At 39.1% G+C, this 70902-nt stretch overlaps 5 protein-coding genes across 7 annotated transcripts in view; 1 reads left to right on the top strand and 4 right to left on the bottom strand.

The window, feature by feature from the left end:
• styk1 (serine/threonine/tyrosine kinase 1) overlaps positions 1-6717 on the top strand; it is a 13199-nt gene extending 6482 nt beyond the window's left edge. Inside the window, exons 3-10 of the mRNA XM_011480978.3 lie at positions 1734-1943; positions 2028-2249; positions 2437-2618; positions 3649-3717; positions 4360-4571; positions 4651-4691; positions 5555-5651; positions 5811-6717. Of these exons, the coding sequence (XP_011479280.1) occupies positions 1734-1943; positions 2028-2249; positions 2437-2618; positions 3649-3717; positions 4360-4571; positions 4651-4691; positions 5555-5651; positions 5811-6006 (1229 nt within the window). The 3' untranslated portion in view covers positions 6007-6717. The remainder of the gene's footprint in view (positions 1-1733; positions 1944-2027; positions 2250-2436; positions 2619-3648; positions 3718-4359; positions 4572-4650; positions 4692-5554; positions 5652-5810) is intronic.
• Positions 6718-7248: 531 nt separating this feature from the next.
• LOC101173875 (polyhomeotic-like protein 1) lies at positions 7249-20717 on the bottom strand. Of its 2 annotated transcripts, none has more exons than XM_023959911.1 (15): positions 20498-20717; positions 18419-18543; positions 16720-16836; positions 16486-16563; positions 16245-16367; positions 16022-16165; positions 15865-15946; positions 14084-15054; positions 13838-13973; positions 13589-13758; positions 13417-13507; positions 12518-12605; positions 10599-10824; positions 9986-10199; positions 7249-8729 (listed from the first exon to the last, which is right to left on the bottom strand). In XM_023959911.1, exons 2-15 carry the CDS (start codon positions 18539-18541, stop codon positions 8578-8580), a joined length of 2715 nt encoding a protein of 904 aa, XP_023815679.1. In that variant the 5' UTR covers positions 18542-18543; positions 20498-20717; the 3' UTR covers positions 7249-8577. The 2 variants fall into 2 exon arrangements, with proteins under 2 accessions (XP_023815679.1, XP_023815680.1); XM_023959912.1 differs by having other exon boundaries at positions 10599-10806; positions 20498-20716.
• A 5914-nt stretch (positions 20718-26631) lies between these two features.
• LOC101173640 (solute carrier family 2, facilitated glucose transporter member 1) lies at positions 26632-43377 on the bottom strand. The gene is made up of 11 exons (XM_011480975.3): positions 43200-43377; positions 42927-43067; positions 35616-35717; positions 35340-35500; positions 31949-32189; positions 30447-30609; positions 30110-30297; positions 29338-29442; positions 29160-29258; positions 28868-29071; positions 26632-28771 (listed from the first exon to the last, which is right to left on the bottom strand). The coding sequence occupies exons 2-11, from the start codon at positions 42936-42938 to the stop codon at positions 28436-28438; spliced, it is 1611 nt and encodes a 536-aa protein (XP_011479277.1). The 5' UTR covers positions 42939-43067; positions 43200-43377; the 3' UTR covers positions 26632-28435.
• A 1619-nt stretch (positions 43378-44996) lies between these two features.
• Positions 44997-48603, bottom strand: LOC101163911 (cytochrome c oxidase subunit 6B1-like). Of its 2 annotated transcripts, none has more exons than XM_023960292.1 (4): positions 48496-48603; positions 47475-47588; positions 45538-45638; positions 44997-45158 (listed from the first exon to the last, which is right to left on the bottom strand). In XM_023960292.1, exons 1-4 carry the CDS (start codon positions 48524-48526, stop codon positions 45105-45107), a joined length of 300 nt encoding a protein of 99 aa, XP_023816060.1. In that variant the 5' UTR covers positions 48527-48603; the 3' UTR covers positions 44997-45104. The 2 variants fall into 2 exon arrangements, with proteins under 2 accessions (XP_023816060.1, XP_011479276.2); XM_011480974.3 differs by having other exon boundaries at positions 48464-48504.
• A 3539-nt stretch (positions 48604-52142) lies between these two features.
• On the bottom strand, positions 52143-67573 carry LOC101173398 (neuronal pentraxin-1). The gene is made up of 6 exons (XM_004074257.4): positions 67331-67573; positions 61385-62594; positions 56541-57210; positions 55963-56213; positions 55155-55334; positions 52143-53776 (listed from the first exon to the last, which is right to left on the bottom strand). The coding sequence occupies exons 2-6, from the start codon at positions 62117-62119 to the stop codon at positions 53567-53569; spliced, it is 2046 nt and encodes a 681-aa protein (XP_004074305.2). The 5' UTR covers positions 62120-62594; positions 67331-67573; the 3' UTR covers positions 52143-53566.
• Between the last annotated feature and the right edge of the window lie 3329 nt (positions 67574-70902).

Below are 70902 nucleotides of genomic sequence, written 5' to 3'. Positions count from 1 at the left end.
ACACCACATAAGGGTTAAATAAATTACTGAAAACCATTTTTGACATGTATTTTTAGCATACAATAGCATTGATGTTTGTTCTACCTGCGTTTCTCTTCTCTGACAGTCAGCTTTGTGTGGTGAACTCTGGCCTTGTTCCCTTTTAAGTAGATTTTGGTACAGTTCATGACAGTGTGAAAGCAAAAAGACTTTCCAGAGAACCAAAGAGTAGGGTAAGGAGAATAAGTGATGAGAGCCAGTTGGAAGAAAATCCCTAAAACAATTACCTGCATTAGGTGTGTTTTACCAACAGGAGGCTAGAATTGCAGGTTTGTTGGAAAGCATAGGACTCTGGCCCTCAAGATTGGACACATTGACTTTTAATCTATAACGTCCGATTTTTAATTTATGCAACAGTTTTTATGACAAATATTTAAAAAAAAAGCAGGAAGGTGAGAATCCTTTTCACAGCTCTGTTGAGTTTGTGATCTGTGCTTCCCCTGTGGTGTTAACCCTTGTGCTATCTTAGATGACCCCACCCTTTCATTGACGTGTTTTCCCTGCCATGACAAAGGTGGATAAAGGTGGAAAGATTTCATCTCATCCATGGACACCAGTGAAGATCACAAGTCACTGAAGAAAAAAGGTTCAGAGCACTGTCTAGTGCAGGGGTGTCAAACTCATTTTCACTGAGGGCCACATCAGCATAGTGGTTGTCCTCAAAGGGCCAGATATAACTTATACATGTAACTAAATGTAATGAAAAGTAAACGTAACTACTGCTTAATGTTAAATAACTCATTTATTTATTATAACTTTTTGAAGTGACAATAACAGTTGCAGTTGCAAGCATAAAATCCTTTTAAATTTTGTCGGTTATTAAAACCCACGATCAAACTCTCCAGAGAAAAGTAACATCAAACTGAGCTAGAAAGAACATGTATGACACGTGTAAGACTTTACAAAAAAAAGCTGCACACAGCCTTTCATCCAACTGATGGTTTAACCCTTGTGCTATCCTGGGCACTTTAACTTTGGGAGTTGGGTCATCTAGACCCACTAGACAGTGCACTGAACCTTTTTTCTTCAATGATTTGTGATCTTCACTGGTGTCCATGGATTACTTGAAATCTTTCCACCTTTATCCACCTTTGTCATGGTAGGGAGAACACGTCAATGTAAGGGTGGGGTCATATAAGATAGCACAAGGGTTAATGACAACAATTTGTCTGCATACACATGAGACCTGTAAACATTGAATAATTAAAACAGCAGCTACACACAAATAATATCTAATCAACTAAAGAAACATTTTATTTTAAGAAATTAACTAATTGTATGCTCTCGCGGGCCATGTAAAATAACATGGCGGGCCACATTTGGCCCCCGGGCCTTGAGTTTGACACATGTGGTCTAGTGGGTCTAGATGAACAAACTCCCAACGTTAAAGTGCCTAGGATAGCACAAGGGTTAATCATTCTGAAGCTTTACAATCCTATACTGAAAAGGCTACTCTGCCTGTCAATGTAATCTAGTGCGTCTGAACTTCAGTGAATAAAAGATGGTGGTGAATATAAAACATCCCGTCATCAGGAGGAGGATGAAGCTTTTTCTGTCATCCAGAGCAAAACACTAAAACTACACATCTTCAGCTTTGGGAAACAATAAACCTTTGGTTGTAGAGTGAGTTAAGCTGTCAGGAATACACACACATGTCTGGTGCTCTGTTTAAACTGCTTCTTTCTTCTTCATAGTCACTCTAAATTATGAGTTGGAGCTCATCGTGGTCCCTGCCATCCTCCTCATCCTCACCCTCCTCATCATCCTGACAGTATGTTTACTAAAATTATGTTCCCGGAAAGAGCGGACCCGAGACAGAGCGCCGCAGTACCTCCATCAAAACCACCGCCACACAACACACAGACAGTCAAATACACACAGACGCAACCTGAAAGGAATCGATGGTATGTAATGTCACCTAGCAGGTTCTCAACTCCACTTTTCGAACTGGTTGTTTTCTAAGTTTTGCATCTATTCTCTCCTAAAAGCACCGCCGGGGCTCAACCCTCTGGAACACGAAGAGGTGCCCATGACTGTCAAGCAGAATGTCAAACCAACCCCAGTTCCACAGAAGTCCACACAGATGCAGCAGGGAGGCTTTGGTCATGTCACTGCTCTGCCTCTGCGCTTCTGCATCAAACCCAATGACACAGTCAGCTTCTTCAGAGCGCGCACGGACAACAAGAACGTGGTCCTTCGGGTGCTCAAAGGTGAGCTGCTGCAGCCCACAAACCTAATAATCCACACCCACAGATTACGAGTTAGTTCTCAATAGCTAAACTGGTTGCAGAGATTTTAAGTTTAAAAGACCAAACCATTCAGACTTTATGTCATACATGCACAGAACCTCAGTCAGATTTAATACCTTCCCTTATCCTGTCAAATGTTTTTCCACAGAAAATGCAAATAACAGTGAGAAACAAGACTTTTTGGGGTTTGCTTCCTTCCTGTCTAATATGGGACCCCATCCCTTCATCCCTGCACTGCTGGGCGTTGTGTCAGTGCAGTCGCCTTTTGTTCTGGTGGTAGAGGAGCTGAAGCACAGGGACCTGCTGGGCTTCCTGTGGAGATGCAGACAGGTACCTGCTGCACTTGTACTTGCACTGCAAGGCAGGAATAAACAAACCCACACTCGAAGCAAGCAAAATATATATAGAAAATAAACATGTGAAATATGAAAAATACATAATACACTTTACATTATTTCCTCTTCACACAAAAGTGAAACAGAATCTATAACTCAGCCAAGTGAACAGAGGAAAGTGGTTTCAGGTGTTTATCTAATCTTAACATCCATGGAGGACAGAAAAACAGGTGTTAAGATGGAAGCAACACTAAAAGATTAGAGAACGGAGATGACGGATGTGTAAAAACAATGATGAAGAAAAAGAAAAAACAAACAAATGTCAAAATGGAAACAGAAACACAAATATTTAAACTGTAAAAGTAAAAAAAGTAAAAAATAAACGTAAAAGAACATTAAAAATGCACATTAAAACAAAAAAAATACAAATGTTAGTTCTGAAAGAAATGTCAAAAAACACAAAAAGAACCTGGACAGAAATGTTAATCACTGAACATCAAATAAAAAGAATTGGATAGGAATAAAAACAGGCAAACACCGTCAAGATATTAGAAATGTGAATAGAGATATGCAAAAATTCAAAGGACAGACAAATGTATAAAAGATGCAGATGTGTACAAATCTGACAATAAAAAATTTAAAGAAAAATGTAAAAGAGAAAATGTGGACATCTAAAAAAAAGAGAGAAGGTCATGTATGTTTGTGAAAAAATCAGAACAACAACACAGAATATCAAATAAAAGACAAAAAAATCCAAAAGCATAAAAAGTTTCTTTACATTTTTATTTAATTCTTAGTGTTTATTCCCCAGGAACTGATGTTACTTTATTGGAGAGATGTCATAACTTTTTCTGAAGTTATAGTTTGTAACTGACAGTTAATCTGCTAAATAAAAAGTGACTTCTTCACGTTTCATCTGTGGAATTTATTTAAATCATCTTGAAAGAAAAAGAGAAACGTGGATGTGGATGTGACAGATTCTAACCTTCATCCTTTTTTCTTCCTTTCCCATTTTTATTTTGAAGGACAATTCTGGCTGTGAGATGACGGAGAAACAAATCTTTACCATGGCGGGACAAGTTGCCTCTGCTCTGGTTAGTTCACCTCCTTCAAAATAAAAGCCTGAGGAACAGGTGTTCAGATTGTTTTCACTAAGAGAGTGTAAAATATCTCTCCTCACTGATTTAACTTTGTGTTTTAGTTTAAAACCAGTGTGGTTTCATATTGCAGTACACGGATACTCATTTACAACTGTGTCATAAAGTAAGGCAGAGTTTTTGAATGAACAATTGTTAGCCTCATCCTCCAACTTTCTTCTGTTTTTCCACCTCATTTTGTCTAAGTTTAAAAAAAAAAAAAGAAATTATTTCAAAAATATTCTTTTATATGAAAGGATTGAAACATTTTGTAAGCTAAGATCTTGCTTGGTTAAAATTCTCTCAAAAAACGTCATATTGCACCGACACTTTGATAATTTGCGAGTCTCAAAACCATGAAACCATATTGTGATTTTATTGTGTTTTTTTAATCTGTAGACTGTCCTTGTGTATTCTGAAAGGCGCTTTTAAATAAAATGTGTTATTATTATTATTATGAAGTACATAAAAGTCAACTTTAGTCCCCTCACGTGGTACAATAAAGTCTTGGTTTCTTATTTTATTTTTTTATTTTCAAGGTTTTAAGATAGCACAGATGCTCCCTTCTTCTCTTATTTCTGCACTTTTTGTCTCCCACAGGAGTACCTTCACAGCCGGCAGTGCATCCATGGTAATGTTGGAGCTTGCAGTGTTCTGGTGGGTGCAGACATGACAGCTAAGCTGTGGGGATTGGGCCCAGCGTACCGCAGAACCCACACCCCCTCAGCAATGGAAGTGGAGGAGGTGGGTATGAAGAAATGGCAAGCACCTGAAGTTCTGGGCAGGAGGGCCCTGAGTCAGAGCAGTGACATGTGAGTCAGAAAATGAAGAGCCGGCACGATGGAGCGACAGTCTTGCAGTGTACTGATGTGGTATCTCTGGTTTTGGCAGATGGTCGTTTGGGATTCTCCTCTATGAAATGGTGACACTGGGTGAGTAACCGTCATGCTGTAGACCAGGGGTCTGCAGCCTGAGACTCCTGAGACACATGTGGCTGTTTAACCCCTCCATTGTGGCTCTCTAATGAAAGAAAAATAAAATCATTTGAAAACTAACTTGGAATATAAGCCACATTTGTCAAATCAAAACAGTCAGATAAGTCAAGCTTTATTTAACCTATTCATGAACTGTATAAGCACAGTAAAAATCACTCTACAAGGCTCCTGACTTCAGTACCCATAGTGCTCCAATAATCCATCAAGAATTGTAGCTTCGTAATTTACTAACATTGTACTAATACACTCAACTAATTCAGTGTTCTACTGTCGATCTTTGAGAAAACAACAAAGGATTTTAAGCACGTCTTATGGTCCACTAATACGCACAAGGTCACTTAATTAGCTCTTGTTTAGTTTTAGTTACTCATGTTCACAAATTTATGGCAAAGATAGTAACATGAAATATTGGTATGTAAAGTTGGGTTTTTTACTGACATTACACAACCTAGTAGATTTGAAAAAATTCCATGTGGCTCTGTGTCTTTTATTTTGAAAGAAAGTAATGGGAAACTTTCATGAGTAATAAAGTATTTCATATTTAGAATAAAAAATGAAAATTTATCTTCACGTTTTATTCATGCCACAACACAACAGTAGTTCATTTCATATACATCTTAATAGTAACAATTACTGTACATAAGCATAAAAAAACTTAGTGGTTCTTGTTGGATTTTGGTGAGAAATTGACCCGAATGGATCTTTTGGTTTTGAAGGTTGCAGATCCCTGTTGTAGATGGAGCTTTTATTCTTGTATTTGGAAGGTTTAGGTTTAACGCAGCCTCTTCTCATGTGATCAGGTGGTCCACCTTTCGCTCAAGTCCCTGTGACAGAACTTCTGCAGTATCTCCAGAGTGGAAAGTACCTCAAGCAGCCGTCCACCTGCTCCAGCTCTTTGTGAGTACAGCGGCAGCACGGCCACATCCCAAAGCAGCTGTCAGTTAAGGGAATTCTGGGACCTGAAGTTTTCATTAAAGAACATTGTAGTCCCATGTTGCTGAAGTGGTTCAAGAGGGACAAATGTAAAATGATTCATTCATCACACTTTTTCTGCAGGTACTCCATCATGAAGTCTTGTGGCCATTACAGCCCCCAGCGCCGCCTGTCTACATCCCAGCTGATTAACGTTCTTCACACGGGAGAGACATCAGCTGATGGGAGGAGGCCACTGAGAGTGACAGAACCACTAAACTTTGACAGATACACGAGGGAGGCGGGACTAAGAGAAGCCGCCGATTCTGCCTTTTTGTGATCTGTTGGGATCATGTAGGACACTTGTGAAACACTTGAAGGAGCTTTTTTTCTGGTGCTGGTGTTTAACAGGAGGTGTTTGACCACTCCAGGAGAGAGAAGCAAACAACAGATAAAAGTCTATTTTTTTATGGTTCGTTATTTTGTACTTTTGTTTGCACAACAGGAAAGCTCGATTCCTCTTTTGAAGTACTGTAACTTTATATGTACTATTTATTATCTTTAAATATTTGATCATTTTTTAGCTTTTCAAGGTCGGATTCACACAAAAAAAAGCCACCAACGTCAAAATGTTTCTTTTGTGTAGCTCTGAATTCCATAAAATCAACATTATCAATAATGCAATAAGATTCCAGCTGCAGCGGATGCACCGCAGGAAAGAGGCTGATCGACAGGCAAACCTGAATCGCTGATGCTTACATCTTGATTATTGATCTGCAAATATTGATGTCACTCCTGTAGAGTCTGATTTTGTGGGACTTCAACCCCCCCCTCCTCCATTCAGACAGCAACTACAGGAGCAGTGGAGCAGGGAGACAACAGGGCCAAGGGGTAAATTAACAAAACCCCAAACGTTTTTTTTTCCATATTTCTGTTGAAGTCAGACTAACTTTAGAGATTACAGGTGCCAATTTGATTATTTAACAACCCGCCTATTGTGGTTACTTGATGAAATGTCCAAGATGCAGTAAATTTTGTGTCACATTGCACTTCAACCTGGAAGTCAAAGTGTGCGCTGTTTAGTAAAACACTTGTTTTAACCCTTGAGCCATCCTAGGCACTTTAACATTGGGACTTGGGTCATCTAGACCCACTAGACAGTGCGCTGAACCTTTTTTCTTCAATGATTTGTGATCTTCACTGGTGTCCATGGATTACATGAAATCTTTCCACCTTTATCCACCTTTGTCATGGTAGGGAGAACACATCAATGCAAGGGTGGGGTCATCTAAGATAGCACAAGGGTTAAACTGAACATCCGTCACAGAGCATGCCTGGTTACTATGGGAACTGGGGGGGTCTTGAGAATTGATCTGCACACATAAGTTACGTGTATGCAAAAAAAACATGTCCTATGGTTGCTATGGACAGTTAGTGGGATCCAGCAACCTTGTGACCCCCAAAGGAATTAAGCAAGCTCAGGAGATAGATGGATGAAGGGACAGATGGACGGACTATAGAAGTACAGTATTCTGCACAGCTGACCGGTATGTTTGCATCAATTAAGACACGGAGTCCAACGTTTCAAAACAGCTCCTTGATTCTTTATTAGCAGTAAAGTACCAACCTCTCCATGTGAGCAGCCTCTTCCAGGATTTTACAGTTTTATTGCAACACATTCAGTTCTGCAATTCCGCTTTTATAAATAGAAAAACAAAATTTGAGGCGACTTTTTTTGACAAACAGAAACAAAAGTCTTAACAATCTGCCAAATGACATATTTGAGGCTCACAATTCACCCCAAATCCTGAAGGGGCAGAAATAAAAACGCACAGCTGTCAAGGATGACCTTTTTAAAAAAAAAAAGGCTTCAGGAGTCACAGTCACTAACAATAAAGAGAGATCGGTTAGAAAGCTAAATACTGGTTGTAGTTACACACTACGTGACAAAGCTATGAGGAAGACCAGGTTCCTTGATAAAGGTCGCTACTTTTCAGTCACGTTTTGGAAAAAGGCAACAGACTCAGTCACCAGAGTTTGTAAAAACAAAACAAAAAAAAAAAAAACTTTAAGCACTGATAGAAAAAAAGGAATGATATGTAATGCAGCTTTACAAAAGAAAACAAACAAACAAGACAATCCTCATCTAAAATCTAGAGACTAGAAAGAAAGGCCACCAGGTTCACAGAAAACATGAACACAGTTCTACGTAAGAAAAAAAGCTCAGACGAGGCGGTCCAGCAACAAAATGTGCAATTAAATAGAAAAAGGCAAACTTTACATGTCCTACAGTTTAGCTCAAGGTCTCTTGGCATCCTCAAATGGAGAAAATCACAAAGACGCTCCAGATAATCCACGCAACTTTAGATGGTATTCCTTTTCTTTTTGAGGTTGACTCCCGACTTGCAGAAGCTTTTAGGGACCTGGGGGGGGGTTTGGACTCGTACCCTGTAACTCGCTCCGTACCCTGTTCAGTGCAGAACCACCACCATCCACAGATGATGAACACACAAGTCCCTATGCGAACATCACAAGTGAGACTGACGGTTTTCCTGACCACATTCATTCAAAAACGGGGACATCTTTCCTTCTGTGTGGGTTCATGAACCAGGTTAAGTGTTGGTTCTCAAATAACTGGAGTAAATTTTGCATCAAATTAAAGCTTCAAGTGATTTCTTTCTTCAATGTTTCCTTTTCTTTTGACTTTCAAACTAAAGGCTCAGATTGAAGGCTTCAGAGGAGCCCTTTCCTTAACCATATCTGAGCGCGTCGACTTTAACTCCGTTGTTGCTGGGAGGATAAAACCTGGACCTTCTCTGCAGAAGAACCTCAGACAGACGTGCAGGCGGGAGCGGCTCCTTCGTACGCGGGACCTTTGGCGCTTCGTCTGAGTGTCTGAACGCGGTTCCATTTAGTCTCTCAGGCTGTTGATGTGAGCGCAGATCTTTAGGGCGGGGCCTAACTTAATGTTCATGGTGGACATGAGATGCTCCTCCTTCAGAAGCAGCAACGCCTGGCCGTCGATTTCCTGCGACAGGAACATTGAGGCCAGATCCTCGCAGCCTGAGAGGGAGGACGACAGTAGAGTTAGACGGGGGAAAAAAACAACCAAAATATACATAGCAGAGTGTTTCTAATATTTATGTCATTTAAAACACTGAAACCACAACATGAAAATACACAAAAATCCCTTTCATATTTTATTTGATTTAAAAAACACAATTAAATGAAATGTTTGGAGGAAGCCTGAAAATTGACACCGGAAATGTACAAGATTCAGACTATTTGAGCAAAGCAGCAACTCACACTCAAGTTTTGATCACTTTCTCCAGTTTCAGACACAAAATGGCCACAGTTTTAAGGGTTACAAGGAACTAAAGTGGACCCATTTTACATTTTATACAGTCAAAAAAGGTTTGAAAATTGGTTAAAAAAAGAAAGAAGTGGAACAAAATAAAAGCATGATGACCTTTAGCAAGGTGATATATGAAAATAATGTGATTTCAGGCAAATTAAACATTTCCAGAATCGATTAAATTCACAATTCTTTGGATCAACTCGTTTTGATTCAATTCAATTTTGAATTTACACGGTTTAAACATTTAGAAATATTTGCATAGAAATACATTAATAATCTGTGTGTTCTGAAGATATTCATATTAGTGGGATACAGTTCACATATTGTAAAATGTATAAATAAACGAATAAAAGTAAAAAAAAATAATAAACCATTTATATTTTACACCATATGGTGGTACATGGACGGCATTTTTAGTTTGGCCACCAGGTGGAGCTCAGTGCTTTAGACCACAAATAGTGATTTTTAAAAAATGTTTCCTTAATGTTTACATCTACAAATTGTCGTTAGACACTACTTTTAAATGTTGTTCTCAACTAAAGAATGTTTAATAAAAAAATTGGTGGTGAAATTTTTTTTGTGTGCTAATTTAAGACCAGTTAAAACAGACCGGTCAATTTTGACCGGGAACACTAAAGTAGGGGGCTGAATGCGAACACGACCGGAGGGTTAAAAGAGTTTAGAAAATTCGTGCCTGTGAGTATATACAGCTGTTCATTTAGTCATACCTTAAGTTTCTTTCTTTTTTTTTTCTTCATATTTTTTATTTTCATACTTCTGTTCTCCCCTACATCATTCAACAGTGAAGGTTGTTTAGAACTCCCTCAGTGTAGACGGTCTGACTGAAGTTTTTTTTCAAAAGATCCTTTATGGCACAACTCAAAAGTTTTTCGTCTTAATCAACATTTTTTTTAGAAACTTCCTGCTTTCAAACCCTTTCAAACAAGTCAAATCCTCCAACCTTGAAGTGAAGAAATGAACTGCGACACTTCCTCCACGCTCCACTGGGCGGGGCTGGAGGGCGGGCAGCTGGGAGCGGAGCTCTCTGGCGGCAGAGGAGGCGGCGGCGGCGGCTGGTGGCAGGAGGCCGAGGAGGCAGGGGAGAGTGACAGCGGGTCGTCTTCATCCTCCTCTGCAGTGGACTCCTCCTCTGAATGGCTGGACTCTGACCGACACTGAGTTTGAGAAGCAGAAGAAAAGGTCAGGACTGGATGGGGATGAGAGGAAACATGTACTTTCAAAACCTGTGTGATTAGGGAAAAAGGAGTAATTTAAAAATAAAAGCCTAAAGTATGTAATTTCATTTAGTCTGGATATTAAAGATAAACTTTGCTGAAAGTGAGAAATTAAAACTGTAATTTTGAAGCTACATCATGACAGTAAGCAACAGAAGCCACTAGATGGCAGCAAACGAGCGTTATGAACTTCTCCTTCAGAAGGTTTATTTGTTTTTGCTGGAAAAAAAGGTTCAGTTATTCTTCAAAATCAACAGTTTGAATAATTTAATGTATGAAAAATCATTTTTTTGCTTGAACAAATAATAGTTGATTCTTCCGGGTCGTCTGCAGGATCACCTTGACAGGAATGGGTCTCCCTGCTATCTTGGCGCTGGCGATCTCAGAGCTGGTCCGGCGGGGAACCCTCCTCCTTGCGATTCCTCCCTCCTCGTCCGAGTTGGATAAATGCGCTTGGCTTTGCTCCGGCGCCGCGATGTGCTCCGGACCCCGACGCTGGCCGTGGCTCTGCCGCACGGGCATGTGCTGCCTGAAGCTGACGTTGTACCTGGGGAACCAATACATACTGTATCGTAGACAAAGAGTGACATATGCGGTACTGGAGCCAGGACGAGCAACAAACAGTTGGTTTGTCTCTTTGCAGCATCGCACACAGACACTGAGCAAAGAGACAAACTTAAAGCAGAAGCAAAAGAACAAACTCAAAATGCAAACATACTGTAAAAAACAATGCAGGCAATGCATTGTTTATGTAGAGAAATAAATAACACAATAATAAATGCAATGTAGTTTGTCATAAGACAAAAAAACAACACAAATTTTGAATAGTGCAGTTTGACACACAGGAACACAAACATTCATGCTCTTTAGGTTCAGAACTGCTGTGCAGAAGCGGCTTAACCACATTTACATTCAGAACCTTTTCTTACTGGGCTGTTCTGAAGAACTTTGGAGTGACCTGCATTATTGAATATATCCAATAAAAAAAGGTTTCCGGAAAAAAAAAAGAAAACTTTTACAGAACAATCATTAAGAAACTTAAATGTGCAAACACAGGTGCTTTGGCCTTAGTGCACAGAAAGCCAGTGAGGTTAAATCTGGGTTGGGAGAGTAATTATCTGATGCTCCAAAAAGGAAAACCCTTTTCTCTAATTTCGAAAACAGAAGTTGGCTCCATAAAATTAATTTTTGTCAGGCATGTTGACTAATGTTTGCTGAAATATAAAAAAACAACTGACATTACAAACCACAACTAAATATTCAACCATAGCAAAAAGTTAGTTTTAGTACATTTCCCAATTTACATATCTTATTCTTAAGTCTTAAAAGTATTGTTATTATTATAGTATTGTTACTATTATTATCCTGGTCCTCTCTTTCTGTGGAAACCGGCTTTTTTTGCAGTAAGAAAAAAAAGTGCAGAGCTTTCTTAGTCTGGAGCATCAAAAGAGCATCTCAAAAGACAGGAGTGTGAAAACGTTTTGGACTTGTGGGTCTCAAAGGGTTCTAAAATTTGACAGAAGGGCCGGAGCAGAGGTAGATGTGGGGAGTGTTTTTGCAATCGACCTCATAAGTAATGTAATCTGGACGAAAAAATGCTTTTACTTTGATTGAATACATTTTTAAAAAGAGAACATTTGTTTCAAAACTATAACTTGTATCTCATTTCAGGGCCAATTCCACCAAAGGGTTGATGTTCCTCAAAGAAAAACGCAAACTTAGAAAAATGCTGTGTTCATGTGGTGTTGGGACAATTGAAAAAAATGACATCCGAAAAGAAAAAAAAAAACACATGAATGTCAGAAAAGCAACAAAATCTTCCAATGCCACATGAATGCAGGATAACTAAATGTATTTATAGTGCGCCATCTATGGGTAGAAACCAGAATTACAGGCAAAATAAAACACTGACAAGGGTTTTCAATGTGATAAGAACTGGAAACATCTGACTTCCTCCATTAAGATGTTCTTCAGCTCCGAACTGCAGGAAAAAACATCCAAAGTACTTCAAACAGCCCATTATGACAGGTGCTGGGTTTCTTTTCAAGTTTAGATGTCAAAACAACAGCAAGCACAAAATGTGTGCATTTAGGGAGAAGTGAGAAAGTAACACAAATGTGTTTTAGTTTTGTAAAACCCAATATGTGTTGTGAGTTTTACTGAGGCTGTCATGAAAACACAACTGTATGCAGCAGCAGCAGCACAGTATTTTAGCATGGCCCGTTCCGTGTGCGATCGGTTGCATGCATGGTATGTACCTCTTTGCACAAGACATGGAGCAGAACCTTTTGGTTCCTCTGAACTGACTCGCTGGAGCAAAGTTTTTGCAGTATTCACACTTCAGCACTGGAGGGGAGAAAGAAAAAAACTATTAGATCACCAAAGAAATGTGCAGCAAAATCCATCTTCAGTTTTTCTGTTACAGTACAAAAAAACAATAAGATAGGCTCTTGACAATTGGTACTTTTTCATAGAATATAATTTTGAAATGTTTTTAGTCGTTATTTATTATAAATGGGGCTGAGAATCAAGTGAGATGCTCATTGAGATGATGGAATATTCTCCTTTTAAAATATCAACAACAGCCAATCACCATCCAACATGAAACACCCCCCAGTAAAGAGGATTGCTACTGTACTGGTCACGATCAAGCTTAAGGTCCCCAAAAGGGAAGATGTAGAACCAGAGGTCTGATGATTGTTTTTACCCAGAACTACTCAGGTCTTGCCACGAAGAGTTCTTCATGTCTTATTGTTAATAACATGTCTTCCACTACTGGAGATTGAGGCTGAAACGTCCGTTTTGCAGGTTTATATGGCTTTGAACTTTCCCACAGTTTCCGTGGCGACACAAGATGCCCAGAGTCTGTGATTTCATTTCACTCTGTTGATTAAGCCCAAGTTTCCGGCAAGGCGGTTAATTTTGTGTTTGTTAAATAAGCTTTTAAGTTAAGACAACCCTTTAAGTTTTTTAATGTTTTGCTTTTAACAATTTTAACTTTGTTCTTTGACATTCTCCATCACAGTATTTCTTTTATTTATTTTTATCCTCCGTTTTTCATTTACGGGTTAAATATTTCATACCTACAACTGATTAATCTTCATATCAACTTCAGTTACCAAGAATCTAACAGGAAGCAGAGCTTTATGCCGGGTACCTGTTGCCGTGGTTACATTCTCGGATTGATTAGTGTCTGGACTGTCGAGTGACACATCCTCACCCGCCGAGTCTTTCATGGTTCCACACACCTGTCAGCCAAAGAGAAGCGAACCCTCAGTGAATGTCATCAAAAAACGAACACAAAACATCTGCACGGCTGCTGTACACACCGGGAAAGGCTCCGCCCCCTCCTGAATAACAAAGCCCTCTATCAGGTGAGTGAGAACTTGGGGTTTGACCACAGCCTGAGGAGGCGGGGCCTTTTCCCCCTGCCCGCAGGGTCCACGGGACACAGAGAGCGCTGGCGTGGGGGAGGGAGATGCTGGAGGAAGAGGAGAGCCTGTGGAGACGATGATAAAGATGAAGAGGAACCAGGGAGAGGCTGTGAACGCTACTGCTTTGCTCAGCCGATGTCTTACCTGCACACGCAGGTTTGGCGGGGGATGATGAGGCGCAGTCTCTAACTGCCTGCAGCCGCGGGGGAGGGGGGGCATCTTCATCATTTGGTGAATTGGAGTCAGATTTTCTTTTTAGTGATGCGGGGACCTGCTTTACCTTTTTAGAGTAAAGTGAATGAAAAAAGGTGACAGGAAATCATTTTTATGAGGGGGGGGGTTACAGAAACCAAAAAAATAATATTGATGTATAAAAAAACAATAGCTGACCTGCGGGGTGTGACTCCCCAAAGAGTCTCCGTTGGCAGTCACCCCAGCTCTCTTCTGCTCTTCAGACAGCGGGGGGAGCGAGCCGGTGGGGCGGGGCTGTGAAGGGGAACGAGATGAAACTGCAGGGGTCTGGGAGGAGGCGGAGTTTAGCGCCACAAGTCCGTTCTGGTTCTGTCCAGAGTTCTGATTGGCCTGCGGATGCACCTGGGGAACCTGAGCCAGCAGGGGGGCCTCCTGGGGAGACTGAAACGTCTTCAGCCCCACCCCTCGACCCACGACCCCAGCCTCCCTGGAAGCAATGGACGCCACCATGGTGAGCAGGCTGGACGAACTGCTGAGGACGGCTGCCCCCTCCTGATTGCAGCTGCCCCGGGCCAAAGCCAGAGCCTGAGCGCCCCCTAGTGAGCTCTGCCTGGCCCCCACTATCTGAACAGGGATGTGTGGGGGCTGAGAAGTCAGGGCGGAGCTGCTGGAAGAAGGCGGGGCTGGGAGGATTGGAGGAGGGTTCCTTGAGGGCAGCTGCAGAGGGAGGCGGAGCCCCTGCAGCGTTTTTGGCTGGATGGGAATGGGGGCGTTCCCGTGACCTGACTTCTCCGTTCCGATGGAGGTTTTCTGCAAAGGCTGCACCACCAGAGTCTGAGTGCTGACCGCTGGTTTGATGGTGGCTGTGCCGACTGGGTAACCGTGAGGCTGCGACGCAGCGCTGGATGTCAGCACCAGGGCGTGGGCGGCGGTGGGGGCTGTGCTCCCTGTGGTCAGCGTCCGGGTTCCATGGAGCAAGAGCTGCGAGAGAGGGATCGAGGAGGTGGAGGATGAAGAGGACGACGATGCACCAGCGGATGATGTGGGATGGGCTTTGAGGTTGGTGGGCTGAGGGTAAGTGGGAATTTTGATGTGGGGAGTTTGGGGGCTTGGTTTAGTGGGAGACTGGGGGGTTGACTGATGCGAGGGCTGGACCAGGGAAAAGGCAGCTGATAAAAACAACAACAAAAAGTTTGTGAGAAAAAGAGTCATATTTCAAAGGAAACTCAACTAAGCTGTTTAAAAAAAAAAAATCAAAATTGTTTTTTTAACATGTTCTTGTGGCATTTTTCTGATCTTAATTAAGGAAAGTTAATCTTAAAATTGCAGTCAAAGTATTTCTTTATTCTACTCCTTGTGAGTCAGCAGACTAAAAATGCAGTTTGAAAAAGATTGTATCTGTGACGTAAATTATTTTTCACAAAAAAAAAAAAATCAGGATTATTTTTAATTTCGACATGTCAGAACAAGATAATCACTGCAACAGCCAGACACGGTGGTAGTAGTGTGATGGTGTGGGGGGCTTTGCATCTGAATTCTTGAATTCTGTCCTTTATAAGAAAATCCTAAAAGGGAAGAACTTTGGTTCTGCAGCAGAACAATGATTCACACAGAGCAGTCAAATTCTGAATACATAGAGTTATGAAGGTTCTGAACTTAAAAAGCGGACAGATTCTGTTTCGTGAGCTTGGAATAGACACTCCTGCTAGAAAGCCCTCCAAAATGTCTGAATTGAAACAATTCTGCAAAGTGTGGAACTAAATGTCATTCACAGGCACGAGAAACTCTAATTTACAGCGGATTTCTAGCTGTTAAAACTAAAAAATGCAGATACCTTTCTGATTGGTCCAGGCAAGTTTTGACAATTGATAATATATAGCAGAACAGTTCATAAACTAAAGCTTTATTAGTATAAACAAGGATGAGTCACACTCCACCACGAGCAATAAAGAAACCATTAGTAAAACCAGCTGCTTCACCTGCATCGTTCCTCTCTGGGGCTTCAGTTTTCACACCCACACCTTTGGGATTGGACACACCCCTCATGGCCAGATTCTGCACCTACAAGGATAAATAACAATCATGAGCACAAAGACGTCACACAGCGTTTAAACTCCATGATTTGATGACACAGACCTGGTCGTTGTCGGTCTGGCTGCTGGAGGACAAAGCAGGAGTCGCCTCCTGCTGCTGCGGCAGAGCTGCCACGGCTGCAGTTCCTGTGCTGCTGGGCATGAAGATCAGCTGGGAGGAGATGGGAGCCCTGAGGGAGCGGTTGACCTGGCGGAGGAGGTGACAGACACGGATCACACCTGTAAACCGGTCCATTATGTCAGGTGAACCGTCTAATGAAACCCACCCGCAGGTACATCTGACCCTGCCCTCCTGCCGTCCCACTTAGCAGCACCGACTGGCTAATGGTGGAGGTTGCAGAGGTGCCCAAAGGACGACTGCTGGCTGTGGATCCAGATGTTACGCTCACCTGTAAATCCATTTTTTACAAACTTAGAAATCAAGGCTGTGGAGGTGGTTCTTAATTATAAAATGTAATTACACCGAGTGGAGCAATAACAGGATAACGGATGACAGGGAAGGCTTACAGAGGAGGTGCTGGTGCTCTGAGAAGAGCTACTGCTGCTGCTGGAGGGACTGGACTGACGGCTGGCGGCCAGAGTTGCCTGACAGAAAGAAAGAGTATGATTAGCAATGCAAAACGTGGCTCTTTGGTCCTTCCCTGAACCCATCCAGCGCAGCTGCACTCGTGGTTTTCTTCATCCGCTTCCTGTGGCTTTCCGTGGAACTGCTTATTGTGGATGCTAAACTTCCACGCATACCTTCACTTGTTGCACGGCAGCCAGGTTCTGCAGCTGGGCGTTGTTGATCTGCTGCTGCAGCATCAGCTGCTGGAAGTACTGAGCCGCGTTGGGTTGTCTCTGCAGCGCCTGCAGGGCCTTGAGGAGGGAGGAGCAGACGAGAAAAATGGGACACGTGTACAAAAAGAGAAGAGGTGGAGAAAGAAGGATGATCTAAAAGAGGATAGAGACACCACTGAGATAGATAAATCAAGAGTGCAGATTGAGAGAAAAGAGAGCAGGGAGGGAGCGGCAGCCCCCGCCAGCTGCCTGATGTACGATCTGGTACAGTAATAAGCTGCGGGTCCAAAGCGAATGGTGGCTCAGATTAGTATGTGCAGGGTGACAGAGACAGATGGCGGCTCGAGGTGACAAAGGCCTGGAAAACAACACCAAGACTCCATCTCTCTCTGCTCCACTCTGATTCAGTCGCTGGAAATCACTTTCTGCTCGTCAGCAAACACATCAATCATAAACCATTAAGACAAATAAGCCTCAACGCAACACAAACAGCTTGTGCTGCAGCCCGAGGCACAGTCCCGATATTAAAATGCAGAGAATTGGAATACCTTCTACGACTTTAAACAGGTTATAAGACAAAAAGCAATAATGCAGCCAAATTAATAATGGAGCTCAGATTTGAGGTGGAACAGATCCTGGTGTTTGGACATGCCACCTGGCGATGCGGTTCCCACTGTACAGCACAGAGGAGGAAGTGTTATGGTGTGGGGATAAGGCTCCTCTGGGACAAAAGAAAGAAACCCACTAAGAGCATGCTTCAAACTAAATTGACCAAAGTCAGAAAAAGAGCAGGACTGCTGGATATTCAAAGGACATCAACATTTACCAATACTATCTTTAAAATCCCACATCCTTTAGAAGGAGGGCTTAAAGTGCTCAAATGATCACAAGAACTGTGTCGTCTGGGGCAAATGGCTGTTTTTTTGTTGGGGGGGTGGGGTGTCAAGATCTTCCCTCCAGCATGTCTATTGTTCTACTGAAAAACCTCAGTGCTCATGTGAGGCCTGAGAGAAAATGGCTCCCTAAGCTTTGGCCACAGTGAACACCATAGAGGAAGATGAAGATGTATATTGGGCGGCATCATTACAACCTTTCTGCATCTAATAATCTACTTTTGGGTTTTCTTCTTAACTCCCGGGTGAAGGAGGGGCAGAACTTTGGTTGATCACTTCATCCTGGTAAGATGGATCAGATAGCAGAGAATAATATACAGGAACCTGTCCCATGACAGAGCTCCAGAAGAACTTCTATCCCTTCCAAAAGGACAAGAGAACATCAAGTAGAACTGAGCTGAACTCTTCATGAAATCCAGGCTAAAATCCCCATGGTTTCCACATTTGCAACTCTTTGTCTCTGCTAATTCAAGCCGTTTCTTATAAATAGTCTTGAGATTTTAACAGGCTGAGAAAAATCTGTAACTTTGAGTTTGTGCTGGATGCCAGAAACCAGCAGCAAAAGAACGCAGTGTTCTGAAAGGTAAGAGAAGATCAGGAGCAGTTCCTATTCGATGAGGAGCTTCGGATGATTTTTCTGATCTTTTTGCAGTCAGGACCAAAGACGAAAGGAAAGACTGCTCTGAACAGGTCAGGCTGAGCATCTATCAGGAGTAAACACTGCCTCAACAAAGTTCAGAGTGCCCCCACCCCATACGCACACCTACCTGCACAGCCTGTCGCTCATACAGAGACATGGAATTCATTGCTGAGGTGCGGGGGCTTGTTCCAGACGCAGAGCTCCCGTTGGGCGAGCTTCCCTGCTGGTTCTGCTCGCCGCTCGTCTCCATGGCTGCAGAGAAGACGGATGAGCTGAACATAAATGAAAACGCGGCGAGGAGCCGTAAGACCCCAGCCGATGAGAACAGAAACACCTGACTGTGTCCCCGACTAGCTTCACTGAGCATGTGCGGTCAGCGGACAAAGTAACAGACGAGCGACTTTCCCTTTTTATCCACAAAGTGGGGGAAAAAAATTAAATTTGTGTGGCAGTTTTTTCTAAAATTAAATGGCTAAAAATCACAGAGGAAGAACTGCTGCCACCATCAAGAAGCCACATTTTAATAAGAACATTATATACTATTGCAAATAGTATTTTGTTCATTTTGAGGACTAATTTAAATGCTATAAACACTTGAATAGGCTTGAGTTTTTAATCAAACGAGCAAAAACCCAAATAAGCTATATTAAAAAATTTAGTGAGACTTACTTTTTTTTTAAATCAGTTGCTTTTGAGTTCAAATATTGTTTTCAATTGTTTTTTTTCAGTAAGGGAATTTTCCTTTAAAAAAAAGTTGGTTGCTAAGCTATTTAAAAAGCTCAAATTTAGATTTACACGTTTTTTTGACTGCATTTAATTAAACCAGGGGTCTCAAACCTGAGGCTCTGGGAGCCACATCCCCCCAGTGTGGCTCTTTGAATAAACAATTTGAATAAATATGAAGCTACTTAGTCAAGTTGAGCACATATTCTAATCTATGCTTCACAACAGTGACTAGATGTGGTTCAGACTCAATGTTTTAAAAATATGCAATTGCGTTGACATATACAGATTTAGAAAATTGGAATCTACATCAATGTCGACAACTAAAAAGGAAAAAAAAATGACAGCGCAACACAATCATAATGATAGAAGATTTCATGTTTGATTTGGCTATCTAGCATTTTTAATTCAATATTGCGCTGCAGCAGACAAAACTTATTTGACACAGGGTGTATTTTATTTTGAAAGGAACTTGTGTGTGCTTCTGTCAAAAGAAAATAATTTAAAGTTGTTTTTCATAGAAAAATATATCATTCTTAGAATCCAATTAATATAAATATTTAAAAGCTACATTTTATAAAAGAATGGCTTAAAGGCCACGTAAACATAAAGTGCAATTTTCTATAAAGGTTAAGCAAGATTTGCAGACTCTTGCAGGGTCAGTAAAAAAAAAACTGGAGCAGAAGTCTTTTGTAGTGTAAAAGGCCGACAGCTGGACTAAACTAAATAATAGTAATTAAGGACAAAGGATCAACCACACCCATCTAAAAGAATTTTCTAGAGACAAAATGAATCTGAAGATATAAGAAGGCAACTCGAACTTTAATTTAATAAAGCATCTATTAACCATGGGGTTAAGGAGTTTTCTTTTATAAATAAAGTTAATTTGAAAAAAATTAGAACAGCAATAAAAAAGTTTTTTTTTTTTTTTTACAACTTTAGGGATGCACTTCATTCATTTAAGGCCTGGTGTTAATTTTAGTTTTTATTAATTTATTATTATTTAAATTTGTAAGTAAAGAATTAATTTACAATTTTGTTCTTCTGCTCAAAATGAAAAGAAAAATACATTAAATATTCACTAAGTATAGAATTCGAAGAAGAAAATGTCTAAGGTATAAATAACTACATATTTTAAAATATTTAACAACTGATGCTGCAAACAACAGTCTGGGGTTTTTGCAAAGCGATCTGGATTATTCGCGGTTATCATATTGTTTCTATTTGTGATGTAGATCCATCATCAGGAGTGACTCAGCATCATCATCTTCATCTCTCCTTTCTCATGAAAAAGTCTCTTTTAGCTGCAGCGTTCACCTGAGCAGCGAGCGCGGAGCTAGCCTCGGCTAGCTGCCGTCCATGTTTCAGACCAGTTGACACTGGATCCACCGGAGGCTACTCCTCCTAGCATCCCGCTAACCGCCGCCACCGCTGCAGCAGCAGCAGTCTGGCTCGGTTAACGGGACTCGGGGTCCATCCTCACCGTTTCAGCTGCGGCTCTCCCCCCGCCTCCTCTTCCCGAACCGGCTGCCTGCAGCACAACGAGTCCGAGCGACTCAGCGGCCTTCCCGGCTGTAGGAGCGAGCTGGCCGGCGCCGCCTCTCCCCGCTGGATCCTCCGTGCTGGACGGCGGCACTGATTCTGCTGCTCTGCATAAATTTGCAGCTGATGTGTTGTGTGGAGGGGAGGGCAACGCCTCCTTTTCTCTCCCGCACTGCCCTTTCCGGCGCGACGGAATGACGGGAAAAAAGATGGAGGGAGCCGGAGGATGGGGGAAGCCGCTAATGATCAGAATTATTTTAAAGACCCAATCCGATGGAAATTGAGTTGTTAATAAGTTGTTGTGGCTTTTTTGATGATGAAATATACATATAAAGGAATGTAAGCTTAAAACTGCATTTCTGAGTATTTCTTTCTTCAAATCGTGTTGAATCAGGAGCAGACGAAAAAAACGCTGTTGGAAACAGCTTGTAGATGTGACGTAAAAGCTACTACGGCAAGCAACAAGCTCCATTTTGATCATTGACAATATAAGAGAACTGAGCTGAGTTCCAAAAAGGAAGAACCAAAATCCCATAAACTTCTGTAGAGAAATAAACAGCTTCAATTACTCAGTCATATTTATCAGAATAACCATTCTTACTCTGCAACACCTTTTAAACATGTTCCTGCTAATCATAAAGCTAGAGTGCCCTGGATTTTAAAAGTAATTTGGGCACCATGCTCACTACTTTTTTTTTAATGCCGAATATGACGTCATCGAATTTACAAAGTGAAAATCTAATTGATATGCTCATGAGCATTTTGGAATTGTAAATTCGGAAAGCACTACAAAATGGCGAACGCACTATAAAGTGTACTATGTAGTGAGTAGTGAAGGAATTCGGACACAACCCAAGTTTTTTTCTTTATTGCAAGTTATTCTGCATGGAGCAGTTATAAACCAAGCCCATTTTCAGTGAAAGGGGTGTGGCCTTCTAACATGCTCATTTCTCACTGGAGAGAGTGGTTGCCAAAGAAATGTCAAGTTAGACTTACATCTGGTTCCAACATGAAAACGGTCATTTTATGTGAAAGAGGCGAATGGATTGATTTAACTACTACCGTAGTTATTTTCAATGTCACACTACCTCATTCCAGTTCACTTATATAATCAATGATTCTGATGTATTTGTAGATGAACAGGTACATGAATGTCTTTGTTTTCCTCGTCAGACCTGGAATCTGGCTCAAAACTGGACGACTGGATAGCTCAGTCATTGCTTGCCATTTTTGTTGCACCTGTAATATTAGGTTGGGGTTGTGAGGGGCTGTAAGCTAGCGGGAGAGTTTATAAACAGATGGATGATGGGAAGTAGGACAGGGCTTACTTAGTGTTAACAGTCCCACCCACAAATTAGAAGTGAATTTCTGATTAACTCCTGCTGTTCTGCAGAAATTATGTCCTAGAAAACCACACAGGTTTTTTGATTTTGCTCAAGAATGGTATAATAATTAAAAGACCACTAGGAACTCTTCTGAAATAGATCAACAAATGATTGTAATGGGACATTATAAAAATGAAAAAAACATTATAATAATTTTTGCCTTTTTTTAAAATGCAAAATAAATTAATACATTGATCTAATACAAACTCAAAAGATTTTAACCTTAAGATTTGCAACCTTTGAAAGTTACAACATAAATTGAGATTTGCTCCCTACTTTTTTAAATTAAACTATATATCTATATAATATTGAGTGTGACGTTGTCTTGCCATTTATTTTTAGTTTCTTCAGTTTTGTTAAAATATCTATATTATTGTAGCCTAATTTTTAGACAGGGTTATATAGCAAAAAATACAAGAAAATAAAAGAACACATTTATACTTTGGAAAAAATGTAGGCCTAATACATTTAATAAGTTAACTTTTCATGTTTTTGCTGCTCGAGTTCTCACACATACCAAAAAAGTAGACCACATCAATCCAGTTCTGGGGTCTACTGGTTGCCTGTCTGCTAGAGGACAGATTTCAAAGTTCTGTTTCTGCATGGTTTAAAAAGCTTTGAAGGATTTTGCACCAAAATACATGACTGACCTACTGACCCAGTATGTACCAACCAGACCTCTCCGGTCATCTGGATCCGGTCTTTTGTTCCTAGAGTCAAAACAAAAAAGGTTCTGTTCTCCACAGATCTGGAACAGACTTCTAGAAAGCCTTAGATCTGTTAAACACTCAGTTCAATTAAATCTGTTCTCAGCTAAATTTAATTAGTTTTTATTCAAAAGCCTTCATCCGCACTGTTACTTTAAGTTTACATTAAATTCAGTTCTTTTTAAATTTCTTTAAATTTTTATTTTAATGATTACCCCTTTAACATTTCCTTTGAATATTTCGTCTAATGTTTTAGTAGTTTGAATTGCCTTTGCACACAAAATGTGCATTTCTGACTGTAAGTAGTATCATCATTGATTTACTACCTTTAAAAGATTACAAAACACAACATTTCTGGATACACAATACATATTTTTATTGACTGACATTATATTAGGTTGCACAAACAGAAACGGGTGGAGTGCCTCAGTGGTGAGTCACAGAAAAATGTTAAAGACATACGTGAACACTGAAACATATGAATATAGTGACTGTCTGGGACACAGAATCTTTCATGCATCCTTTTTGCAACACTAAAATGTGACATTTTTGACTTTCCGTGCAAGGTAAGCTACCCTGTATCAAAAACCACATCATCAATGGCACTGCAATAGTTCCCTTTAGGTTAAATATGAAGAATGTCGCCCTCATCACCTGAAATGTTTCATAATAATATTACAGTCCTGTGAAAAAGCAACACCCCTTTCAGGGTTTAGTGTACAAAAAATTCCAAAACCACAAATAAATTCTGATAGAGTATAAACACGCTAATAGATAAAAGTTAACTCAAGAGAAAACAAAAACAGTTACTTGAATATCTTAATAATTAAAGCGAAAAATATGCAAAATTCTGTTTAAATTATCAGAAGGGGGCACATACCTTTTCACAGATATTCGCAGTTGAGTTAGTAGCACGGAGGATGAAATCTCACATACACTTAAATACTTGCATACAGAGGCACAGGAAGCTGACGAAAAGCCCACAACCCACAAACAAGGACACAATTCAAGACAAAGTGCTCGAGGATCTACTTAAGAAACGCTGTTGACAGGTTTTCCTGGTTTGAATGATTTTCGCCATTTGCTCTGAAGCTGAACATTTTACTGGGAATCTGACCTGACAGTCAGTATTAGTGCTGTGTGAGTAAAATATAGTTTGGATTTTTTTCCCCTTGACTCTGTAGTCTTTTTCATTGAAAGCAGTGACAGTTCCCAAGGTGGCGCCTTTATTTCTAACCTAAATGTAACATAAAAAGATGTGCACCATGATCTGCGTATAAGCATGCAAGTTGGCGTAGAAATAGTACTCTATAAAAAAATACATATTTACAAATGAATGTTAGTAGTGACTCATGTACAGAAGGGTTTGGAGTTTGTACATAAGCATAAACAACTGTTTATGGTCAATTTCCCAGTTATCAGAATCCTTTCTGGTCACATTTCATTCAATCTATGATTCCCCTGTTTGAAGGTTTTCTTCTCTGCTTTTGGGCTCAATGGTGGAACCAGATTACCCAGCTTTGACCTGAATCTGGTAAAATATCAACCTTTTCCACCTTGGAAGCCTCAATGAAGCTGCCACCAACAACATAAACTTGAAATGAAGGGAAAAGTAGCTCTGGACTGGCAAAGTGGAGTGGAGTAAGTGGTTCCTTTTGGGAGGGATCAGAGATCTCACTCACCAGCCTCCACAGTTAGGTCTAAGATTGAAAGCAGAGTCCAGTCAGTAGATTAATCTCAGATTTAGAAGCAACTGTGCAGTCTGTTTATGGAACATTAAACCAGCACTTTACCAAAATCCCAGATGGAGTTTAGGACTTTGGTTTCTCTTTTTCACCAATTGCGCATAACTTTTATGAAAATATAAAAAATGCAGCAGCACACTGGCAGAAAGCTTAAGGAGCAATAGGATCCAATCTGTACTCTTTGCAGATGACCTGGTTTTCTTGCCTTCATAAGTAATGACCTAAAGCCCTTTACGCATGATGATGAAGATCTAAGGACGAGGATCACCACCTCCAAGTCCCAAGCCACGGTTCTTACACGGAAAAAGGAGGAATTTCCAGGGTGTGAATGACTGATATCCAAGTCCCAATCCATGGGTCTTACATGGAAAAAGGTGGAATTTCCAGGATGGGAATGAATGATATCCAAGGGGGAGCGTCAGAACATCTGAAGAATTGCTGTGGCCTCTGCACTAAAGTGGAGTTTGTGTTGGACCATGGTCATGAAAAGAAGAAGTCAGACGATAAAACTCTCAGTTCAATCAGTCAACCTACTGTCAAACTCTCACCTATAGCCATGAGCTGTGGGTTATTATCATGCAGCAAAATCCCAGAAACAAGTGAAACAAATGAGCTCCTGTATAAGTGACCTGAGGCTTTCCTTATGCTACCCTCAAGCGGCCACTCCCACTGAAAAGTCTATGTAAACATGTGTACAGTATATGCACCTTTCAGCCTTCCGCATTCAAGACTTTTCAAAGTCAATTTTTGGGCTTTATACGCAAAAAATGCACAGCGATTCAACGCACGTTGAAGGTTAAACCAATTGAACTTTGACCAATCAGGAACTCAGATTTGGTAGTAACGTATAAGTAGTGTTCTTTTTATTTAAGTGAAGTACCAACAGTTTGAAAATTGATCATGAAAAGGAAATTAATAATTGTGGTTTGTGACCGGCCGGAATTCTGTGACACCAAGTCTTTCATATTTCAGTATAGAGCTATGAAAGAAAAGCCTGGAGCAAGATTTGCACCGCTTTAACATTTCACACCAAGACTCTTCCAACCATAGGTTCATGTGCTAGTATCGGGATTTGACAGTCCAGATTCCAGATTCAAGAACCTGCGTTTAGGTCGCTTAGTGCGTTCAGCAATCTTGAACGAGCAACACATACCTGGTGTGAATGTAGCATTACAGATCAGATGCTCAGACAACCAGGTGGAGCTGGAAATAGAGCTCCAACGTCTCTACATACAGGGGAGCCAGTTGAATTGGTCTGGACTGCAAACAAAAAAAGCCTACTCGATCCATGAAGGACAATACATGACTGTCCAACCTGGAAGAGGCCCAATGGCAAACCCTGGAAATGCAGTAGATACTATGAGTCTTGGCTAGTTTAGGAACACGTCCATGTCCACAAGGAAAAGATGGAAGATGTTGGACAACTGGAAGTCTAGGAGTCTCTTCAGATAGGAAAACTGACCCCCCCCCAAAAACAAACAAAAACAAAGTGAGATTGAAAAACACAACAACAAACATGTATCCCGTTTCCTTCAACATTATCCTGAGATATTAATTTAAAGACATTTGCAGGAAATAAAGAACAATCGGCCATCTTAGAGGTATCTGACGGAGGGTGGTGAAAATGTGCAGCTGCAAACAGAAGCTGGAACCTTCACAAAAAGCAGAACAAGACACTAAACACAAGCAGAGAGGGGCGCTCGATAATCTTCACGTCACTATCGTCCACAAACACAGAAAAACATCAATTCTCCAGTAAAGCAACACACCCAAAAATGCAGCCTGCAACCATTTAGCACACATCAAGTGTTGTGTCAAGTTAAATACTTCTTTAGTTCAGTAAAAATGCATAAATAAATACGTTTGTAATGGGACGTGCGGGTAAAGAACATCTCTTTCACAGAGTTACAGTAACTAACACAACCCAATATGCAAAATATACTTTTTGCCACACATTTGTACACTACACACACACTACACAATGCTAGCAACACATAATTCAGTCACAACTAACTTTGCAGACAAAGTGCCACAGGTTTAGCAGTGTCTCGACCTCATAAAGACAAGAAAAGTGCTCAAAACTCCTTTAAACGTGACCTACGTTCACATATCATTTAAATATATATAAATGTCATTATGGTGGAATGTTGGGATTTCATTTCAAGCAATCAAATCTGGTTCAAGAGGCTGGATAAGTTCTTTATATGTGCAATAAATGAGCTTATATTAACATTTTTCTTTTTTAGATAAGAATCACTCACAGAGTCTGTTTGAGCTTGAAACTTTGCTGGTGAATTTCTTAAATAAATCTGCTGGAATATTTAATTAAAGGTATGAAACCAATGCCTGGGAATAAATGCCACACAAAGGATAATTAAAGGCATTTACCTCCATTATTATATTATAGCAGTAATATCAACCGGAAAAGTTAGGGGAATGGCAGATCCATTGATGGGAGTAAAGAAAGTTCTGCTGGTAGGTTATATTTTTGTGACAGTAGATGGAGCTAAAGCTGGCATTTCTGTGTTTTGGGGGCCTTTTGGAGAAAATCTTTGAACCATTCCTGCAGAAATCTTGCAACATACTTTAAATAAAAGTAGATTTTGTTGCAACACTTAAACATCTAAATTTATAGTAAGCCCAGTATTTATTTTTTAAAATATGCAAAATTTTCCACTTGATTTGAGAATAAAAACAGAGAGCTCAGGATGTCTTATTTTGAAAATCCCGCACGTTAAATTGGCCTTTTTCTCTGACTTCTCATTTGTTCCTCTTATGAAAAGAAAAAAAAACTAAATAATGTAATTCTCAAGAAAATAAAACACAAAAGTCAATTAAAGTCTTTCTCTGCACACAAATCTACATTATTAACATCTCGCCGCCACTTGCCTCTGCCCTTTATGGCTGAAGATTTCACAATAATTGCACATGTTAGACAGTTAAATATCTGATGTATGTCTTGTGTAAATACAGTGCAGACTATGAGCATTGTTGGTTTTACATGAAGTGCTTCTATACCACTGACAAGCAGTCTATGGCATTAGTCTGATTACCAAAGAGCGCAATGAGTGAATGAATCTGCATGTCCTCATAGCTGTTAATGTGTTCACTTCTTATATAGACCTTTGAGAAACTCTTTATAGCTATGCATTTTCTTTAAATAAAACCTCTATTTCTAATATTATATCTAAATTTAAACATTTTTATGAGCTTCAAAGCTTTGGTTCTTCTATTAGCATTCTGCAACTCCCAATAAATATGTGCCTTGTGTAATAGAATGATTAAATAGAAAATAGAAGTCATTTAAATTGAAAAAATATGTTGTGATTTTAGAAATAAATTCCAATATTAGTTTTGTAAGTACTGCATTTCATGATAAAATTAATTAACTAGTGCTAACTTTTGTTTGGCAAAAAACTACAGCAAGAGGTTTGAGCTTTCCTGCACTGCGGTGTCCACAAAACTTACAGAGTTGAGAAAAAGTTTTTGTCCCCCTCAATGTTTGTTATTCAGGTCACCAGACATATGCTTTTTAAAAACAAACAGGTTTTTCAGACACATGAAGGGAGGTAGTGTCATGGTCTGGGATGGGCAAATTTCCACCTTTCATGAATAAAATCCTTTGTCTAAAATTAATATTTATGCGAAAGGGGGAGGCAAACACATTTTGACAATTCCGTGAAATGGAATTTGGGTGTTAAAAAGTGGGTCACATTCCTTCGCATCTCCTAATCTCGGAGCAGATTTAGGAAAAGATGTAGCACCCAGGTCTGTTTGTTAAAGCTTCTCTGTCATCTACGCCCCTTTTACAGTGAACATTACAGCTGTTCTTCGTGTCGATTTCTGCTACCGGAAATATGTGTCGTCCAGAATCGTCAAAACATCTGTGCTGGCTGTCGTCTAAACCAGCTATACTCCCTGGAATATCATAGTAGAATCAAAGAGGGAAATGTAATAAGGATTTAAACATTAACTTAGGGGTTCCAGAGTTGAAGTGAGTCTCTGATTTTTCTTTCATTTGAAGCCCTCCTTACGATCAAATCTACACCTGCTTTGCAAGCTCTTCTGCGGGTTTGTCAGCGAGGGGCGTGTTTTCAGTCGCTGCAGGTGGGGCTACTTCTGGAGCTGCTGCTTGTACCTCCACCAATGGAACCTTCTCTTTCTCTTTCTCGGGAGAGCCTGGCAGTGCCACGGTGGCGTTCGCTGCAGCAGGAGCAGCTTCGGTGGGTGAGGCGGAAGGAGGCGGAGCGCCACTGAAGACACGGGAGATCTCCTCAAAGGTTCTTCCTTTTGTCTCTGGGACTTTGATATAGGTGAAGATAAAGAAGAGGATAAGGAAGGCAGTGAAGATGAGGAAGACCCAAGGCCCGCACCATTCCTGCAAAAGCAAGAGTCAGAACAAGAGCCTGTGTGAGTTGAAAAAAAAAAGGAAATGAGACCTTAGCTGCGTCTAACCAATGGTTGCCTCCTTTACCTCAAGTTTGGGGAAGCTCATTCCAACAAGGAAATTTGCGGTCCAGTTGCAGCAGCCAGCGACAGCCATGGCTGCAGGACGGGGCCCCTGGGAGAACAGCTCAGCCACAATGAACCACGGGATTGGACCGGGGCCCAACTCAAACATAGCCACAAAAAACATGATAGCTATGATGGCCACGTAGCTCATTGCTGGGATGTCCTTCTACTCAAATCCGGGTAAAAAAGAGGGGAAGAGACCCATGAGACAGAGGTCATAAGGATGTTAACTGCGGACGCTGAGGTGAACTCACCAACAGCAGGGAGATGGTCATGACCAGAGCGCCAATGGCCATTCCACCCAACCCCAGCAGGTGGAGAGTGCGTCGCCCCGCCTTCTCCACCAGGAAGAGCTGGAGGGCAAAATCAGGAGAGAGGGATGAGTGGCCAGAAGTACATTTTAAGCTGAAGGACTTGAGGAGAATCACTTACAGAGACAACCGTGAAGATGGTGTTGACGATGCCGGCTCCTATGGTGGCATAAATGGGCTGCTTCACGCCGGCTGACTGAAAGATCCCTGTGGAATAGTAAAAGACCTGGAGGATCCGGGAAGGAAAAAAAGATTTTTAGTTTCATAAACATTTCAGGAAAAGTGAATATTTCCCAGCAGGAATTCTGCTACTGAAGTATCTCTTTAGGAAATCCAAATGCAGGTATTAGAGTCAACATGGATAAGAAAAGCTGAAACTGTATGAAATCCAATGTTTAATAATGATCATAGTAATTAAAAACAATTTCTTTACTTATTATGATATTGCATTTGTTTTCCAAACATATGGGGGGAAATACTTTTAGAAGCATAAAAAAAAGGATTATAGGCATAACTAAAATTTGCAACACTATGTAGGAAACAAATCCCTAAACTGCAACAAATTATTTACATTTTACTATGATTATTATTTTAATAATTATATACTGTAGGCCTACATACATATTGTTATTAAACAACGACAACCTGAAAAGAGATCATTTGATGTGCATAATTCTTTATAGAAATACAATGAAGTGTTTTTTTTTTTTGGAAGAAATACAAGCATGCAGATGAAAATATGGTTTAACCGAGTCTCAATTACAAACTTATTTGCACATTAAGCTTTTTAGGCCTAATTATGAGCAGGTGCAGCCGCATGAAGCTCTATAGAGGGTGCAGAACAGGACAAGGACACGCCATTCTATATGGCAGCAGATGAACGATAAACTCACAGCATTGATTCCTGAGAGCTGCTGGGAGAGCTGCAGCATGACCGCGATCAGGAGGGGCTGTCTGTAGCTCGCCAATCGGAAGAGCTCAGGAATGGTCACCTTCTTCTCCTGGGCCATCTTTGCACTCTCTTCCTTCATCTCCTGCAGATCTTTGCTCACATCCTCTGTGCCACGCAGACGAACCAGCACTGGCAACAAAATACAGATTTTACAGGGTGACTGTGGAGAAAATAAAATTGATCTCTTTCTCCTTTTTTTCCACAGAGTTAACTTTCTGTTTCCCATCACTTAGACAGGCTATGAAAAAGAAAACCAACAAGTTGCTAATGTATTGTACCTTTGCGTGCTTGTTCCTCTAGTTTGAGGTTACACAGCAGGAAGCGAGGGCTCTCGGGACAGAAAGGCAGAAGGATGCACTGCAGCACAGCAGGGGCCACTGTGAGGGCCAGCAGCAGGGGCCACAGTTTCTCTGAGCCCAGCAGAGCCTCCAAACCAAAGATCTGCAGCAAGTAGAAGACAGAAGCAGAGCTCTGTTGACTTAAAGACCCACACTGATAGAGGGGGCAAGCTCCCTGCTCCATTCTGATTTCACACAAATAGATACATTAACATTTTCATTTTCTTCGTCTGAGATGGCATCTGGCTCAAAACTATACGGTTGGATAATCCCAATATTGTTGCAGCGATAATGCTAATTTCGGGTTGTGAGGGGCTGTAAGCTAGCGGGGGAGAGTGTAAGGGATCATGGGATATTGGTGGCAAACTTCGAATGAACTCCTGGTGCTCTGCAGAAAATATATCTAAAAAAAAGATACAGGATTTTTAATTTAGGCTAAAAACGCCATAATTATAATTCAAAAACCACAGGAAACACTTTTACAAAAGATGAAAATATAGTTGGAGTGGGACCTGATTTATGGATGTCAAAATGACCTAGTAAGGTCATTTATAACAACTGATGTGATCGTATATACATCTTTAACTTTAACTGCATTATAACCATTAGAACCCATTCAAGCTCTTTCCATGAACCATTTATTGATGGAAAGAGTATTTAATGCATTTAACTCTAAGTTTCCATATATAATATATTTATCATCAATCCTGCACACAACATCCCTCCAAGTAGCAATAATTTACCCTAATGTTATTAACATTAGCAATTAGTGCTTCATTTTTACAATAAAGATCTTCTTCCGCTTTACATCACAGATTACAGCGTTGCTGGCCTGTCCTGATGAAGAACGTAAACCACTGCCCATACTTTGTTCTTTTTGTCTTTGTAGGGTGAGGGCTTCTCTATGTAGCTGTAAGCTCTGTTTGCTGTTTGAAGAGACTGGAACAATTCTGAGTGCTGAAAATAGCTGGCACAAACCAGAAAACTGACCACTTTTTTGTAGTTCAGTATCACAGAGTTTGTTCTTGTCCCTGTCTTGAAACACTCTTTGCCCCCTTCAGACTCGAAGTCTTTTTCTTTCTTTTAGGTCTGATTTTCTACCTTCCAGGCTGTTTTACACACATCTTTTTCCTGATAAAATTCCATCCATGTGCACCATCAGGATCTAGACTCAAATTTGCCAAAAATCCTTTCATTTGTTGAACTTTGTGGGAGACACGCAAAATTCCCGACTGTATTTAATTTTTTGCTCATTTGTTGTGTTACATCATTACTATCACACCATAGAGACTGTGATAGTGCTTTTTGTTTCTCCCATGGTTTGAGATGATTGAATGCCAGTGGCTGGACCTTTGGATGTCAGGACAGTTATATCTCTGAGATTGAGGTGTTAAAGTCTGCAGAAAGAAATGTTTCCGTGTAAAAATGAGAGTGCTGCTGACCTGAGCAATCAGGATGCCCAGAACCACACCCAGCTGGTGAAGGGTACCGAAGGCGCCACGAAGGGGTGTGGGTGACACCTCGCCCACGTACATGGGAGTCAAGCCGGTGAAAAAGCCACAAAATAAGCCGATAACCAGGCGACCAGCAATCACCATTTCATAGGATGAGCAGACGGTAGAGAAACCCATAAGCAGGCCACCGATCACGGCCAGTGAGTTCACAATAAACATGGAGCGACGCCTGAGGAGGAGAGGAAGAACAGCATTAGCTGAGACACTATAGGACTGTTAGCCAGTTTGACAAAAAGGCTTAATGCAAATGTGCACACACTTGTGCAGAAAGATAGGCCAAATTTTCATTTTTTTTTTTTACATTTTTAGAGTTGTGATTGTTTTGCTTTTTCAAGCTTTATAAAAGTTTCATTAATTTTAATTTCATTTTAGCTCATTGAGATGATAAATAGAGGCTATAACATCTCTCCTCTACATCACTGATGTGTCTCTATAATCTTTAACATTTTTAAGTATTCATGTTAGCACATAATTATGCTCTCACTCCATAACCTTTGTGACATCCGTGTCTCAACCTTGCAAGAAAAACTTCCGCCTTCTGAGCATAAAGTTATTATTCACCTTTCACATGTGCAAAATATCGGTACAAACAGCAGCTGCCATCCTGATTCAGGTTTGATAAATCACATTGCACAAGCTAAGTTGATTTTTTTGCATCTACTCCTTCTAGTTTTCTTGGCGTTTTTGTGTGTCCATACTGCTTGTTCTTTGAAAGCAGGTGTGCAAAATGGATTGCACTTTTCCTGTCTCATAGCCATAATCTCATCAGTCTCTTGCATGCGGCTCCTTTTTTGCAGATGCCGTTAAATTTACATGTTTATATTTAAACCATAATCTGGTCCATTTCTTGAGTCTTTTAAGATCTGGTAATTTTTCTGTAGCTTTTTAAAATGTTTAAGTAAGCACTTTAAGTTTAATTCATAGCACTGTTGAGTATTATTCTGCAGTGAGTGCTGCACAACTGCAGCTGTTAAACATTTAAACCCCCAACTGGAAATGGTTGGTTTTAATGGTTTAAAAAACCATCCTGTACTTTCTGCAGCTAGTTTTGCACTTTGCATGTGAATTGAAGCCTAGATGTACTTTCAACAGGAACATAAACCCCCCAGTCGGAAGGAACTTTGGGCCTCTGTCACATTCACTTTCCAGGCTGTCAATTTCCTTCACTGCTTGGTCCGATCAACCTTAGCTCACCAGTGTCACTTTCTTTTACTATAAATCTCATCACTGCTTGTCTGTCCTTCACCTCCTTCGCCTCCTTCTGCACCTTCTTCCCAACAGCATTCTGCCCTTTGGAAAACATTATCAGTTAAGGGTTTGACCCCTAGGCCATCCTCACATAAAGGCTATGCATCTGATCCAGAGTACAACAAGCTGTGTTCCAGTCTAATCTCCAAAATACTCCATTTATCATGATACATCCTATTGTTTCAAACATTTTTTCATGTTTTTCATCAAATACTTATATTTATTTTCCATTTTTTTTAGCTGTCTTTAAGAGTAAATAAGATACTTTTAATAATATAATATAATATTTTTTATGCAATAATTTGTAGTTTTTAAATAAAATTCTGGCTCTAAAAGATAAAAAATCAAGAGAACAAATATAAATGAAAATAAAGTGCCGGATTTCCTTATTTGGGGTGTCAGAGAGGAAATGAGTTGCTACTTTGACTGTACAGTCTTTTTTTTTTTTTGCCACATTCTTTTTGTTGAATTTTCAAAGTCATAAAAAGAAATTCAGAAATACAATTTACAATTATAAATTTCACTCGAGTCAGCCATTACAAAAATTGCAACTTTATCAACAGTTTTTAGGTAATGCTTTCTCTTATTCACCATCTTATATTAACACCCCCCTCTCCCCACCCCAAGAACAAGAGTGCCTCTCCTTAGATGTTGACAAAATTAAGAATATAAACTTAATACACTTAAAATTAAGAGAAGAAGAAAATAATAATAATAAATAAAAATTTACAAATTAAAAAACAGAGGTCTATTGTACCATCCAAAATTAACAATCAATATTCTATTCCAGAGGATCCATATTCTTTACAAGGTGTATGAAAGGTTGCCATATATTTTCAAATTCTTCTACTTTGTCTTTCAAAATATATGTAATTCTTTCTAAAGGGACCCCCTGACAGCATTTGTTGGAACCATTGGTTTATGCTAGGACTGTGAGTGTTTTTCCAGCGTTTAGCAATACACATTTTAGCATGAATCAAGCTGAGATTTATAAACGCCCTCTCACCTTTGTTGTAGTGATGTATTTTTGGAAATATACCTAATAAGAAAAACTTTGGCTCCAGTGTGATCTGTTTTAAAGTAATTTTCTCTATTGACTTTCACCTCTTCCCAAAATGTTTGTATACATTTGCATTCCCAAGTACAGTGGAAGAATGTTCCTTTCATTTCCATACATTTGGAGCAAACATCTGGTATATTTCTGTTATATATATTTAAATCCGCTGGTGTTACATATGTACGCATTAACCATTTGTATTGTGTTAATTTTAGTCTCGAGTTAATTGACACCTTTTGAGCTGCAGCACAAGCACCCTCCCATTCCTCATTTGTAATTTGTTTTTGGAGATCTTCTTTCCAGGCATTTACTTTGTATTGTGAACTTTCATTTGAATTAGACAAAAACTGATTATAAAACTCAGAAATGGCACCTTTTTTGGTACTGTCTCTCACCATGAACTTTTCTAAAATTGAGCTTGGTGGTTTATTGAGGGTCTTCTGTGTTTTCCTTACAAATTTTCTGACATGGAGAAATTTATAAACATGTTTTTTGCTCAACTCCTATTTATTTTTTAATTCTTCAAATGACATCATATCAAAATCTAGAGGATATAAGTCCCGGATGGCGGAAAGACCCTTTGCTGCCCATATTTTAAAGGTGGCATCCGCTCTACCTGGGGTGAAAAATTTGTTCCCCCAGATTGGGCTGTATTGTGATAATGGTTGAGTTTGGTTCATGTAATTTAAGACTCTGAACCATATTTGTATCATGTGTTCAAGAATTGGGTTATTTGTCTCTTTGCGCAGCTTTTTTGAGGTGTTTGAGTTACGAAATAATGGGTGGGGCAGCTCAGTCTTTTTGAATAAAATATAAAACACTGGACATGTATTTTGTGACTTTAATTTGTCTCTAACAATGTCTAGAACATAAATTTATCACAGAAAACATGGTTAGAGTGGACATTTGAAATAACAATAATTTGTCTTTGACTCATTCAACAATTCCAGAAGTCCACAAGTGGATTGAAGAAGTGTGTATTGCAGACAGAACATTAGTCCAACACAAGCTTACCTGCCAAAGCGGTTCGCCAAGACGCCCACACTGACGGAGCCCACCATGCCCCCCACGCTGAAGATGGCGACAGCGATACTCCAGACAATAGTACACACCCCAGGACTGATGGGCTCGCCATAACGTTCCACCCAAGTGTTGTTAAAGAAGGACCGTAATTTCTGCAAAGCAAAAAAAATGATTAAAGATTATGGGGAAAAAAAAGATCACCAAATAATCCATTTAATGAGATTTCCTCAGAATAGTTTGGGTTTAAATGAGGAATGCTTTATTGACCTGTTCTGGTGCGTTGATGACTCCTGTGTTGTATCCAAACTGCAAGGAGCCTATGACAGCGGTGCCCATGGAGAACAGGAGGTAGCCTGTCACCTGCTTTTTCTGACGGCAGACAGAGAGGATGGACAGAGCAGTGAGGACAGAGGCAGACGGAAAGAGGCAGACTCTATGAACATGAAACCTGAGCTGAGGAGGGCTTTTGCAGCACTGCAGCAGACAGTCGGCGGTGATTAACACATGCGTTGATGGCAGTAGGTCATTTGTGCACACAAACACATGAAATCCAAACAACACATTAGTAACTAAAGTGGGAAAACGTCAGTTACTATGACACTACAGTATCATGCTTCTTTGCATTTTTTTTTCTTGTTTTGTTTTAGATGACAGACGAGTGACTGTTATTGATTATTTCCTGAAAATAATTGAATAAGCTCAAAGAGAATTGAATTGTAAAGCTATCAACCTCTGCCTGCAGCAGAGCCCGGCTCCATCAGCTCAGATTTGAACAAAACGTATCATTACAGCCTCTCCTTCTCCATAATGTTTATTTTTTTCACAAACAAAAGACTTTAATGAAAATTGTAATGTAATGTATGTATTTGGTGCCCAAATCCAGGCCTCGAGGGCTTCCAACTAGAGCCCTGCGCGGGACTATTTTCTTCATCCCGCTCCCGCCCACTGAATTTTTGACCAATCCCGCCCGCTCCCGCAACGTATGCGTTACACTCCCGCCCGCTCCCGCAATATGTATGTCCACCCCCGCCCGCACCCGCAAAACTCAGAGAATTTAGTCCCGCACAGTAATAGAGATGCATTGATTTTGTATCATCTCCCGTCCCGCAGGAAAAAAACACGTATTTTTATTGATATTATTAAAGAGATTCATGTCCTCCTCCAGCCTCATCTTTTGATGCATTCCTCTTGTGTAATGTGCAACTTAAATATTAAATATATTTTCACAAATCCTGTTCGGTTAAAAGTGTCCCTGTGTGCGCGCAGACAGACGGCCTGAAGCGCGCTCTTAGTAAGAGGCGGGGCAGGGCGCACCCCCAACAACAGGTTAGATGACAGAGGCCATTGGGCGTCTCTACCTGGTGCCTTCACGGAGCTTCAGTACATAAGAATCCAACAGCTGCACAGCCTAACGTAGTCTGCTAATATATATTCATGAGATATTCATGGCAGCACTGATCCCGCGGGTTTTTTTTTTTGCCGCCCGCTCCCGCCCGCAGCACAATTCAAACCGCCCAATCCCGCGAGATTTGGGTTGGGTCCCGCGGGACCCAATCCCAATGCAGCCCTCTACTTCCAACCTTCCTGCAATTGAAGCTCCCTATTGGCTAAATACACCTGATTTGGGTAATTAACAGCAGATAAGACAGGGTTTCTGAAAAGCAGCAGGAGGCCGGGCCTTGAGGCCTGGATTTGGGCACCACTGCCTTAGAAACATTTTTAAATAAAATGGTAAAATTACAGCATAGAATGCAATAAAACAAAAACAAAAAAGAAAAGGAAAAAAAAAATTACCCTTAGATAGGAAAGTGAAGTAAAAATGGAGTCTAAAATAAATGCTAAATGTGCACACAAAAACACAGGATGGAGCTAGTAAACAATTTTTTTCAAATCAAAATAAGAATTATAAGCTGATTATAAAACATTGTATCAAAAGTTTTGACTACTAATTGATAGACAGACTGAAGAAATATAGACCTGGTTAGAGAAAGTCTTTTTTACATTTTTTTAATAATATATCTTTTTTTTTAAATCTTTTTTTGTTATTTCTTTGACAACAAAACAGATTACTGTAGACAAAAATATTTAAAAAGGGTTAAAGAGCACTTATTTTATTTTTAACAAAGACAGGTTTATTGATAGGTGTAGAGGACAGTGGAAATAAATCGGAAGAATTGAAATATTAACTGAAGTATGAATTAACTGTTGCGACGTTTTTCTTATGTTCTGCTAAGGGAAATGAGGCAAATGTCTCTTGTACAAGTTTCATTATTTAAAAAAATGTGTTTGCATGAATTTGAAGCTTTTAATTGCTTTCTTACCAAAAATCCTTGTCACCTCTTTTCCTTTTTTTGCAGTGAAAGCGTGCATCCCTGAGGATTTAGAGGAAATTTCTGAGCAATCAATTCAGCAAGAGTCTAAAAAGCGAGCCTGAAAGCATCAGGTGTGTCTACTGAGGTCTCTGTGCCCACCCAGTGTTTTTAGTATTTTATTGAAACTAGATTTTTACAAAAATATGCAAAAATGTAATGTTCTTCTTTAACTTGTGATCAGCAAATGTGTGCACTTGTTAAGAAGGGAATAAAAGGCAACATTAAGTTTTTAACATACTACATGTCAAATTCTAAAATGACTTAAATCATCTGAGATTTAAAATGAAGAAACAAATAACACTTAACAAGGTGAAAATGTGTAGAAAGAAATAGGTCAAAGATTAGACACTAGCTAAAGCTAAATAAACTAAATATGCTGTAATGTCACTAAAAACAAAAGAAACATTTGCCTAAACACAATACATAAGGTTAAATATTATACTGGCATAAAGTATAAACAGCTGAAAAGAAGTTAAATGTGCTGAAAATGCCAATAAATTACAAAATTGTACATTTACATTAGCTAAATTGGGAACAAATAAGTTATTGTTAGACAATAAAAGTGATCCTGAATTAAATTCTACAGTTCATGCTCAGAATCTATTCAAACAACATTCTCTGAGGGTTCACTATAAACTAAATTAGCCAAAGAATTGTTGCTAAATTGAAGCCAAAACACAGACTGTTTAAACAGCAACTGACAGACAAGCAAAACGAAGATAAGGGATTCTGCAAAATGCCACACATCAAAAGCTAAAACTGGTTTCACTTGTTGGTCTTATTTTTTTTTATAATAATGAATGAAAGAAATGAGCAACTCTTAAAAAAAAACTTCATACTGCACTTAAATAAAATCTAGTTTAAGTTGCTAAAAGCTTCAATATTCTCTCTTAGCAAACTCATTCTTCAAAATGGCCCACAAACAGCCAACATCTCTTTCTATTTACCTCCGAGAGGAATGAAGAGAAGCTCCCTACTCTGCAAAAAAGCAAAATGTGGCTCAGTTAACAGAGCATGTGATGCATTTTCCCCTCAGGCTCACCTTCTTTCACTCCCTCTGCTGTGTTTGCCTTTTTTTGTCATGTGACTGTGACTCAGTAACATTGCAGCATCACTCAGGTACAGTTTTTTTTATAACATAATACAATTTATTTTGATCTCTATCCATCCTTTCAAAAAAATCTAAACATGTTTTTAGTTTTAATCTGAATTTCTGTCCCCTTTTATCTCCCCAATTTGAGTATAAAGATAGTAGTGTTTCAATGTATTTCAATTCGTCAACTGTGCTCATTGTTTGTCTTTTATATAAATTGTTTTGCTTTTTTTTATTTTCTTGCACGTATCTCATTTTAAGTTCTTTGTGTTTGCATAAAAAGTGCTATTTAAATAAAGTTTGATTGATTAATGAAGCTTGTCATCCCAGCTGAATCTGAATCCGAATGTGACTATTAGATCAAGATTTGGGCCGATCTCCATCCAATACCTTCTTTCTGAAATTCCTGTCAAACATCTCATCCTAAACCAAACATTCAACCTTCATAATGATAAAGCATTCTTTATTTTCAGCTCTTTGACTCTGTTCAGAGCTTTTCATGTTGTTTCAATAAATACAAACAAATAAAATTAGGCACATTTGAACCTGCTGCCTGTTGCATGCAGCACGCCAAAGGAATGATGTTGCCATGGCAACTGATGGCCCTATCTGAAAAACCTGATTGTGTGTGTGTGGCCTGCTGCAGCTGTTCATGTCAGGAACGTACAGCTTAAGGCTAAAATCAAACAGCTCATTTCAATTCATTACTTTTTAGCTTTCCCCATGATTCAGATCAAAAATAATGTTTGGGTTTTTGGCTTGTATGCCATCATCCCTTTCATCGTTCTTCTATTGTCTCCATGACAACGCCCTGGAATGTTCTTAACCCATAGGTTTAACATGAGTACACGACAGCAACATATACATTTGACCCACATTTGCTCAGAGTGGACTAACTCTGGTTCTGTGGGAAGAAAGGATCAATCAAATGTTTCGTCTGTGGCTCACATGCTGCTTTCTGTGATGAATTTACCACAGAGTCATTAGCGAGGCAGACGGGAATGACAATGTTTAGGCAGGGTCGGATAAGGGAGGGGGTCCTCCAGGGACATATCACTGCAAATAAGGTGGAAACACTTGAGTTGCTAACGCCATGCTGAGGTTTTAGCATGAAAGAAAATTGAGGCAAAACTAAAATATTATGTTATTTATTTTTATACATATTTTATTTTATACATCTCTGTGCCTTCCTTCTATATTTACAAAAAGATGAATTAATTATGTTTTGGGAGCTTTTTTATTTTATTTAAAAAAATATAGAGAACCTCAGTTTTAATCAGAAAACAATAATATGGTTAGCAGGATATTAGCAAATGTGATGAAAAATGAAATTATAAAAATTTTCTGTCAGATGTTGATGACCCACTCCGATCACCTTTTGATATATACACTGGTGGACAAAATTGTTGGTACCCCTCATTGAAAGAAAGAAAGTCCACAATGTTCACTGAAATGACTTGTAACGTTCAAAAGTAACAATAAATGAAAATTTATTGAAAATTAAATAATCAAAATCAGCCATTACTCTTGAGTTGTTGATTAACAGAATTATTTAAAAAAAAAACTAATGAAATAGGGCTGGACAAAAATGATGGTACCCATAACTTAATATTTTGTTGCACAACCTTTTGAGGAATTACTGCAATTAAACGGTTTCTGTATTTGTCAATGTGCCTTCTGCACCTGTCAACAGGTATTTTGGCCCACTCCTCATGAGCAAACTGCTCCAGTTGTCTCCGGTTTGACGGGTGTCTTCTCCAAATGGCAGGTTTCAGCTCCTTCCACAGATGTTCAATGGGATTCAGATCTGGGCTCATAGAAGGCCACTTCAGAATAGTCCAACGCTTTTCTCTTAGCCATTCTTGGGGGGTTTTGGCTGTGTGTTTTGGATCGTTGTCCTGTTGGAAGACCCATGACCTGCGACTGAGACCAAGCTTTCTGACACTAGGCAGCACATTTCTATCCAGAATGCCTTGATAATCTGGAGATTTCATTTTACTTTGCACAACTTCAAGACACCCTGTGCCAGATGCAGCAAATCTGCCCCAAAACAGAACTGAGCCTCCTCCATGTTTCACAGTAGGTACAGTGTTCTTTTCCTTGTATGCTTCATTTTTGAGTCTATGAACATAGAGCTGATGTGTCTTACCAAAAAGCTCCAGTTTTGTCTCATCTGTCCAAAGGACATTTTCCCAGAAGCTTTGTGGCTTGTCAACATGCATTTTTGCAAATTCCAGTCTGGCTTTTTCATGATTTCCTTTCAACAGTGGTGTCCTCCTTGGTCGTCTCCCATGAAGTCCACTCTGCCTCAAACAACGACGAATGATGCGATCTGATGTACCTTGATCTAGGAGTTCACCTTTAATGTCTTTGGAGGTTGTTCTGGGCTCTTTGGATACAGTTCCAACTATCCGTCTCCTCTATTTGTCATCAATTCTCCTCTTCCGGCCACGTCCAGGGATGTTGGTTACTGTCCCGTGGGTCTTAAACTTCTGAATAATATGTGCCACTGTCGTCACAGGAACTTCAAGCTGCTTAGAGATGGTTTTCTAGCCTTTACCTTTACGATGTTTGTCTATAATTTTGTTTCTAATGTCCTGGGACAATTCTCTCCTTGGCTTTCTGTTGTCTATGTTCAGTGTGGTTCACACCTTTTCACCAAACAGCATTGTGACTATTTGTCTCTCTTTAAATAGGCAGACTGACTGATTATGGGTTTGAAAACAGCTGTGATGTCAATTAAATGACATACTTAAGTTCATCATGACCCCCTGGGTAATTAGTTCTCAGTCTTTTATGGAGGTACCATCATTTTTGTCCAGCCCTATTTTATTAGTTTTTAAAAAAAAAAATCCTTCTGTTAATCAACAACTCAAAAGTAATGGCTGATTTTGATTATTTAATTTTCAATAAATTTTAATTTATTGTTACTTTTGAACGTTTCAAGTCATTTCAGTGAGCATTGTGGACTTTCTTTCTTTAACTGAGGAGTACCAACAATTTTGCCCACCACTGTATTAAAACTAGGTGGTTTTTTAATTATGATTGCTTAAAATGATTTTTAACCAAAATAAAAACAACTTGTGTTGTGTTCTTGGACATAGTTTCTGCAGAGCATTCATTTCAAATTTTCCTCTGAGTTGTGGGCGGGACTACTGGCCTGGAACAACCCCTGTCCTATTCCCACCACCTATAACTGAGATCAACTTGCTTACATGCTCTCCCACTAGCTTACATGCCTCACACCCCCAACCTTTACGTTACCGGTGCAACAAATATTATGAGCAACCTTTTTTTAGACAGCATTTTTTGCTATGCTCCTGGTTCACAACAATTTGAATAAAAAAATACCAACTGAGTTTGATTTTCTTTATATATGTCCTGCATCACAAAACAAAAATGCCACAACAACACGCTAAAAGCACCAAAACAACAAATACAGTATTCATCGGAGTGGGTCTTTAACTGTCACCCATTTTTTTTTATTACACTATGCAACGTTTTGTTGTTTATACACAAAACTTATCATGGAATTCAGCAATTACCAAACCAAAAACTAAAATAGGGATTTCCTACAGTCGCAAACAGAGGATGGGCAACTATGACAAACCTTTTTTTAACCATTGCTCTGCCAGATAATCAATGGCCCTTGAGCTTATAGCTCAAGATTTTCCAAAATATAAATAAATAAATGTTTCTTTGAAAGACGCCATCCAGCACAAACCATGACACTAACACCACCTTGTCTGACTGAGGTTTTTTAAACAACATCTTGAAAGTCAGTTTAAGTCAAAACATTAACCTTTATAATTAGGTGTCTAAACAAGTAGATTATTTGTTATCTTTGTGATCTCAAATTTGTTTTTTTTTTTGTAGAATAGTAAGTTTTTTTTAAAGCTCATGATAATTCAGTGATTACGGCACATGAACACATTATAGCACATGCGTGTTCATGCAGCCCACGCAGCTCCGTCAGACGCTGAGTGCCTTCACAAACACGCTGTTTAACATGCAAACATCCATTTCCAAAAATGAAGGTCTAAAAGCTGTGAAGTAGATCATTTCTCGATTCTTCGAAATGTGGGTCACTGTGAAGGACGGTAGAAGACTTACCTGCCCCTCCATCTTCTGCACTGTGACCGCACGAGCACGAGCTTAAATGGTCAGAGACGACGCGTGGAGGACACGCGCTCCTAAGGGGGGGTTCAGGTGGAGGGATGAAGACTTCGAAGGACCCGCCCGCCCAAACTGACACTGCGAAAAATGAGCACACCCCTTTAGTCGCTGTCCATGGCTCCGTTTAGGGAAAAATGAATCAGTCATTTAGAGAACATCTGGACGGATTGAGATGATGGACGTGGCTCGTGGCTGTGGGCGGACACTCACCTGTCCTTAAGTTAAACCCCTCACGATTCTCCCATCCACAGCTCCTGCGAGGATGAACGCACGTAGCCGGCCTCACTTGTTCTCATTACTTTTATTGTCAACCAATCAGACGGGGTCGCTGGGATGAAGCCCCGCCCCCACGCTCAAACGCTAAGCTCCTGCGTAGCATCGCCTCATCCCGCTGCTTCTTGTACGCTCGCATCCTTTATTCGGTTAGTTGGTCACTCGAAATAGGACGAGCGCATGCGCACCAAGGATGGAGGACACTTCCTGTACTGCTCTCGTTGATGACCTTGACAGACACCGCTGGGTGACGGATGCTGATGCTGCAGATGACGCAACGTTACAAAAGTAACAGGTCACGACACATTATAACAGATTTTAAGTAAAAGAAAAAATATACATTTTAAGGATGTGATGGGATTAAATTCAAGCAAACATCCCTGATGTGAAAAAGAAAACTTAAAAAATATTAATTTTTAAACCAGTGCACCAAACAGATTCCAGAATAAAACAAATATAAAAAAGAAGCCAAAGATCAGAGGATTTTTTCTGAGATTACAATCTCCTGAATCTTTAATCCCATTTAAAGGCTTCAGGAGACAACCTGAGAAGCAACATCCATCTTTATGTAACCAGGTGGTATACATATTTGTATAAATAATTGCTGAAGAAATCCATTATATTACGACAGAGTTTTAGGGCAAGTTTAACAACTTTTTTTTCTTTCAATTATGTCGTAAATTTATGAGATATTTTTGTAAATCTCAATTTCAAATTTCGTCTTAGACCCCACAAAAAGAAAATAATATTATGTAATAATATTTTATCCCGGCTTCAAATTTACAAGATCTTTAGAAAGAGTGATATTACTATGCAGGAATAAAACAATTAGATTTTAGGGAGAGTGCCCAGTCATCCCCCAACCAAGGCAGTGGTAGCCAGGACCCCCACCAGGGATGGGGTAAGGGACAGATGATCAGAGGTCCCTCCTTCCTTGTGAGTGTATTTGTGTGTGTTGGAGTGTGTATATTGTTGTGGGGTAAAGGGTATATGTACTAAAGGGTGCAGTTAAAAATGGCAGGTAGGGCACTGAGAGGACATCTTCTGTTGCTGGCCATGATGTCCAAGCACCCCCCCCAGACACACACCAAGGGTCCTACATGTCTGAGGTGCAATTAAAACCAAGAGGAGAGGGACCCGTATCCATGCAGCAACCACGGCAGGGGGACCACTGCCAGTAGCTCCTTCCCCCACGGTACATTGTCAAAGCTGATAATTGAATGGCCTCCTGAGAACATTCTGCTTTGAAAAGTGTATGTACAAGTAAGAGTAGAGTGGGTGAGCAATCCTCTAGAGGATATAAAACATTCATATCAGCATGATGGACTTGGCGAGCCTTTATGACCAGCAAGTTGTTTTTTTCTCCCCACAGAAACGCACAATTTTAATTGATCTTAAATAGAATCCTCCAAATTGCATGACTTCTTGTCCTGAGGACAAAAGTTTCTTAATGTCACCCTAAAACTGTACTTTGAGTGAATAAAAGGGGGAAAAATCTTTCTTTTCCCTCATTTACCATACTGTGACCACAAAATTGAAGGTTTATATAAGGCAAAAAGATCTTCTGTAACATTATTGCATTAAAAAAAGAGGTTCCCACTTCACCCGTTTAACCTTTAGATACATCAGTTGGACAAAAAGCAGTTAAATACTGTTTTCTGGGCACTAACACTTGTCTTTTAGAGTACAGCCTAGTTCTCAGCACTAGAAAGGACACAGACAGCACCAGGGCAACAGGGTTCACAGTAACAGGTTCATTTATTTAAGCTGCCTCTTCTGTACAGAAAGATGAGAGTTTTTCACATTAGGAGGATGACAGGAGACGGGAAACGCTCAAACCGCTCAGATCTTTCCAGGAAATGTTCCAGCCTCCAGCTGACCATCCCATTTCTGAACCTTTGTGAAAAAACATGGCAACAAATGGAAAATCAGCTCAGTCCTTCTCTGTTTCTACATTCAGAAAATTATGCAAAAGCAAGATGTTGGATAGAACATCTATTCATATTAAAGGATCAAACTTAAGAGACATGAATTCATAAAAGCAGCTGCTTATAAATCCAATAAATGAATTTAAAAGTGGTCACTTATGACGTAAACGGATCAAAAATAAAGGTGATTTAATAAAAAGTTGTCCTGTTATCTGTTGTTGACCCACCAATAAATCAAAGAAAAGGATCAGGATTCATTAGTTTTACTGTTGTTTTATGACAAAGTGTGAGAACGGTTGTGTCTGTGCAGCTGCGGCTCAGTGAGGCGTGCTGTTGGAGGAACAGACCCAGCTGATGGGACAGAGGCTCTTGTAAACTCTGTGGTACCACTGGCAGGGGGCCGGGTCCTGGTTTTTGGCCGACAGAGCTTTGTTACATCGATGGTAGTCTGAAGAGAAGACAGAAAATGAAGAATCAATAGGGTTAGGCACCGAAAACTGCTGAACTTTCAAGACAGTACATCTTTATTTGTGCATGCTAATGATGCGCGCACTTTTGACTCTGCATCAAAATATGTTCTCTCTCATAGCAGCATAAATGTTTTTATGTGGGTTTATGCAGATCTGAGTACATTTGTGTTCATTTTGAGGTAAAATTGACGTATTCCATCATTTTTCTACACTTCTGCAATCTCAGTGAGTCAATTTACTCCTGAATCGGAAGCAAAAAACTAAAAAACTAAAATAAAATGTGTTAAAGACCCACTCTAATGGAAATCATGTTGGGACCAAACAGTTGATAACATAATACGGTTCCACAAACTGGATCATTTAAATACTTTGTTTGTTTTTAATAATCTGTAGGGGGCAGAGAACAGATCCTTGTGGTACACCACATCTTTCTATGTCCATGCTAATTTTAAAATGATCTTAACTCACACTTGTCTGCTACACATTATTACCTCTCTGGGCCAACATGTCAAGCAGAACGCTAGGATCTGTGGAAGTGAAAGCTGTTTTAAAATTCAGGACAGAGCGCAAATTTCATGATCCTTTGCAGAAGCAATTTCTTCAGTTGATTCCAAATGCTAGTTCTGACAGTTAAACGCTAAATAAGATGAAGAACATGGAGATAAAGCAGATCGGATACATTAGTGTGAAATTATTAAATCGATGCATTTTTCTGTACAGAATATCTGAAAATAATAACAAAACTCATAAGGTTTGTAAAGAGTGTCAATTTCCTGCTTAAATTGATAAATTAAGGGATAATTGCTCGGCTGCTCATGTGTTGTTTCAGAGCATCTCAGCTTTAAGCAGCAGTAATCTACACAAACATGAATAATCCTATAGACATCTGCTGCAAAGTGGACGGAGTTCATAACACTGCAGCAGATTGAACACTAGTTTTGTAACATGCATCACTATAGCCTGTATGGGATGGATGAAGATCTTTTATAAGAAGTTGGCTATGGCCTTATTTGGTTTTGGTTTGTTCTGTGTTTTGTGTATTATTTCTTTATTAGAGTGGGACTTCTGTGTTTTGTGGATCTTTGTTTGTATGTCTGTGATTATTTGCAGGTGTGGTGCATGAAGGTGTGGCCTCAATTTGGACAGGCTGGTGGAGGCAGCTTTAAAAGCACCATTTGGACCTCCAGCCGGTGAGAAGGGAGCTTGGCTGCAACAAGTCTCCAATGCAGCTTGGCCCTCGTCTCCATTTTGTTTTTGATTTCACCTCTTGTTTAGTTGTGTGTTGCACTTTTGTATTTTGTATTCGTAGTCCTTCGTAGTTTTGTTTGTGCCCACTCTGATTAATCTTTTGGTTTATAGTTATGTTAAGTGAAGCTGTAGGGGTGAACCGCCATTTTCTTTAGTACATGTTTTCTCCTGTTTTTGTTAGGTTAAGGAGGTTAGTTTTTGTCTTTATTTTCCCTTTCCTTTGTACAGGTAAGCTTACATGTTTCAGTTAGTTGGGGTTTTGTTTGTTATTTTGGCCTGGGTTCACCCTGAGGCCTTTTAGCTTCACTTTTAGTTCTTGTTGGTTGTTTATTTGTAAATAAATTTGTCATATTTTTATGGAGACATTCGTTTGCTGTTTTTTGTTACAGTTAAATTATTAGCCAAAACTTTACTTTTTATGTTATGCCGCCTCGGTGCCCCTAGACACAAAGGGGCCGTAACAGAAGTGACAGAACATGTTTTTTTTTTAATTGTTTATTTAGATGTGCTTTCACTTTTTTCTTGCAGTTTCATGAGAGTGAACTGAGGTAGATCGTCGTTATTACCCAGATAGTTCTGGTAGCAGTTGCGGGTTTGGTTGGTGTTGGGAAAGCGGGCGTCAAACGGAGCCGTCCTGTAGTTCTTCAGCTTCTCCTCATAAGACATTTTCAGATGCAGATCTAGCAGAACATCAACATGCAGATAATTTCAGAGAAACAACAGAGGCAAGAGAAGTAGAACAGTCTGCACACAGGCCAGGATCAGATAATGGACTTTAAAACAGGAGGCCACAGTTTGGTGGAGAAAGTAAATCGTTATTACAAAAAAAAAAAATCGTACTTGTTTAAATGAATTACAAGTTGGCCTATGTTTAATTGATTAATTAAGAAAGTTATAACCAAACTATCAGTATCAGTGAAACAAAAAGCAAATAGTTTAACAAGTACAATGAAAAACTGGTAAAACATCAATAGTATTTTTTTTTTACAAAATAATTTAGCTGTTTCTCCCACTATAAAATTTCACATGTAAAATAATAAACGTGAATAAAAAAACACACACAAAAAAACCAGAATAATATTTATTAATTTCCGAATCATGCCAGAAGGAATTAAACGGAATTTTCCGATTCAAACCGATCAGAACCGATCGCTGCAAAGCGGCACACCTTCACTATAATCATTCATAAAGAAATAAGAATAGTAAAAAGATAAAATGCATAAATATTCAAAAAGTTAAAGACAAAATATAGACTTAAAAGACAAAAAGAATGTAAAATCATATTTATCTCTACCGTTGATGAATTACTTCATTGGTTTAGAAATATTTTGAATGCATGACACAGGAAGCCTTATTTCTAACTTTAAGGAATAATAATATAGTAAATCAATATAAACCCGTCCAGCGTTCACTAAGCCTCTAAGTGTGTGCGTACAGCGAATAATATTATCTACATATTTGCAGCGTATGTCAAAAGAAAAATCCTTACAACAAACTTATAAAAAGCTTTTGGGAATTTGTATACAAATTTGAATTAACTACTTGTAAAGCTCACCTTAAATTTCAAAGACAAACCAGTTCACCTACCTGTACGAGACGAAATCCGCCTTAATCTCATCAATCTTGAGGCACTATCCCTCAAAGCATGTTGGGAAACGTGTTCAAAGAAAAATTGAAATCCAACTCTGACACCTGCTGGAAAATTTAAGGAAGTGCAACAACAAAGCAAATAAAGTAATAGCAACTGTTTAAATAAAAAAAAAAAATGTAAAAAAAAAAAACTAAAACAAACATGTTGCCCCTCAACTTTTAAGATTTTTTTTTTAAAAAGGCTCGGCTTTTACATGTAGCCTATCTTTTAATCCATTTCGAAGGAATTTAGATCTGCTCTGGAAAAAACACGATTTTAAAAGACCTTTTGCCCTGATCCCACACAATGCAAGCACAGAAAATAATTTACTGTTAAATATTAAGGATTTCTTTACATTTCTCTGCTATAAATGAAGAATAACATCATGCAAAATCTGTCCCTTACAGACCTAATTGTTACATAATTTAGAGTTTCTGCTCACATTTATTGGTGTATATGAACAATGAACATATGTGGGTCTGGATTAAAAGGGAAAATGTTGAAAAACCAGATTTAAAACAAGTACTTTAATGATATTAGGTCATTTCTCTGTCCCAACTTTTTCTGGCAAAATTCACTTGGAGGGAAACCAGCACCTTTTGTAGCCATGTGTTGTGGTGAGTCAGTCACACAACTCCAAAGGCACTCCTGACTGTTGTATCTATTTGAAGTTCCCAAAATCTGGAAGAACAGGATACACATGAACACGACTGAATCTGAATCTTTTCACTGACCTGATATTATGATTCCAGTAAAAAAAAAAAAAAAAAAAAAAAACATCCATTAGAAGGACTGTAAAATGTCGCTTTAATAAAAGGAGTCATTATGAGAATCACCAATAAAATTAAGTTAGAATCCAAAATTGTGCTCTCTATGAATCTGACGAGTCCATGAAAACTTTTTCTCATCCGGGACTGATACAGATAAGTAGTGATTTTCATTTCTTTTTCAACCAATGCCAATTTATCATACTTTGAGATTTTTAGTACGCATCTTTTGAGAGTATCATGTTTTTAGACACATGGCCACCTTTTTGTTAAAGGATATCCAATGAAAACTATCAAAGAAATTCCAATCTTCTAGCTTTTGGCTGATATTGTCAATGACGGTTGGCAAAACTTTGTAAATTAATCTGAACTGAATGAGTAGCTGTGAGCCTCCAGAATGAGTTAGCAAAAGTTAAAGAGGGAATTACAAATAGTTATTTTCCAAAGCAACAAATCTAGCCTCACAACAAACCTCTTTATGTCTTTATTTATATGGTTTGTTGAATTTTCTATGAATCATAATTAAGTATTGGTAGCTCAATTGACAAATATTACTGTCATGGTGGCTAAAATCTGAGTCGATCATAAGGTTTTCTTCAAGCTGAATCAATAAATGTTTTAGTCAAAAAAACAACATAAATTTGAAGTTATATTTTGACAGCAAGTAGCTCTACTTCTAATTTTTGCTGCTACCTGTAACTGTGTTCAGTCACGTAATCTTTCTTTTACAATAGTAGCTATGACAGCAGTCAGAATACTAATGATGCTGACCACATGGACTCTTATTTTGAAATTCTTTTTATTATACTGTATCTCAATATGACGTGTGTGGTGAGATTTGTCAAGTTTTGACTGTTTTTGCAGCCTAACTAACCTCACTTTGAAGCTGTTACCATGACATGTGGGATATTAATTGAGTTTTGGGAAACTTTGTCAACTTCAGTGTTCAGTGTGGCATTTTTTCCAGAAAGATGTGGTAACTGTGATTTAAAGAATGGATCTTTTCCCTCTTTTACTGAGCATCTGGGGCAAACTTACATTAACAGAGCCCTCATGAGCCCAATGTATGTTCTCAAACTCCTCTTGTTGCTCTTCATCCTCAGTGTGGCCCTTCCTCCACAGAGGAGCTGTTGCTCCAGTGCCAAGCCACATTTTCACGGCTGCTCCAGGTTGAGGCACTATGAGTCTCCATGGCTCAATTTTTTGTTTCAAATTGTTGCTCAGACCTTGGGGGTTCATGAAGAAGGGAGACCTGTGAAATCCCCAGAAAATGTCATTTCTGTTTTGGCGAAGAATCCAGATCATAATTCTTTATGGGGCTGTAGCAAATTCAGTGGAAACCAGAACCTGAAACCACAAGCAGTGGCCGCTGTCTCTGATGTTTCCATACCTCTGAAAGGTCAACTTCTATTCTTAATTTAGCAGTTAATATATCACTAAGAAGTCTTTGATGTTTCAAGCTGAAACGACACAGATCTGCACAAACACGTTCAGACTTTCCATGCTGGACCGCCCACTCAGGATGCTCTGAAGAAATGTATTATGCAAGCTAGCTTTTTTTCAAAGTGTTTTGGAAAAATGAACTGGCCAAAAAAGTGTTTAGTGATTTTACCTGGTCCTCTAGTCTTCATAGAAGCTACACCGCCCCCTAGTGATATTTGCATTGGTACTGATTGCTGATCCAGATCATTCTGTCCAGATTGAAGACACATTTGTCCTCCTGAGGCCAGCAGCTCTCCGGAAATGCTCTGCATACAAAGAGGTCGGAGAATATGCTAAGGTTTTTCTTTTTTTACTTTTTAAAAATACTAAGAGGAACTTCTGAGATCTTTTGCACACCCACATTCAATTGTAAACAGGTTTATTCTGATTTGTTCCAACAGCAAACACACACCTGGGTGTGTGACTTTTGTTCTCTCTTTTTTTAACCCATTTCCTGTTTGGGCTTCCAAAACCAGCTTAGTTTGGTTTTAAGCTAACATTTTTAAGTAATAGCGAATTTCAAATGAACCAGGTTGGAATTTTTAAACATAAAATCAGGACTTGATGCATTACAAACTAGCATTTGCATCAGCATTTTTATTATTTGCTTTTTTTTAATTTGTGCGTGTGCAAAGCAGTCAAACATTAAACTTACAACAGCCTCTTTGAAAAGTAAACTTTTTTGGGATATACCTGGATTATGTTTGGTTTAAACCCTTTGATGTTTAACAGTCAGTTATTTTCATTAATGACATGTGGAGTCAATTAATCAAATTAAAACCACATTCAGTGCAGGATTACAAGCCTTTTCTGCTCATTTCTGCTGCTTAAGGTTTTAGCAACACTTGGAATCAACATACCTCACTGTTCAGCCAAACTGTGACACTCCTGCAATCATCACTTATCTTCTCATTGGTGGAACATGGTTTTGCTGGTGTGAACATTGTTGTTTGTTTGCATCCATTTAGGATGTGTGTGCTTGCAAATGTCTTGATTCTTTTTAAAAGACCTCAATGAGGCTGAACCGTGGATGTTTTAACACCATTCTGTAGTTCAGATAAAATGGCATTAATGGTGTATACTTATATAGCACTTTTTCTACCTACAAGGCCCAAAGCACTTTACAGTAACAGACCCATTCACCCAGTCACACACACAGTCACACACTGGTGGCAGCTCCGCTGCTGAACACTGGCGCCAGCCTCCCACCAGAGGCAAGGTGGGGTTCAGTGTCTTGCCCAAGGACACTTTGACTCATGGGTGTGCAAGGTGGGAATCGAACCTGCAATCTGACGATCATGGGTTGACCACCCTACCTCTGCACCACGGCTGCCCCAAATAACAGCAAAAAAAGCCAACATCTGAAATTGTTTTTATTCAAAACCCTTACATTAAATATCATGTTGAGGAGCATCATTAGCATGGATTAACAGTTGAACTTTTTGGCTTACACATAGGGAGGGGCTGTCGTTCAAACACAGGAAAATAGATGGCATATTTACAGCAAGTACACAGGAATAAAAATAAAATATTTCTCTTTTTACACACAAACATCGAGCTTATGAGCGACACAGTTTGGTGGCAAGATGACGAGAACACGGATAGAGACGTTCTGTCTCTTTGGCCCAGCGCCATATGCCAACACTGGAGCAAAGAGCGGTTGACATGGCATCACAAGTAAAGAGTTTGCAAATATGTACAGCTTCAAAATGATGTTTTATTGGCATCAGTACAACGCATATCCCTTTTTTTTTTTTAACTATCAACACAACCAGAAAGGGTATAAATAAAACAAAGGAACAACAGTTCCTTACCAACATGCATGAAAAAAACCAGACAGAATCAAGCAAATGTTTAGAAAGTGCTACAAAGCGAAAGCAAAAATGTCTGATGCGACTTGTACTGGATAAAAACGTTATAAAAAGTGGGAGTGCAGCTAAAGCAGATGTCACCAGAGGGTTTTTCCTCCAAGCATGCGCTGCTGCCGCCTCAGCCTAGTGGCTGCAGCAAGTCAAAAATAGGTGGGCTTAGATCAGGTGTTCACAGGTAAATCCTGCCATTCCAGCTCTGACACGCTGAGAACTGCTTTACCTGTATTTATACTGCCCGGTGGCATGTAGCCAAAACATGCGACACCTCTCACTGACCCCTTTCTGAGTTGTGCAACAAATCTTCAGAAGAATCCACTTGCAGTAATAGACAAAACATCAAGTTTTAAACATAAATTATAAATATATTTTAGAAAAAAAGCATGGTTTTTCTACGAAAAGCCTGAAGTATAGTTTCAATATGAAATACTAATATAATGTGCAAAAGTCAACATTAATACTTTGTGCTACAACCAAACCAAATTTGACCAGCACTGTAAAAACAAAACCTGCATTAAATTCTCCAGAGGCTACTCAGAGGCTGAACGGACTTATTACTTATGCCCCTTTTAGTCTCACTTTTCCTGTCTGTAACGTTTCTCTTGATTACAGAAAGTCAGTTAATGTCAGCCAGCAAATTCTGGAGCTGTTTCAGAAAAAGAAAATCCTCTTATGTGTGTTGGATTGCCCAGAACAGCCACAGACGTTAGCACATGGGCAGTAAATCCAAAGCTCTGCGCCCTTTAGGGCTCTCAAAGCTGTCCTGCTGAGAGCACGGAAGAGAGAGTGTACGTGGAGAAGGCAGAAGGATCAGACAGGAGCAAAAAAAAAAAATAAATAAATAATACATTCAGACATACATATTCTGTATTCTTCGTACACAACCCAAACAATGTTTATTCGTTCCAGATTTAGTGGCAGGGCTCATAGGGAAGCTCATTGAGGCCCCCGTGGAGCTCCACCAATTCTTCAGACCATGACATGACGTCACCTACGAGGTGACCTCCACATGTGGCCTGGATGTGGATCTCATCCGCTGTCAGAACCCTGGACCAGAACTGGAGATCCGACATCTCTCCCATGAAGGACTGTGTGATGTCAAAGCGACCTCCCATAGTGTCCTGTGGATTGAGGTAAAGGGATTTCACATAAATTGTAGAATGGATTTGCAGCTACAGTGTGGCTGAATTACCTCCATTTAAATAAGATCAAAAATTGAGTGATACTAAATCCAGGAAGCAAAAATCCTGGGGGAACTTGATTGTGTCTAGACCAATATTTATCCAAGATAGAGCATTAAATATAAATGTGGTTCCATTCTTATGCTATGCTCACACCAGGCATGGGATACAATTTTAAGAATGCAGTAAAAGTGCATTCTTAAACGTGGGTTTTGCACATGATGTTCACACTGAAATGTTGCTACCCGATACTAGTGCATGTCCGCCAACTACATCATATAATTCCATCCCGTCACAATCCGCAATTACTTATTTCTCCTCCACGATCAATTTTGAAACGAGTTGCACTTCTGTAAAGTAAAAGGAATGCCATCCGTATATCAATACCAAAGCTGTCCCTGATTGGTCAAAGTTCGACTGATTTAACTTTCAACGCACATTCAATGACTGCACATTTTGCATGTAGAGCCTGAAAATGCAAGAATTTTGAAAGTGGAAGCCAGAAACACATGTTTAACTGGACTTTTCAGTGAAAGTTGTCACTTGAAAGTGTATTTCCGAGGGTGGTGTGAACGTAGCTCAAGGCTATCAACTTTTAACTAGTTGGGGTGAAAAATAAAATTTTCCAAAAATTCCCCATACTGAAAAAAATTCCATCCAGACTTCCAAGACTTCTGGAAACATATGAGTAGAAATGATTCTGTACTTTGAATTCCACACATTTTTGTGTTTGGGGGACATTTTTTTACTTACCAGTCAGCAAAACGTTATGTTATCACAAGTCAACATTTCTTACTATCTTTATCATAGGAACTAATTAGTGACCAATGTGCAATTGGTTTGGAGCAGAGCTCATCTGTCTTGTCTTTGTCCATTATGTAAATCTACAGATTCCTTCTTCAATATGAAACTAAACAGAAAAAAATGTTTTTCAGTTTGAGTCCACAAGATGTACAAAAAATATGGACAAAGCTGCCCAACCCTGCATGTGAAGATCTACCTCCATACTTATTCTCCTGGCATCTCTATACCATTGCTTATCCGGATCAGGTGAACCCAGGTGAAAGCACCTGATCCAGGTAAGCAGCAGGATGCAAGGTGAGGACAGCTGCAGAAGCAGGGTGATAGATCTCCAGCTGGAAAATGCCCCTCTCAAATTTCACAAACATTACCATAAAAGAAGAATTTTTTTTATAAGAGCACAGCTTGTAGGAAGTGAGGCTTTTGCAAAAACTGTATTTTTATTATTCTGATTTGTTCATAGAGGAGGAATGGCTATCTGATCATGTATTCCCAAAGAGTGTGCTGCTTATTTCACCTGCTCTTGACCCAGGATGAAGATCCCCCCTGGTTTAATAGACTGCCAGGCTGATAAGTTCTGCCCAGAACCTTTCTTTACCCCATCCTGGTAGGCCTCCCAGACGCCATCACGTGTCGACCATGTCACGCACACGTGATGCCACTTTCCGTCCGTCACTGTTATTGGCATAGTAGCTGCCTAAACATAGATAGTAAAACAAAAACACAATAAAGAAGATATAGTTCAGTTTAAATTCTCTTGTTTTAGGACTCCATTTATCATCCCATCACTATGGTAACAGGTTTCTCTGAACAAAACCCTTTAACTGTGTCACCTATTAGTTTGATGACGACCAAGTCTGTGACTCCCAGACAACAAACATGATGGTTTATCCCATCGGCGTCTCCTACAGACAATTAGGTCAATCACCATGAGACAATAACGAGATTAATTGCTTTGCTTGTTTGTTGTGCTTGCTGCACACACAACGGAAATACGGTGGGGAAAAAGATGACCTTCTTGGTTCCACTTGGTGAGAAAAAGACACCACAGCTTTACAGGGAAAAAAAGATTAGGGGGCCACTGAAATAGCTGAGTACGTCAACAGTTTGTTTGTGGGTCAGTGTAACACACAGTTGTTTTCTGGCAGACACATCTCAAACAAAGGAAGAAACTATCTTCTGGGTTGTTCAACATAAAAGGCAAAACCATTCAGATGTCCCTGTTGTTTCCAAAACGGTCATGGGTGTTATTATGTGATAGTTACACATCTATTTCTGTTCTATTTTGGACTTGTGCAAAATCTAGCAGTGCTTTTTATTTTTACCTTATCGTTGATAAGAAGCTCCATTGGGTTGTTGCTCCATTCAATGAGTACGAGCTCGTTGGCTTGTCCAGGAATGGCATAGGAGATGGGAGTTCCAAGGCCAGAACTCTCGCCTGACTTTAACCACAGGCACAAAGTCATGGCAAAGATCTCATTGACCAAAGACCGCTTCATCTTGGCGTACATGTAGTTGGTCCTCATTGGGAAGTCAAGGAGAAAAGCACTGGGGCTCTTCAGCTTCGGTTTGTTTCCTGGTGTCATGGTGAAAATGAGGGGGGAAAAAAATCGGACGATGGTACATCATGCTTAGATGACTCTGGCTACTTTTTTAGCTTGTATTTGGGCTTCTATAAGAAATTATAAGCACAACTAACAGTTGTAAAAGTATCAATTTGGCATAAGTAACACGGCAAAAAACAAATAGCAACTCTGAATAAAGACAAAATGCTATTGTACTTGTGTTATTGTGTCTCAAACCCTTAAACTGTATAACAAAAGTGGATTTTCTCTCTAATCGTCAGTTTACAAATCGAAAGTTTTTTATGTTTGATTTTTTTTTGAAGTGTGAGTGTACATACCATGACCACCGCTGGGGTGTAATTGACCTAGAACTGTCTCCAACTTGCTGTGACCAGGACCTTGCAGAATTGTCTCCTTGCTGCTGTAGGGCAGGTGTTGGGGTTGATGGTACTGGTCATAGTGGCTGGTTTCATGGTGGTTGTCATGGTGATCGTCATGGTGATCGTCATGGTGGTCACCATTGCGTCCATGTTCATGGTAATAATCTTGATGATCATCATGGTGATCGCCAGCATGATGATCATTGGTGTGGTCCTCATGGTGGCTGCTTGGGTGGTTGCCATGGTGACCATAATGCCGACCATGGTGCCAGTCATAGCTGTGGTCATAGTGATGATTATTATGGTGGTTGTTTGGCTTGTGGTATCTGTGGTCAGTGTGATGGCTACTGTGGTCACTGTGATGGCTACTGTGGTGGTCTTCATGATGGCCTAGACCGTGCAGGTCTTCATGGTGACCGGTACCATGATGAGTATCGTGATGGTCATCCCGATGGTCGTCATGGTGGCTACCGCCATGGTTATCTTCGTGATGGTCATCATGATGATCTCTGTGAGGGTCACTATGGGGATCTCTATGGAATCTGTGCAACTGCTCCTCCAGAGCATTGATCTTTCGCTGAAGAAGTTGTCTTAAGGAGCTGGAATATGAGCTGGAAGAATTTCTAGCCTGTAAACACAAAAATATTTGTTTTGAAGTTACATTTTAGGACAAAATTGTTTGAAGAACAATTATTATAGTTTAGTTTGTTTACAAGTTGTCCTCATTCATTTGTTCTCGGTTTGTTCAATACAGTTTATTCACTTGATTTGGCTTAATTTGCCCACATTCTTTGAAAAAACTAACGTTTCCACAAATTACAAGTATATTAGAACTAAATGTGTTGTTGAAGTTGGTGAGTATTTAATGTTGGAATGTACATCCTCACAGGACAGTGAGAATAACAGCTTTTCTGTGCAACATAAGTTTACATTTACCTATCCAGTTTTATTATTTTTACACAAAAAAGAACAGACTGTTGCACACATCTCTGAATAGGTTATGCATTTTTATTGTTTTGGTGTTGCTTAGACAAAATGTCTGTAAGCTATAAAGGTGCCTTTTTCCAACTCAAAGACAGCAATTCAACATAATCAGATAAACAATGTTAAACCATAACCTTAACTTATTGGAAAATGCCTTCACATCAAGCAGCTATTCCGTTTGCAAAAGTTTAGGAAAAAACAACACTCTTTAATATCATTTTAGATTTTCTTAAAGATGAAAAAACAGTGGAGGTAATAAAAAAAAAATAAGTATATTAATATTAACAAAAGAAAATTTTATGTAGAAAGAACCTTTCAAAACACCAAGAAAACTGTACATACACAAAAACAACATTAACAGAAAAAATTTAATTCAGAGAAGATGCAACTTACATATCAAGATGCAACTTGAAAGAAGATGCAACTTACAAGCAACTTTGGATCAAACTAAAAGCAGCCAATCAGAACAAAGGTTCCGGCCACTCCCACCCACCACTTATTTTCTTCCCCTTTTGTCATCCTCACCAGCAAATCCGGCTTTGTCCCCTACCAGCACACGCCATGATTAACAGCCCCTCAGGAAGGATAAAAGTAATTGAAGGTGAAGCTGACAAGTGGCCTTAAGTGCATGACTACAGACTGATGCTATAGACATCTTAGAAGGTGGTGATAGGTAAACCTCAGTTTCTATTGTGTTTTATCTCACACCTTCAAGAAAGATCAAAGGGATGTTTTCCACGAATTCCCAGTAAATGAGTGTTCCATGACCTGTATGGTTCAAATTTTAAAAGTAACCCCTCGGCATCATCTAAATGTCAGAAAAAGAACATATTTGACTTTAAAAACTCATGACTTGTTTTAAAACCGACTATCTGAATACCTGTTACAGAGACTGAAGAATTGTGACATTTTTAATCATTTTTAATCAATCCATTTACCAGTGAACTATGTGTGAACCGACGAAAACTGAATCACGTTACTTTTCAGTGAGAAACTTAAGTCATTTCTGACCCCAATATACATATATTGCTGCCTAATTAACACTCTTCTACCAGTGTAACATTACTTAGGTTGGGAATGGTGTAAAAAAATGAATATACACTCATTGTTTCAAAATGGATTAGTGTATCTCCTACATACTATTTCTCAACCTTAAAAGTAAAAATTCCCACTAATTGGAACCACTGCAGCCAAAGACATTATATTATTTAGGTTGCAGCTTCTCTTCATTATATGTTTGCTTAAACCAAAATGGAATGTTTTTTTTTTTTCTTTTTAGTAAATTTGAAATTTATCTTGATTTTTATGTTGAAGACCTCATATGTTCAAATTCTCCAAATTAGGGGTGAGGTTGGAATAGTTTTGACCGAGAAAGCTTTACTCTGAGCCCTTCATTCATATGAATTAGGATTCATATGAGAGAGCTCAGCAGCCCTGAACATGTTCAGTTGTTGTCAAATATGTTTGAAATATGCTGAACTAGGAATTTTGCCTATAAATTTGGTTAACACAATGCATTATGGGTCCAATATCCTATGGTGGCCAAGAGGTGCAAGACACGTTTACATTTAAGATACAACAATAACAAATCTCAGAACAAATGAACAAATACTGAAACACAACCGCAAATCACAGAACAAATGACAGTGTCCTGAAAGACAAAACCAAATTCGGGTGCAAATTACCAAATACTAATTTACCAAAAACAACCCTGTTACACATTACAAAATCCAGAAACACAACAACGAAAGCCGAGACACGGCTTTTAACAGAAAGGGACACAATATAAAACCAATTGTGTATGATTTTTTTTTAAGTTATTGGTTGAATGCTATAAATAGCATGCGTTGAATGCTATAAAGCATTCAGCCCATTGTTTTCCTGTTTCTCTTTCTTTATTATAGTATCTTCGACTATTTTTTGCTGCTTAACTCCTATAATTTTTTAGCTATTTTAACCATTCAACTATTAAAATGTTCAGCTCTCTTTCCAATATGACTTTCTTTCCTTCAAATTCTTGAACTTTTCAAGATATTCCCGGCGCTGGCATTTTCCACAAAATTTTCTTTACCTTTTGTAATTTATTCAAAACTTTATTCATATTAATTACATGTGTAAAATTTTTTCGTTGGAAGGACGGAAAAGAAGAGGAGGGAAGAAGATAGAGGGATGTTAGAGAGGGGGAGATAGGAGGGTGATTATAAAGGGGGGGGGGTGAAATCATGAAGCAGCATAAGGCCATAAGTTGCTGAAAGTTTATAGTTACTACTTTCAGGTTTAGATGTAGAACAAATCTAAAAGGGGCGGGGCCTGTCCACACACACTCAAATGTTACAAACATACCTTTTGGCTCCAATAATGGTCACATACACACAGATAAACATGGACATGAAACAACTAACTTTCACACAGGCATATTTATTTACTATTATTTTTATTTATTTATTTATTATTTTTTAGGCCGAACTTTGTTCATATTGATCATATTTGTAACATTTTGGTGTTGGACCGGAAAAGGAAAGGAGGGAAGAAGAGAGAGTGATGTTAGAGAGAGGGGGATAGAAGGCTGCTTACAGAATGGGGGGGAGAAGGGGTAAGACTATGAAGCATCATAAAGCATCAAGTTGCTGGATGTTTATAATCATTACGGTAAGGTTCAGATGTAATACAAATCTAGAAGGGGTGGGGCCTGTCCACACACACACACTCAAATATTATAAACATACCTGTTAGCTTCAAAAATGTTCACATACAAACGTGTCAACATGTACACAATACAACTAATGTTCACACACGCATACTTATGCATTCAGACTATTTCCCTTTCCGTTAGCAGCAGCTCCCTTTCTTAATTTTTTCTCTATCTTCTGTTTTGCACTTGCCGGCTGGCTGTTTAACGGAAAGGGATTACCTTTACTACCGGAAGTGAAGCAAGAACTTTACCCTACTAAACATTGTTATAATTTTTATTGTAATAATACAATTTCAGAAAAAAATGCTTTTGGACTGTTTCATGTATTAATAATGTCCACATAAAGAAAACAGTAAAAAACTTTAAAAAAGTCAAACACGATTGGTTTTATATTACGTCCCTTTCTGTTAAAAGCCGTGTCTCCGCTCTCGTTATTGTGTTTCTGGATTTGGTCATTTGTAGCGGGATTGCTTTTGTGATTCTGGATTTGGTAATGTGTTCCGTGATTTGCTTTTTTCTTTCAGGAATCTGTAATTTGTTCTGTGATTTGCTGTTGTGTTTCAGTATTTGTTCAATTGTTGTCGTTGTATCTCAAATGTAAACTTGTCTTGCATCTCTCGGCCACCGTAAATATCACTGACGTGTTGATGCCTGCAGGTCAAACTGCATCTGATCTTCAGCTTTAAGTAAAAGTTCAACATGGTGAGGGAACAGACCTGCCTAAAGTTCAGGAACATTTTATACCACCTTAGATAAAGCCACTGCAACTACTGGTTCCAACACTCCTGCATTACATCTATGCTAAAGCAATCTTCAGTTAACCCTGAGCCATCAACCTCTCCCCTTGTAAACCCCTTTTCCTTATCTGGGTCAGAAGGGAAACATTGTCTGTTGAGGAACTTGTTGTTTTTTTCAAATATCTGACAGTTAAAGTTGGTCACAGTAACCCTGAGCTGTGCCTCAATTTATGCTGTTAATGACCCCTTATCTGTCAGGGGGAATTCTCCCATGATGCTCTGATTTGATCCTTGTTTGATCCTTTGTGGGATTGTATCAGGAAGCATTCTTGATGTATGCAGATTTGAATATGAGCTGAGAAAATTGCAAATCACTGAGCTAATCTTACCTGTAGGTTTTCCAGCCTCTCTTTCAGAGTCTGCAGGGTCTTTCCCGTCTGCTCAGGGGAGAAGGAGCTATGCTTGCTGTGCGATGATCCCTTCCTGTGATGAAGGTCTGGTCTGTGACTGCCGTGGGAGGGGTGATGATCATGCGCTGAGGGACTGTGGTGCAGCGAAGAAGGGCCACTGTGGCTGCCATGGCGTCCATGATGGTCCTCATGGTGGCCACTGTGGTGGGTGTCATGGTGAGGGTCGTGGTGACTTTCATGGTGGTTTTCATGATGTCCAACACTATGGTGACTCCCAAAACCTTCGCACAAGGTGAGCTTAGCGGTCAGCTCTCTGATGGTCTCCCGCTGGTCAAGGATGGTTTCCTTCTGCCTCACAAGGCTTTCGCGAAGGTGCAGGATGGTGGCCTTAGCTTCATCCGACATCATGCTTCGATGGGTGCCCCCACCATGATCATGAGAGCTACCACTGGGTCCATGGGGCACAGTAGGTGGGGAATAGCAGCTAGGATCCGCCTCTGGAGGAACAGGGGTGCAAACAAACTTGGGGCTAATGCCATAACTGTATTCTATGCCTGGTAAACTACCAGCTCCTGCTGCACATGACAGGAAGTAACACAAAAGAAGAGGACAAAGGGGAAAAACGGGGAGGACAAACCCCAGGGAGACTCCAATCCATTGGTGGTGCAATACACGGGAATGCATGAGACTGGGAGGATGACTGTCTCTGGTCATCTTTGCTTGGAGTGTAAGTAATTAGGAATTACGTTATGGCTTTCTTTGACTTTATATCTGTTGCTAAATAAACCCTGAATGTTGCTTATTCATGTTGGATTGAAGGGTGCATCCCAGCAAATGCTCAGCAGATCGTTCTGCTCAGACAACATCAAAAAGGACAAAAAAATAAAACAAATCCAAGTCCCTAGAAATGTTCTAGTGGCAAAGTTTTTTGGCAAAACTGTGTTTGCTTTCAGAATAATCTCATTTTATTAGGAAGGTTTCTTGGCCTTACTGAAAGGATGACAAGCTCTGAGGTTTGAGCTGAGGTCTCCTCAGAGGTCCGTCTGCCGTCTTGATGGAAAAGATGTGGGACCACTGCCAGACAAGTGATCGCTCTTAGTTCCAAGGACTTCCTGTGATCATCAGCTGAGTTTAATCCTTTTAACTTCAGCTTCTAATTGTCCGTGAAATCCAAGAGGGACTTTGCATGCTGGATAGAGAAAGAAAAGACCTTAAAAACCAAGACATCAAAGGGTTTTTACATTTTAAAAGCCCTTAAAGTTTGTTGGTTTCCAGAATAAACAAATGTGTTGCTTACTATCAGTTTTCAAAGCTGTTCAAAGCCTTTACCTAGAAGGTAAACTACTTTAAGGTAGAGAACAGGAAGTGACTAAAGGAAGGATAAAGGGAGGGGTTACCAGCAAAGTCAGTCTGAAAGCTCAACTACATTTTTCCAGTTTTTACAAGTTGGAGCAGTAAGTTTTTAAGAAAAAAGTGGTGTCCAAACTGTTTGCAATTTTGAGACTCAAAGTCATGAAATGCTAGTTTATCAATGTAATAGAACAGAAGAGATTAAATTTAGGGCATAGAATTTTCAAAATAAAACACCATTCCATCTAAAGTAAAGGGAGATTCCTTCCATATCACTTACAGATATTGCCCAAAAGTTTATTTTGAAAGGCTGCACAGACAACAAGCAGGTTTTGTCTTTCATTCACCTAAATGTGGAGATCAAAGAATGATCAAGTTTATTTCCACTGAAACTTGGGAAACTTTTAATAAGTGACATAGTTAGGAAAAACCAGTAAGAGAAGAGTGAAAAAATAATTTATTCAAGTATAAGTAAAATAATTAAAAAACTAGTAAATGTACATGTTTGTGTAATAGCCCAGATATAACCATTAATTACAGCTTAATAGGCCTTTATCTAAAATGGTATGTGTAAGAAACCTTCTAGTATCTCTGGTATTCCTAAGGTATAAGTCCTAACACACCTTTAAGTGTGACCTTCCAGACTCAGGGTGGACGCTCCACCACAAGGCCACTGAGTTTTAAGCATTACGCGCTATTGTCCTTTGCTTCCTGGTGTCATCAATCATTCTGTCCAACATATAGTTCAAACTCATGCTATTTTGCTAAAAGACTCAAAGGCGGTGTTTTCTCGTTCAAGGTCGCTCCTTTAAGTCTCTTTTAACGAGGCGTTTAGGGGATGTGAGTTCAGGCAGTACTTGAGAGCTTTAATCTGACAGAGAACCATGCTGTCTGATACTTAAAAGCAACATTAGCAGAGATTAAAGAGACGTGATACCTGAGTGAGTCACGTGTAAAAGCACTCGTCAAAAAGTCAAGAACACATTCATCTCAACAGAGCTGTCTCACATCAGCTGTTTGACGTGGTGAGTTGAGATGTTGACTCAGTTTACAAACTGGAAAGATTGTCAGTCAAAAAAAACAAACAAATGTGGATGGATTTCTTTTTTAAAAGTTTTTCAAAATCATTATCCTTATCCTTCACTTTCTCCTTTATTTGAGAAAAAGTTGCGGAGCTTTTGCTTTTTGCGCATTTACAGTATTAAAGTGAACTGTTCTTTGTTTGAATGAACAATGTTGTTTGTGCTCGTGCCTCTAAGAAGATCCACAGCAGACTGGAGAATATGTCTCCTGGCCTCTCATGTGCCCCTAAGGGGTGACAGACTAATAGGATTGGTTGGATTTAATGCTTTTTAATGAGGGATTGGCAACAAGGTCCTAGATCTGCCTGAAACTGCCACCCGTACAGATGAAGTGGAGCCAGCCACTGCAGTGTGTGCAGGTCCAAAAAAACAAACACATTCCCATCTTTGTTGAGCAAAATGGATTCATGCTCACATGATAACACAGGAGAACAGATCAACTTTCCTTAAGCTCCGCCTCACCCTGACCTCATCCAGGTGTGAGAATTTGCACCTCTGCAAGTGAAGCAGCATCATGACGGGTGATGTCACAGAAAAACGTTGTTCGGGAAGAATAATATGAGATACCCTCAGACATTTCAGGCATTCAGTATGGATTAGTCTGACGCAAGACTTTTGGACTAAAGATCCAGCTTTGAAACAAACCGCTTCACATTGTGATGCTTCACTCTGTCCTTAATGTCTTATAAAAACATGTTTTTCCCACGTTCAAATCAAACCCAGGTTGTTTTTTAATTTCAGAGCTCATTCTGTTCAAATTGAACTGCATTAAGTGAAGCTACCTTTATTTATGTAGAATCAGAAAGATCCTCTCTCAGAGGCAGTGTTTGATGCATTTGTTACTTTAGGGTTTGACTTCTGCAAGTCCTGACTATTTTACTCTTCTAAAAAGCTGATCCAAAATGCTGCTGCCAGCTTTCTGATGACAATTAGCAAAAAAGGTCATTTTTTCGACTACTTTAGCTTGTCGTTTTAGCCTGTTTTGTTGGGAATAACTACCATTTCCTAAAGAGAATTTTCTCCAAGATTCCTATAATTTACAAACCTGGATAGAAGCCAGCGATCAGACTTCTCAGTTGTGGAACCAACTTTGCTTCAGTTCAGGAACAAAAGCCTCCAGTACAGGTCGTTTTGGATGACCCTGAGGCATGCCTTCAGTTCTGCTGCTATAGGTTTCATGTGCTGTTTAGCCTTCCAGGATGAACTAGGGTTTTTTCTTTCTTTGTTTACCCTCTTAAGGTACCCTCTTAGGTTAAAAAAGTTGTTTTCGGTTTATACAATTTTGTCTAATTTGTCTCTAAAGTTGGTCTTCTGGTGGTTTGGTTTCTGTTTTTGTCTTCATTGTTTTGTTCAAACGTGGTTTTCCTTTACAGGTGCCCAAAAAATCTCTTACGCTTCCTTAAGGAGGTTACCATTAAAATGCCAGTAGGATAACTTGGGCCAAACTGGATTCAGTCATTGTTTGAAATATTTTTACTGTTTGCATAAGTTTTATATATTTTTAAAGCACTTCTGGAGAGAATCTTTCTAGTAAGTCAAGCTAATAAAATTTAACTCAATGCAAATCCAAAACAGTTTTTTATTTTCACATATTCTTTCTCTTCTGATGAGTCTCTGGGGATTCAGGTTTTATAATAGAACCAATGCTTCATAATAATCATTGGTCGCAGTGGTTTTGATCTGGTTCTTCCTCATTTTTCTAAGAGATAAATTTGCTACAAATGGGAGATGAGACCTTTTCCATTCTAAAATGCTTCCAAACAAGCTTTCACAAAACTTCTACAACAACAAGGAATGTTGCAATTCGTTAGTCTGCTGGGGACGTGATCTTAGTAAATACTTATACTACATCAACCAGGAGCCTTAAACACATGTTTAATCACTGTAAAGTAGAACAAAAAACACAAAATGTGACTGGGTATTATTTCGTAATACCTTAATTCTACCGAATAAGCTCACACCCCAAATGTAAAATGCATTTTCACATGGTGCTGTGACTGATAGCTTGATACATCAACACAATAACATTTGTAATTCATAGAGCAACTTTAAAGTTGTCCATTTAAAAGAGACTCACAATGCTGCTCCAAAACTTTTTTTCTGGTGACAATCACCTGGTTTTTTTTAACAGCTTCAAGGTTGAAGAAACTCTTACTGTTGAAGGACACTTTTAAATCTCTTCAAAGCTCTCATGCTCACCGATCTGACAACACAGCAGCTTAAACACAAACATCAAGACAACAGAGGTGTCACGCCTTTCACCCAACTTTCAGCACATCCTAACCACATTTCATTTTATGTCTACTATTCTTTGTAAGGTTATATCACTTGTGTAGGTTTATCAACAATTTAAAACTTTTCCAAGTCTATTAAACTGAACACAACTGAAATGGAGAACAATAACTCCAACCCATGAACGCAGAGGGTCAAATGTTCCTGTTTGACATGTTAAATGTTCAGTCTGCAGAGATAAACTCTCAGCCACCGAGGCCTCGGCCCCACTTCATCATCTGCTGGGATTCTTTGTTGGTTATGTGGTTGGCGTCACGCTTGTCAGCAGGAGGATTTGTGATGTGAGGGATGATGAATTGTCCGCACAATTGTCTGGTTGGCAGCCAACAGAGAGTCAGGCTGACATCTCAGTGCTGCACGTGGCGTGCAATTGCTCAGAGAAGGGTGCTGCTCACATTTTAGGGACATACAAGGACGGGATAAACGTGATCGTGGCTACTGCAATGTGTTTTCAATTGAAAAAAATAAGTCTAGCTCCTTATCGGTTTTATATTTTATTAAACAGTTTAAACAAAAAAAAAAAATCAAACTTTTAGCTAACATTTTAGACCAAACCTAACTAATGATTATTACTTTAATTCACAAAGAATCTTGCCTAAATGAAATTAATTTAGAGATTTTATACAACAACATATGTACAACATTACAAATTACAATCATAAATCAGTTTAAGCTAATAAAATCTAACAGCAACGTGGCATAAATGTCAATTCCAGCGCTTGACTAGCAGCCTTAAAGCTGATACTTACATTTTGTCATTCAAATTTTTCTGTTCCCCTCAAAACTTATTAAAGGGATTTTTTTTTTTCATTTGTTATTCATTCAAGGTGGAAATCAAAAGACTATTAAACTATTTTAATTTTAGCATCACTATAATAGAAAAAAAGTTATTTAACTATGAAAACACCTAAAGTAAAAGTTACTTTAATTTATTTTTCATCCCTAAAACTGTGATGTAAGACAAGTTTTAACTAAACAACTTAACTTAATTTATACTCATGTCTTTTGGGAGTAGAAAAGCTTTTTAGAAGTTTCCAAATTATAAAAAAAATTGTCATAAAAGAAAGTCTTTATTAGTAAAACTAATTTTTTACATAGCTTTTGCAGAACAACATTTTTGGAGGAAGTCTCATTTTCTGAAGGATTAAAGAAAACAAAAACTTGTTCCAACTTTGCACAGAAGGAAACAAAATTTTCTTACCTGCCTGCAAGTTGGAAGTCATCAAGTCTGTTCAGTCTCTTCTCCACTCAGCTTGATCAGCTTGAGAAGGATTGGACAGTTGGATTGGAGGATAATTTTAACTCCTTCTTCCTCTCAGGCAATGTGTCATGTGATGTGGAAATCTTTTCTCACCGGGGAGTACATTTTTAGTTAAAAAGCCAATAAATTTACTGTTTCGAAATGTGTTTTAAAAGGTTGTCACCAGATGGAAGAAGAATCAATTTTATTGCTAAACATATGGAGATTTAAAAAACAATTTTTGCAATTATTTTAAAGGTTTTGGAAAAAGAAGGATTTCTCACTCGGGTTTTGTTGTGTCTGCTCTTTACAAGAGGCAACAGATGAAGTCTCTTATCAGACTTTGTTTTTGTATAATTATAGACCCACTCCAATCATCTTTTGATCTATTTCAAAGTCGTTCCCAGTGGTCTTTTAATTATGATTCTGCTATTTTAAGCCATAAAAAAAAACCTGTGTCATTTTCTAGGACATAATTTATGCGGAGAGTTAGGAGTTTATTAGAAATTCACCTCTGCGTTGTGCAAGGGAATGTTAACTTGGAGTAAGCCTTCCCCCATTTCCCATGATCCCTTTGTTTATACTCTCTACCACTAGCTTGCAGCCCCTCACAACCCCAACTTAACATTACTGGTGCAACAAAAATGGAGAGCAATATTGGAGCTATCCAGCTGTACAGTTTAGAGCTAGATGAAGAAAACTGTGAAGTTAATGGCTCTATTTGTCTACAGTGGAAGCATTGGAATGGAACGGAGCAGAGAACATGTGTCCTTTACCTAACAAATACTAACAAATCGTTTTTTAAGTTATGAGAAAAATGCTACAGGCAAAGGGTTAAAACACCAAAAACACAATTTTCATTAAAGTGCGTTTTTAAAGAAGAATATCTTTGCAGGTGATTGTCAATAAATGTGGATGAAATTGTGAGTTAAACAGGCAGAGAGTAAATTAAATACCTCAGTACCAAAACATTAGAATTTTTCAGACGTTCTTGTTTACAATAATGGCTTTCACTGAGGTTTTTCTTTCTTATATTTATTGCTACATTGTTCCAATTTTCAGGTCTTGTAGTAAAACAGAAAATTTGCAGTTATCCATTGAAACTTACATGTATATTTACTACATAAACAGTTGACATGGTCACAGTCAAGTTTAAATTCTAGTTTTTATTAGTTAAGAAACTAAAATCCCATTAGTTGTCACGCACCTAGGTGTGTGAAATTTGTTCTCGGCATTTGACCCATGCCCTGGAGGAATGGTAATGCGGTGACCAGCAGATACATTCATGAGCAGGGGGGTATTCCAGAAAGCAAGATTAAGCTACCCTGACTTTAACCCTGAACTCTGGCTGAAGTCCCTGGGTTAATGCGCATGCACGGCAAGTACATAAAGACATTCTCAATAGATCGCCGATTTCCGGAGTCACCATGGAAATGCGTGGAGAACAAAAGAGAGCGCTATACTTCAGTGAGACAGAGTCGGAGATTTTAATGATGGCGTATGAAGATTATACGTCCATCAAAAAAGTTATACTGCTGCATCAGAAAAAGAAAGAGTTTCTGCTTGGAGAAAAATAACGGACAAAGTAAACGCAAGAGTTTCTGATCTTGTTTCCAATTACATTGTGATGTATATTTATAACATGGTCCTGGTGACTACTCGATTCTGATTGGCTGCTAGATGTGCATTGATAAGTGATATACCACATATATCACTGCGCTTCTTTAAAACAACCTTTTGCTTCATCAGTTTGGCAAAAACATGCGGTAAGAGGTGAACTTTCTCTCTGAACTGATGCTTTATTCAACCCATCGGAAAGATCAGCATATGTATATCGACGAATCTTGACTGCAAGAGTTACCTTTTTGTGAGAAAAGCGATCCAAATCAGAAAAAAAAAAAACAAGAATTAAGGACTAAAAACTGGTTAATATTTATTGGTTTTGTAAGTCACCATGGTATAATCGGGTTAATGGCCTTCGAAGTGTGCATTACCACTTTTTAACGCACTTCGCAGGCGTCGGACGGTTCAGGCTTCCACGGCGTGCGTTAAAAAGTGACAATGCACACTTTGTCGGCCATTAACCCTTACATATACGACTTATAAAACTTAAATGAATTGATTCAATTGGTAACAAGTAATCGAGTTAAATTTATTAAGCCTTATTTCTTATGTCTATCCAACTCAATAGTTGTTTATACAACTCAAATTTACATATTTATCTAACTAAAAGTCATATTACTCCAATTCAATTAAACGTTTTTCCATATTAATTTATTGTACTTCTTGAACTCTCATATGTCTAAGTTAGAGGCTGCAGATTTTCTCATTTTCATAAAATTAAAATAAATGATACAGTGTAGATTAACAATATATACCATGCATTTATTTATCATGACTCTGACTGTCACTTCAGTTCTTATATTAATCAGTTGCACTAGGGGTGCTAAATAATCTCATCATCCTCGATTGTCCTCATGGTGCAGAAAGAATTAAACATAATGGTAAAATAGCTCGGCAAAAACTATAAAACAGCTACAACTAAACATATTTAGACAAAAACCTACACTTGTACCCAAACCCAAAGGGAATGGTATCCCACAATTCCTTGCGCTGCCAATCTGACAGCAGCACCAAAGTTACACCTACTCAATTGAAGTAATTAGAATGAAAGTAAAATAAATGTCTGATAACTACGGGTTATTGTTAAGTTGACTGAACTCAAGAAAATGATTCATCTTAACTGAAGCCAAAAATTAAGTTAGATTTATGTAAAAAAGTTTATCTCTACAACATCGATACGTGTCAAGTTGTATATATATATATATATATATGCTATGGCAACTTGAAAATAGAAATGAGATGGGGTTAAAGTCAGAATAGTTTAAACGTGCTTTCTGGAATACCCCCCAGGTTACGTTCAGAGCATGAGTTGCTATGGGAACTAAGCATAACATGAAATATACCTCGGTTTTTGGAACCAAAAGCTGAGGTTATACCCTTCCTTAACCTCAAACTTACCGTGGTAACTCACGTAACCTGCTTTTTGGAATACCCCCCAGGAACCATTTTGTAGTTTAACCCTCTGGGACAACCACTTAATGCTGAGTGTCGAGCAGGGAGGCATTAGGTTCTAATTTTAGAGTTTTTGGAATGACTCCCAACCTTCCAGTCTCAGGGCAGACACTCTACCACAAGGCTACTGTCATGTGTACACTGAAGAAAGCAAGTTTCCACGTACAATGACATTCTTCTTCATATTATTATTATTGTTGTGATTTGTTTTTACTTATTTTACACAAAAACTCCAACCAAACTCTTTGATTCTTCTATTTATTCTAAAATGTAAATGATATTCCTTGAAAACTATAAGACTGATGACTATTGTCAAGATAACAAAGTCATAAAGTCTATTTCTTACTAATTATATCATTATTGTCATCTTAGAATCTGAAGTGTTTTAAAAAAAAAAAATCTAGGTTAAGCAGGGAATTTACAAAGCCCAAAGCGCCCCACCTGTTTCTCAAGAGGAG

Source organism: Oryzias latipes, chromosome 11 (genome assembly GCF_002234675.1).
Source record: "Oryzias latipes chromosome 11, ASM223467v1".
Lineage (NCBI taxonomy): Eukaryota > Metazoa > Chordata > Actinopteri > Beloniformes > Adrianichthyidae > Oryzias > Oryzias latipes.
The sequence above is the reverse complement of the archived record's forward strand: the minus strand, read 5'-3'. Positions and strand labels throughout refer to the sequence as shown.

Excerpts from the sequence above, each read along its gene's own strand:
- LOC101173875 (XM_023959911.1), bottom strand. The coding sequence starts at position 18,541 with ATGGAGACGAGCGGCGAGCAGAACCAGCAGGGAAGCTCGCCCAACGGG. Across the intron at positions 13,974-14,083 it reads TGGGGAGTCACACCCCGCAG|GTAAAGCAGGTCCCCGCATC; the intron begins GTCAGCTATTGT and ends TACTCTAAAAAG. Across the intron at positions 12,606-13,416 it reads GAATGTAACCACGGCAACAG|TGCTGAAGTGTGAATACTGC; the intron begins GTACCCGGCATA and ends TCTCCCCTCCAG.
- LOC101173640 (XM_011480975.3), bottom strand. Across the intron at positions 29,072-29,159 it reads TGACCATCTCCCTGCTGTTG|AAGGACATCCCAGCAATGAG; the intron begins GTGAGTTCACCT and ends GGATTTGAGTAG. Across the intron at positions 28,772-28,867 it reads TGAGCTTCCCCAAACTTGAG|GAATGGTGCGGGCCTTGGGT; the intron begins GTAAAGGAGGCA and ends TTGCTTTTGCAG.
- LOC101163911 (XM_023960292.1), bottom strand. The coding sequence starts at position 48,526 with ATGAGATTAAGGCGGATTTCGTCTCGTACAG. Across the intron at positions 47,589-48,495 it reads GCGGATTTCGTCTCGTACAG|ATCTGCATCTGAAAATGTCT; the intron begins GTAGGTGAACTG and ends ATGTTCTGCTAG. Across the intron at positions 45,639-47,474 it reads CTGCTACCAGAACTATCTGG|ACTACCATCGATGTAACAAA; the intron begins GTAATAACGACG and ends TCTTCTCTTCAG.
- LOC101173398 (XM_004074257.4), bottom strand. The coding sequence starts at position 62,119 with ATGACCAGAGACAGTCATCCTCCCAGTCTCATGCATTCCCGTGTATTG. Across the intron at positions 55,335-55,962 it reads AGCTTCTTATCAACGATAAG|GCAGCTACTATGCCAATAAC; the intron begins GTAAAAATAAAA and ends ATCTATGTTTAG. Across the intron at positions 53,777-55,154 it reads TCATCCTGGGTCAAGAGCAG|GACACTATGGGAGGTCGCTT; the intron begins GTGAAATAAGCA and ends CTCAATCCACAG.